This window comes from Phocoena sinus, chromosome 13 (genome assembly GCF_008692025.1).
Source record: "Phocoena sinus isolate mPhoSin1 chromosome 13, mPhoSin1.pri, whole genome shotgun sequence".
NCBI lineage: Eukaryota > Metazoa > Chordata > Mammalia > Artiodactyla > Phocoenidae > Phocoena > Phocoena sinus.
Window position 1 is genome coordinate 13,674,104 of NC_045775.1, and position 72,089 is coordinate 13,746,192.

The following is a 72,089-nucleotide window of genomic DNA, read 5'->3' on the forward strand; positions in this document are numbered from 1 at the left end:
TAACATTACCCTCGTCCTTGTGATTGCAATCTCTCTGGAATACAGGGTTAATCTTGCCATTCATCTGTTAAAAAAACTCCAAGGACATCTCACTGTCTAAAAGAGTCACATTAACTTGCCCTTCATACCTTTCCTGGTGTTGTCTCATCCATCCAGCCAGTGTATTCTTTATTCTCCACTCTCCTGCCCCACCAGGACCACGTCCCCGAGCCTCAGCCTGTGCCTCTCCCACTGCAGTGCCTATAGCACTCTTCTCTCTCTTCCTTCCTGGGGAACCCACCCTTCCCAGGCCATGCTTCCCAAACCACATGCCCTACCAAAGCCTTCCCACCCTCCACCATTAGTTGTCCTTTGAGCTCTTCATCATAGACTCAACCCTTCTGTATTATAGCTATTTGTATGCATATATTTAACTACACTTGCTAGACTGGGAGTAGCCTGATAGTCTTATTAATCAGTGCATCCCCAGCTCCCAGCACAGTAACTGGAATATAACAGACACTCGAAAACAGTTAGTAGAATTTCTCTGGATGCCTAATATGTCCCAGGCATAGAGACATGCGTGGATCTGACGTAGACACAGACACTACTTATAGTAATATGCAGTAATATGTTAAAGGCTTGAATGGAGGTGAGGGTGGGAAAGGCTTCCTGCAGAAGCAGCACTTGATCCTGGGCTGGTCACATGGGTAGTGACCTTATGAAGAAAGTGAAAAACAATCCCTTGCCCATGCAGGGTAAGAACAAGGGGAAGCATTCCCAGTAGAAGTAAGTTGCCCAATTCAAGAAAAATTAGAAGCAGCCAAAAAAAGCTTCAAGAATATCGAGTGGCTGAAATTAGTGGAGACGTAAGAATCATTTGCTGAAAGTCTTCACGTTGCAGTGATGGTCCTTGGCTTGCAGCACTGATCACCTCCTGCTTTCATGAACTTCCAGATAGCAAAAGAAAGGGCAAGAGCCCACATATGGGATGACTTAAATTGGTGCAAGGTAATATGTGTGTCACTCTGATCGGGGGTGGTACATGCTGCATTATTAGGCCCAGGCTGAGGCCATGGTACAGTCATAAATCAAGAAGCTGGGGTTTAAAAAACAGTGGAAATGCTGAGGAAACATGAAGTGGCTGACCTGTTGGGCTGGGCTCTTACTCCCGACAAGAATTTCGATGACTAATGATGTGGATACAGAAGTACTTAACTTTCTCATAACTGCATGTGTAATTTATTTAATTCCGGGGTATCATGCAGTTCCGGGAGCCCTTTAAGATGATCAGTTGAAAAAGGTTTCCCACTATTCAGAAGAGGCTGGAAATTTGTGCTTTCAAAGAAGATTTTTTTTCCCCTGGTAACTGGGGTTCATGGATAGAAAGGTGGGATTGAGGAGAAGCCACCCACATTTCTAGTTTAATTTATAGTTTTTGCAGTTCTACCAGTAGATAATCATTCAACTGGATCTTTGAGAGCCTTTAAAAAAATAAAAATAACTAGGAAGGAGATAGATCTCATTTCAGGATTTAGTGGATCATGTTCACAGAGATTCGTGGCAATCTGCCGAGAGAAGGGCCTAAATGTTTGTGGGGTGTTGAAGGATGACAAGTCACATAAGCCTGAGACTGCCTACCTGCCTGCCCACCTGCCGTTCTGTTAATTACCTGCTGCCTCATGTCTCTGAGCCTGAACTTCCTCATCTCTAGAAGGAGACTAAGAATACCCACCTCACAAATTGTGGAGAAGATCAAAAGGCAAAGTTAGACGCATGTGTTCATACATAATATGCTTCTTAGATGTGTGTGAAAGTCAGATATATTTAACTTGAACAAACATTATAAATTTATAGACGTATTATAAGAAAAGATTGGTCCCAGCTAATTATAAACTACATAATCCCTAACTGGACATTATTGGTTTGGTGCAATCTTAGAAGTAATATGTTTAGTATGTCTTTTTATTTTTTTACTAGTTTCTTTCTTTTTCTTCTTATTTTATTTTATTTTATTTTTTTTACTTTACAACTGAACACAGAGATAGTGAGCTTAAGCAAAGTGAATGATATTGTTTGTTTATTTGTGCCTTCTTTACAAGCGTAGGCCAGTTTTATAAATCTTTTCAAAGAATTAATATTGCTAACCCTCTCTATTATATGTTTGCTTTCTATTTCATTAGCATCTGCTCTTATAGTCCTTATTTGTTTATGTTTTTATTTACTCGAGTTAAGTTTTTCTGTACTTTTTTTAACTTCTGAAAATGAATGCATAGCTGATTGATTTCCAATTATTCTCTATTTCTAATATATTCATTCAAGGCTATTATTTCACTATCATTTTCTAAAAATATTCTAAAATTCCTATTTTGATTTCTTATTTGATCCATCACTAATCTAGAAGTGTATTTCTTGATTCTCAAACATACGAGAGTTTCCCAACTATGTTTAGTTACTGACGTTTATTTTAACTCTGTTGTGATTAGGGAACACTATGTACTCTCAAATTCATGAGATATGTTGAAACTTGCTTCATACCCCACTATAAAATCACTTTTTGACATTCTTCTGCCTGTCCTTGAGAGTTGATATATTCTTCTCTTGTTGGGTACGCTGCATATCTGTCCATGAAATCAACTCACTTAACCAAATTGCTGTTCAAATCTTCGACAGGCTCACTGACATCTGGCCGGCTTTGTCAATCAATTACTGAGATAGATGTGTTAAAAAAAAATCCCACTGTGACAGTAGATATGCCCATTCCCCTTGTAGACATGTGTTTTTGCTTTTGGCTTTGTATGTTTTGAGGCTCTGTAACTTTAAATTTCATAGCTAGGTTTATGAAATTTTTTTAAAAAACTGTTGTATCTTCCTGGTGAATTAAAAACATTTATCATCATGAAGTGACCTTCTTTATCTACATAGTGCTTTTCAGCTTAAGTGTTAGTTTTTTTTTTTTGCATGTGGGATCTTTCCAGACCGGGGCACAAACCCGTGTCCCCTGCATCGGCAGGCGGACTCTCAACCACTGCACCACCGGGGAAGTCCCCATCAGCTTAAGTGTTAGTTTGTTTTAACAGAGTTATGCCAGTTTTAACTTGGTGACTTTTCCTGATGCATATTTTTCCTTTCTTTTGCTTTTAATATCTTCATACTTACTTTCAAGATATATTTCTGTAACACTGGGTTTTTAAAATAGTATAAAAAGCTCCATCTTTTTAACAGAAGTATTTATTCACTTTTATTTATTATAACTACACATTTTGTTTTACATCTACCATGTTATTTTGTATCCTATATTTGTTCCACACTTTCTACATTTTTCCTTATTTTCTTTCAGAAACATTATTTTTATCATTCTGTTTTTTCTGCTATACTAGTTTAGAGATTACACCTTTTAAAAATTATTTCAATGGTTACTCTATGTCACGTCATTCATCCTTAACAATAAGTTTGAATACCAAACTTTACCTTTATCTCACCCCTGCACAATAGAAAATCTTCAGAACAGTTTAACTCAATTCACCCCTTCCTGATTTCTACCTAAATATTATCAGGTATAAATCTATTGTCTTACATTGTTATTTTATATACATTATTATTTATAAATAATAAATGTTTATACAATTATTATTTTCTAACATGATTATCAGCTTTATACTTACACAATATTTTCTTTGTTCTTGCTTCTTTCCTGTATCTCAGAACTTCTGTTTGGAATTACTTTCCATGTGTCTGAAGTGAATCATTTAAAATGCCCTTTGGGGAGGGTTGGATTGGGAATTTGGGATTAACAGATGCAAACTACTACATATAACATGGATAAACAACAAGGTCCTATTGTATAGCACAGGGAACGATATTCAATATCCTGCAATAAACCATAATGGAAAAGAATAAGAAAAAGAAGTGTATATATAATATATATAATATTATATTATATATATATATAACTGAATCACTTTGCTGTACACCAGAAGCTAACACATTGTAAATCAACTATTCTTCAATGATATATATGTGTATATATATATATATATATATATATATATAATATGAAATATTCTAAAAAAATCTATGAGCAGCCACAATTTATATAGCTATATTTTAACTTAGTGTTAGGTATTAACTCTATTATGGTATTAAGATCAATTGCAAAAATAAAATGCAGCAATAAATAGGAAAAAAATAAGACGCCCTTTGATGTGGTTCAATGGTGGCCAGTTCTCTCCGTTTTGGTATGTTTGTTAAGATTTTTATTTTACATCCATCCTGGATATATATTTTGATTGGGTATAGAATTCTGGGTTGGTAGTTATTTTCATTTAGCATATTACTGTCTTCTGGCTTACATATACTACTTCTGGTGAAAGTCGGCTGTCATCAATCTTGCTTTTAAAGGCAATTTCACTGTAGTTTTAATATCCTCTCTTTGACTTCTGTTTTCTGCAGTTTCTTTATGATGTATCTAGTTACAAATGCTTTTTTATTAAAATATAGGGTTCACTCAGTATTGTACATTCTATGGATATTGACAAATGTACAGTGACATATATCCACCATTATAGTATCATACAGAATAGTTTCACTGCCCTAAAAATCCTCTGTGCTCTCCTTATTCATCCCTCCCTTCTGTCTTAACCCTGTTAACCGCTAATCTCTACTGTCTTCATAGTTTTGCCTTTTCCAGAATGTCATATAGTTGGAATCATACAACATGTAGCCTTTTAAGACTGGCTTATTTAACTTAGCAATATGCATTTAAGATTCTTCCGTGTGTTCTCATGGCTTGATAGCTCATTTCTTTTTAGTGATGAATAATATTCCATTGTCTGGATATACCACAGACAATTACTTTTGTTTACCTAACTGAGGTACATATTGGTTGTTTCCAAGTTTTGCACTTAGGAATAAAGCTGCTATAAATATCTGTGCAGTTTTTTTTGCATGGACGTATGTTTTCAATGTTTACTTTTGTAATATTCCTGATTAAAATTAAGCTTGTTGGAGATGTGGATTCTTGTTTTTCATCAGTTCTGGAAAACTCCCTCTCATTTTCTCTTCAAATATTGCCTCTGTCCCTATTCTCTCTTTTCTTTCTATAACTCCAAAAATATATATTATATATTTTTATTCTATCTACCACGTTTATTAATTTCTCACCTAAAATTTCCATTTTTGCATCTCTCGTCTGGATGGTTTCTTCTTATTGTCCCTTTGGCTCATTACTTCCCTCTTCTGTCATGTTCAATATGCGGCCAAATGCACACTCTGAACTTTTGTTTTTTTGGTTTTTTTTTGCGGTACGTGGGCCTCTCGCTGCTGTGGCCTCTCCCATTGCGGAGCACAGGCTCCGGGCGCGCAGGCTAAGCGGCCATGGCTCACGGGCCCAGCCGCTCCGCGGCATGTGGAATCCTCCCAGACCGGGGCATGAACCCGTGTCCCCTGCATCGGCAGGCGGACTCTCAACCACTGCGCCAGCAGGGAAGCCCCACACTCTGAACTTTTAATTTCAGTTATAGTAATTTCCATCTCTGGAAGTCCAAGTCCCATATCATTCCAAAATTTGTTGCTTTTATATTTTTTTGCTCCCTGCTGAAATTTTCAAACTCATTTTTATTTCTTTATACACAGTAAGTATAGTGAGTCTATCATCCAAGTCTGATAATTTCCATATCTGATATTTTGGCATCAGTGCTGATGACTCTCACTCATGGTACCTGCACTTGTAACTTTAGTGCTAATCATTACCCTTGAAAAACTTATTTATGGAGGTTGTCCAAGCCCTTTTATGAAGGTACCTTCCTCTAAAGAGGATCTGAATTTTTTTTTTCTTTCCTGCTGGTCATCTAGGGTATTACCAGTCCCTAACAATTTTAGACCAAATTGATGGTTTGAGTTTTCTTGTATTGTCCTGGTGAAATCAATTTTCACTTATGCATGGGGGCCAGGGGTTAGTTTATGGCCTTCCAAGGATAGGTTTTCTCTTCTTTTATATGTTCCCTCTTCTTCTCAACCTTAAGACAACTCCCCTGTTACACGGGATAGTTGGGAATATAATATAACGTTAATTCTTGCTCACCCTTACCTTACCTTGAGTGTGTAGTCGTTCAGAATCCCAGCTTAATGTGAGTTTGTGTGGGTGCCTATCAATCCCAGATTTTGTTCAGGCTTTCATTTCTAGCCTCCTTCAGTTTCTAGGCTTCTAAGTAGTCAAAAAAATTTTATACTCGCTGTTTCTTGTAGGGAGACAAATGTTCTCTATGACAAAGTAATTTTGCCTTCTCCCTTAACTTTTAGGATTCTTACCTTCATGTTTGCATGATCTTGATCAAGAATTTCTCACCATCTTGTCAGCATTTTGGTGTTTTTAAGAAAATTTAATTTTTTCTATTTTCATCAGAATTGTTAGATGTCCTTAAATAAAAATTGGTCCAAATAACCTAGCCTGCCAATTCCAGAAACCAATGTTCCCTGAAATAATTATTTTGAAAAAGAAACACAAAAAAATTCTTTTCTCTGTCACCTCCCATTTTATTTAGAAAATTTTACATGAAATAATATTGATGTATCATGTGTGTTATCAGTTACATAGTGGGAAAACTATCCTAAGTATTAGGAATCTTTAATTAGTGGGTTTTCACTAATAGGATATGTGTAATCTCTCTGAATTCTCAACAGATGTTGGAGAGTTAAAACTGTTGTATTTCAAAAGAAATGGATGCATTTACTATAAAGTACAGTAATATGGGTCTTTTGATCATTGTACTATGATTTAAGTCAGACATCTTCATTGTTTGTGCAATTTCTCAAAACCCATGAAAGATGATATATTTCCCTCTGGCAGAAAACCAACACTCTGGACTGGGCACTGGGTTATTTAACAACCCTGATAAATAATTTACACTTGGGGATATTATGCAGAAACCTTTTCAATTAGCTGGTGTTGACAGAGAAACTAAATATAGTAGTCAATGAAAAAAATTTTTTCAACACATTCTTGACCTAACAGGCATAAAAAAAAATCTTATTTCAAACATTATCTCCTCTAGAAAATGAATATACTAAAGGGAAAATTGTGAATCATAGTCATTATAAATATGAGAATTAAATATCAACTTTTTTTTATTTTAGAGAAGATTTTAACTTTTTCTGTGTACATTATCTTAGTTCACTAAAAGAAGCGTACACTGGCACAATAGAAGGAGTCAGAGGCTCTAAAATCTGAAAAATTTTGGTTCAAATGATGAGCTCATCAGGCTTCAGGCAAGTCACTAGGCTTAGGAATAGAAATACCCTGCAGTGTTGTTACAAGGATCAGAGATAATACACGTAAAATATCTCACATAAATAGTAACTATTATTATTCTAGAAAGAACTTTCTCCTAATTTGTCCTATTAATTTATGACCCACGGTCTTAGGAATTTGCAATAATGTGGCATTCTTTAAAAAGAAAATAAGCCCTTTAATTTTTTTATACATATATACTTATTTGAAAATTGATTATGGGGCAGAGTAAATACATACTGGTTATGGCAGAATTAATTGTGTTGCCTCTGGAAGATCGTATCTAATCAACTGAAGGCAGATTGTTTACTAGAACACACAGGCCTGCAGAAAAAACTGGAAGGCAGTAGTCAATAATTTAAACTCTATAGAAGCTTCCAGGGGAAGTTGTGGAAAGATTAATTCTTTTTCATCTGTGAGCCTTCTTTGTTGATATTCTAGCTTGTCTCCTACTAATTCCAAATTACCACTGACTACAGTTGTCAAAAATGATGACACACTTACTCAGGGCTTTCATGCTTATCATTCCATGTTTTGCATAAGAGTATGTAGGAAAATGCAGCATTACTTTCACAAGCCAGAAGGGCCTTCTTTTCCCTGTCAAGGTTGAAGTCATTCTCTAAGGTGTAGGAAGAGACCATCCTCCAGGCCGGTTAAGTCAGCTCCATCTACCCTGGCTATCAATAGTGTGGTAGACTGCTTAGTTTTTAGGTCATTAATTAACTAATTAAATAACCAGCCTAATATCTTGTGAATAATAGATATAATACAGCCCCTGTGCCAGATGTTAGCAGGAAGTGGGAATGTTCAAACATGTCCCTGCCTTCAAGGCAGTATAGTCTGGTTCTTGAAAACTCACATCTAGCTTTTGAATCCCCTCTCACCTTTACTTCTCTGATTTGATTTGCAGCATATAAATAGAAATAAATATTCCTAGGGTAGCCAGGGTTTCAGTTACGAATGTCTTTTTAATCAGTTCACACTATCCCAAACACTTAAGCAGGGTTATCCATTACAAGTCATTCTACAATCTTAATCAAATTGCCTGCTAAAGGAAGCCCAGTATTTATTACTTTTTTCTTAAATGGAAAACAGCTGTGATAAATTAATCCGTTCACCTGAAATCTCATATTAGGAATGATTCTCAGATATTCTCTTAACTGACCGTCTTTCCAACTATGAATAATATATTCCTCTACCCCTATCTGTGTCTTTGAATGTGGCTAATTCACTTGGTCCCTTTTCTACCTCTCTGTGAGGTACACTGGAGGCAAAAATGTCTCCTGAGCCTGACTAGCAATATTTAGATGATAAACAGATATTTAAAAAAAGGGAAAAAAAAGTCACTCGGAAGGCAGCATGGTCAGCAACAACAGAACACATGCTTACAAGGCCCACATTAAGATCCACGTCCATCCAGAGCATATATCTCCTGCTTATGCAGGTACCACCGCTAATGTCACCAAATATTCAGCCTCAGAATTAACTTCCTCTCCTCTGATTCTATAATAACAAATCAAGATTCTGATTATAATTTGGTTCCCCAAATGGATTTCCTCACTTGGGTACAAAATGCTACCCAAAGGAAAGAGATTTCCAGTTCCTTTGGTGGTTTTTCATTATCAACTGACATTTTGACAAATTCAAATATCTGAGGCTGCTAAGCTAAGGCCCAAACAACGTACTATTGATTTCACCAAAGGCATGCCACGTTGGCTGCCTCTCTTTCAACAGCCCCGTCCCTTTCAAGCTGTAATATTCAATTTCTTCATGTCTTCTATATATGCCTTCACTTGCTCATTTTCAAGGTGATTTTTATTTACAAATTTACGTTTCTTCTCTCTGGTCAGTAATCCTGGTGGTCTGTTTCCTTTATAGGAAACAAAATCCATCCCAGATACAGTATTTTAAGGAGAACAAGATAGATTATAGTAAACTAGGTGTCTACAAAATAATGGGAAGGGCTGGAAAAGTGAAATAGATTATATTCACAGGAATGACTCCAGAAATACAACAGAACTGAACTGCAAGGGGAAGTGACTGCCTTTGCCACGATCAGGAAGGTGGGAATCTGGAGGGTGCGATGGAAATACTGAGTTACAACACACAGCACCACAGCTATGAGCCAGAGACCAGGAAACTGGGATTAGGAGGCCACCACCATTGTAACCTCCTCTCAATACCCATTAAGAAGTGGATGGACACAGAATTGTCAGGTCTACCCCAATTGCCTCTTGTTATCAAAAAACAAAAGAAAACCAAAAAAAAAAAAAACCCACCAAACTAAACAAAAAGAAACCACTCTGTACCCACAACCTTTCTTGCCAGCAGAAAATAGTCAGAAACACTAGGAAGAAGTCTTCCTTTTCGATTCCCTCTTCAAAATCTCACTCTAGGGGCATCTACATGTTGGAAACTGGTTTTCATCCAGAACACAGGCAATGTAGATTTTTGTTTATTGTTTTAAAACTCTCCAGCCTATGCAAGATAAAAAGGGTGCTCCAGATGTAGGTAGCAAAGAAAACGGAATGGCAATTGACCACATCCAAAATATTATTGGTTCTGTTTGTCTTATGCTCCTACCAACTTAATACGTTTTACTTGAAGGTATCTTATCTTGCACACAGCCCACTTACTCGTATTTAATCTCTTGATGCTTGTGTATGCACTTGTGGGTATGATCAAAATTGTGCCCTGGAGTTAGCTGTAAGCTATACTTGGCGTGATGTCCTGTGTGAGATCCTGTATAGTTTCATACCCACGGAGGCCACAACTAATGGTTAACTATGTAATGTGTGTGTATCATTGAATGTCCCCGTATCACATATAGTGTGGAAAACTAGAAAGGTAAATCCCCATTGAAAAGAACACTCTCATTTGACTTCTCGCATCCCACATTTACTTTAATGAGATACAGACCTCTCCCCCAAATCTGCTGTTCCTTTCCTTTCCACTTTGCCATAATTTTCTAATTTAAGTATAGTCACTTTTTTGCAACTTCAATTATTTTTTCAAAATATTCAAATATAGTTATCCTCTTTTCCAGTTCACAGAGAACTATAGAGTAAAAAATGTGGCTCAGAGAAAAATGAAAAGTATACAGTGACGTTTGTAACTCCCCCAGCTTCATTTATCTATAGGATGGCTCTTGATAGCTTTGTGTGAGCTTTTGAAAGTTCAGCCAAGCCAGCTGCATGATCACCACAGACAATAGCTCCCACACACGGGGCTGCACGGATTAAAGAACCTGATCCATCAGTAAATCTGCCAGATGGCAGTGGAAGAAAGCTTGTAACTCTCTCACTTTCATTTCAACAGCAGCAAACAATGTTCAATGTTTAAAATAAACTCTTCCAGATGAGCTAAAGATAAACTCTGAGGTGGGTGGACTTGAGCTTGCTAGGCTGCAGCTCTGAAGTGTTTGATTACATTAACACAAAATCCCTGGGTAGAACCCACTTCTGTCAACAGAATGCTTAGACTCGAACACCTACTACACGAAGCCATTTCCTGTGCTTTCATGGGTTGGTGGCAGAAACTTGCTTTGCTTTTTTCACAAACTAATAATGATTATACATTTCTTCCTGCTCAGTGTTTCCTCAGACCATGTGTACAACTTCCAGATATACCTAAAATGCCAACACTGTGTGTAGGTCTGCACAGATAAAAATCTGTTGAGTATATTTACAATCGAAACTTCTGTTTACTAACTCAACGTACAGCTCACATAGTAGCAAAAAAGATGCCATTAGGATTTAGAGCCATTCTGCTAATAACTGGATAACAATCCAGATCTATGGAGTATACAAAATAAATAAATAAATACATAAAGGTACAAGTATTTTAAGTTAGAATTTATAAAGGAAGTTTGAAAATAGACTTTAAGACCTGCAGCTTAGGACAGATCAAGCTGTAATACATCATATGTAACATGGCAACTTCTAATGATAAAATGACATACTCAAAAATAACTGCTAAGTGTTCAAGAATTTACCTGTTTAACACAATGAGTAGGAGATTTAAATGAGAGACTGAAGCAAACAGAGTTGATGAAAATAAGTCTTAGGCTGCAAAAGACATTCAGGACAAAATACATCAAATAATAAATATATTGGGACATTAAAAAAAAAAAAACATATTCCCAACTTTAGATGAGAAGGCTTTGGGTGAATGTGATTCACTACACAGATACATTTATTGCCAGTTCCTCCAAACTGAAACTTTTCTGACATGTCAGTGATAGCTCTACTTTACACAATAGAAGCCCTCTTATTTGAAATTGGTGGGTCACATGAAAAGTTGATTAAAGAAAGATTGTAAAGATGAATCATAGGCACCACATTATCATTTGAACTTGAAACATATAACATGTCCATTCATTTCCCAACTTCTGATATAAAGCTAAGGACTTGTCTTTTTTGTTTTTCTGAGTCTTTAAAATGGGGTCAAAATTTAAAGCCACTTGCAAAGCACTTAATACAGACAACTTTTAGATTTTTATAATATTTTAGTTTTTGACAGTTGTTTTGAAACGTTATTCAACAGTAAGTTTCTAGTGATTCACCTTCATTTAGCTTTTACAAAGCACTCAGCTTACTTTTCATAGAAATCCATATTTCATCGGTTTGCATTATGATTAATAACTTCTGGTACGATTAATAACGAGCACAGCTAACATACACATGCAGCTTTGGTTTGGTTTCCTTTGTTGCCTCCTAAGTCCTGCGAGCCTGGAATAATGCCTGGCACATACTGGGCATTCAATAAATATTTATTAAACGAGTAAATGAATGGTACGAAACTCACTCTTCCTAAGTATGTAACAGAATAGGTGGGGGCAGAAGTGCCAGAGGTATGCTAGCGGGGAGCCTGCCAGCCTAGTGCATTCGCATGCTGTGGGCATCAGTCACCATGTTTTACAAACAGAATGGAGAATCAGTTATTGCAGCCAGTCTGTTAGATGATGGCTAGTAAGAGGGCTTCTACTGTACTTTGATTAAACATCTAGTGTAGCAAAAACTCTTCCTCGTGTCTGTGCAAATCTGAGGGCTCCATTTAACTTTCCTCTAGGAGTAGATTCCCTTCCTCCATGGTAACCTGTAACTAATTTAACTCCCTATTGTCCAGAGAAGGTTTGGGAAACATCTGAAGCTGTTTATGTAGGGGCCAAGCTCCTGAAGAGTGATTAGTAACTTGTCTTCTCTGCAGTGTTCCTTAGCACATTTGGAATCAATTAAATATTCAAATATAGGTTCCCTTAGATCTCTGGCCAGGCGCGGCAGGTTTGTGAGAGAGGAAGCTGGAGGCAGATAACTGCTATTCCTCACACCAGAATCTATAGCTGGAGAGAGATTTGAAGAATACACTGTTTACACTTCCTGGGTCCGCAAGCAAATAGTCACAGGAGATTAGAAATGATTAGGAGAAACAATAGGAGACTTATTAATAGGAGTAACAGTGAACATGAGAACTGTGCCTTACAAGGTGTCTTAAAGACAAATGAGTGGGGACTTCCCTGGTGGTCCAGTGGTTAAGACTCTACCTTCCAATGCAGGGGGTGTGGGTTCGATCCCTGATTGGGGAACTAAGATCCCACAGGCCTCATGACCAAAAAATCAAAACATAAAACAAGCAATATTATAGCAAGTTCAATAAAGACTTTAAAAATGGTCTCCATGTCAAAAGACAAATTAGTGAATACATTGGGGTGTTGCATAAGTAAATAGTATGGCCTTTGTGATCCAAGAATTTTTCATATTTTTAAGATTGTTAAAAAAGAATATGTAACAGAAAAAGAATATGTGCATATGGCTTAATAACCTTAAGTATTTACAATGCAGCCTTTTTAAAAAAAGGTTGCTGACTCTTGGTTTAGAGGTTTTTTCCCCATTATGTGTACTCACCTAATTACTATTACTAATAATGGTATAATGATAAGGTACATAGGGAAGAGGAAATGAACATGTGGCAGGTATTTTGTTAGACTCTTTGTCGGCCTCTTCACTGAACAATCCATTAAAGTTAGCATTCATGTCTCAATGACAGAGCCAAGAAAACAGAAGCTCAGAGAGGTTAAGTAACTTGCCAAGGTCACAGATGGAATTAAACAGTAGAGTTGTTCATCAAACCCAATGTGGTGGTATATTTAAGCAGTGAGATCACTTTCCCAATTAAATGCTACTTAGAACCCCACTATATAAAATAGCTGCTCTGAGTGAAGTCGAGGCAGAGGACCCAGAAATCTCATTCATTTTCAGAAAAACCTGCTTGAAATAGAAGTCAGTATTTCCAAAGATGGTCAGTGACCAACATGAAAATGGGTTTCCAACTCAATTGTTCCATTATCTGGCACATTACATGCTTCTTTCTTAACAATATTTTGCTAAAGGCGAGAGTATCAAAGTAACAGAATTGCCTTTTTCTTACTTCCTTGCCCAGTGAAATAGAAGTCAGCAGAAAGGGGAAAGGAGAGAGAAGCAAAGGGTTTAAATAATCCTCAAAATCTAACCAGTTATACTACAGCGATTAGCCCTCGATTCCACCAAACACTGAGTGGGAAGGACATCTTCCAAATGGCAGCTCGTTTTACCTTAATAGGTAGTGTTTCCAGATGAGTTTCTAGTTTTCTAGTTTCTAGTTTTCCATCATGATAAATTAATATATCCTATTTTATTATGGTGCCACAAACAAGAAATCTGAAAGGCTCAATTCTCACAAAAGGCCCAAATCCCCTGAAAAGCATCAGGCATCAAAATGCAGCCAGAAAAGATGGTATTAAATGAAAAAAAAAAAAAAAGGCTCCTTTTCAATGAAGTCGAGGTGTAGGACAGATTTATTAGCTTCCATTTTTCCAGGTTGCATTCTGATGTATTTCCTGCCCGTATTTCTAAATTCAGCAGGTCTCTTTGTAGGATTATTTTTTAAAAATAAGTTTCAAAGAATATGATGCAGCTATAATGACTACACCTGCAAAGACACACCTGTGATGATACAAACCCTAAGTGTTTCTCATATTCACAACCCAATGCTCTAATAGAAAACAGACCTTCTATACCATTTGCCAAGATCCTGCCATTCTTAGAAAGAACTGATACTGGTAACCAGATATTACAGTCTTAAAAATAATAACCAATCAAGGACTACTCCTGACCAAAATGGCCATTAAATTCTGTGTAGTTGTCTATCCTTTACAGTCATAATTCCTTTTGTCAATATTATGAGATGGTTAAAACAAATAGTTAAAATTACTATTGATGCCTACAATATTCCTACTTACTCAATGATTTTTATGTATACCACCACTGACTTATTATTTACTCACACATAAGTACTTACTGTGTCAGGTACTGTATCTGACTCTTGAGGAAGAAAAACTAGTAAGAATATAATCTTTCCTTGGATAATTCCTATTGCAATTGTCTAGCTAGAGCTGTGAACAAATAATTAGTGCACTAAATTCCTAGTAAATCTGCCAAGATCAATGAAAAAAAAGTAGACTGAGAATTAGATCCTCCTACAGATATTAAGGAAAGGAACACACTTGAAGGGAATGTTAAAGGCTAAGTAATATTCCCGGTAAAAAAAGAAGGATATTCCAGATTGAAAGAACAATATAAGGAAAGGCCCAGAGGCAAGTGGGTGATTGGTCCATATTGAGGACTGGGTTATACAATGAAAGGAGTAGAGATATACTGTCTAAGACGTTAGTAACTAGGCCTATTTAAATTTAAATTGACCTTAAGTAATATTAGAAAATCAGTTCTCAGTCACATTTCAAGTACTCAATAAACACAGGTGTCTAGAGTCTACCATATTGGACAGTGCAGACAGAATTATTTCCATCATTGCAGAAAGTTCTACAGGACAGCACTGAGTGTAAGAGTACAAGGTAAGCATGTGGCCAGTTCATGGGGAGTCTCAAAAATATACTAAAATGTTTAAATAGAAATGGTTTATAAACTACTGAATCGCACAAAGTCCCTTCAGAAATAGCCTTGGAAGACTCCATCCTCACAGCATTGCTATGATCTATTATACCCATCCAGCTTCTACATTTGAATAAGACTTCTCTTGAAGAAAAACATTTGGCAGCTTAAAAAAGAAAGAAAAAAGGCTGGAAAACCCAGTTATGGGCAACTGGAAACCACCACAAGTTTTTAAGCAGGGACATGACACTGTGACACAGATTTGGATTTTAGAAATATTACTTCTTAAAGCAGTGCGCAAGATATGTGGGAAGAAAAGGCACTGGGCATACCAAGATCAGTAGAGGCTAATGAGATGATAAAGGACTAATTTCAGAGAAACTTCTAAAGGAATACACAAATAAGAATTTGCATCAGTAAATTTATTCCAAGTAAGAATTGTGCATTCACACCATGCATATTATTTCCCCACAAAAGCCAGTATTGTCATTAAAACACTTAACACTTTAAACATACCATAAAACTCAAAGATATTTGAAAAACTTCTCAACGTATCTATTTCAAGTCCTTGAATTCTTTAATGTTTGTAATCCATGCTTGTTCAATTATAATTTAAAAATATATTATAACCATATCACTCATTATAATCATTGATATGCTTATTATATATATTTAAAACATCTTTTCTGAAATTTTATGTTCTCCAAAAAATAACTTTTTAGTAACTTCAAAATACCTCTATGGACCTCTTAGCAGTACTATGGTAAAACCAAAATTGCATCGTCAAGTAGCAAGTGCCCAAGCCACACCATTCCTGATCAAAGATAGAGCTGACATCCAGGGAATTCCCTAGTGGTCCAGTGGTTAGGACTCCACGCTTCCACTGCTGGGAGCCCCGGTTAGATCCCTGGTTGGGGAATTAAGATCCCGCAAGCCACGTGGAGTAGTCAAAAAAAAAAAAAAAAAAAAAAAAACCCAAAACGACAGAGCTGACATCCAGTCTTACAAACAGCTCTCTTCCACTCCTTGCTCCTATTTTAATATGCCAACCATTACTTCACTGACATCCCAGAGTTTTCCTGCAACAGATTCATCCATAGCTTTGGGCAATAGTTCTTCCTCTTTACAGTCCCCAAAGTACTTTCCTGACACACCTTCTACCTCAGGGGAAGAGGCTAAATAAATCGAAGTCTGGGCACCTTCTAGCGGAGTTTTGAAAAAAGCCCATGTCACCAAATTGAAAAGTGGTTTGACTAACAGTGGGATGTGTATGTGCCTCCCCAGGTTGGTCCGCACCATGCCAGGGTGTAACACATTGACAGTGACATTTGTGCCTTCTAAGCGGCGGGCTAGTTCTCTGGTAAAAAGGATGTTAGCCAGTTTGCTCCGACTATAACAGAAGCTTTTATTATAGTTTTGTTCACTGTTCAAGTCTTCAAAGTTGATGTCTCCGTATTTATAAAGTTTGGAGGTAACTACCACAATCCTGCTGGGAGCTGAACTTTTAAGGAGTCCAAGGAGAAGATTGGTGAGTAGAAAGTGCCCCAGATGGTTCACTCCAAACTGCATCTCAAACCCATCTTCAGTCTTCATATATGGGCACTGGAAGATGCCTGCATTGTTGATCAAAACATCCAGTCTAGGCTCTTCCTTCAAATGGCAAAAAGAGAATGGCAGAGTTATGAACACAGGCCTTAAATGTGCCTAAAATAAAATTTTAACAATTCCTGCAAACTACTAAAATTCTAAAAAACGCCTCTATGAGTTTTCAACAATTGAGAGAAAAGAAGACGACGACAACAATGACTTGTGTGCCTGACCTGGTGCTTTTCATGTTATCTCATCTACTCTCAACAACTCTATAAGCAAACTGAAGCACCAGAGTTAGGTGATTTGTCCAGAATCACAGGGCTCCTAAGTGGCAAACAAAAACCTGAAGTTGAAATCTGACACCAATGGCTCTATTCTTAATTAGTAAGCTGGACTGCTTTTCTAATTGGGATTTTCAAACCATAGCTAGACATTCAATGTGAGCTAGAGAGTGGAACTACAGCAGAAGACAGGTCAGCATTGTTTATTCCCAGAGCTACTAGTATCAACACCAGGGGCAAGTTAGGATTGTTTTATTCTGTAATTTTCTAATAATAAATGTCACCATGGGAATGGCAACCCCAGGTTGTTTCCTTAAAAATGGGACAAGCAATAGAGAGGGTGAGGGATGCAAATTAATACTGGAGAGAACATCATGAATAAATCAACGGAACATTAAGAAAAATATTAAACAGGTAGTATAAACATATCAGAAACAAAACCATGAATCATACATACTAAGTCTCACAATAACAGCAAAGGAGACTTAACAGAGGAGGTCTGCCCAACAAATACCTTTAACCTCTATTACGACTCTAGAATTCACAGTTCTTTTTTCCCCGATATGAAATCTGCCTCTTTCAAGCTTTGAGGAGTCCCCAGCTTAAGAGATCTATACAGTCAGAATTTCGCACTTTGACCATATCCTCCTGCATCTTCCCAGATTAAAGTCCTAAAATTTAGACTGTCCTCAAAGGGAAGTCTTTTCATTCTTTACTTCATTTAGTTGGTTTTCCCTTGTCCCTTCCTGGCTCTGTCTCTTTTGATGGGCAGAGAAAAAGAAATGTACAACGTGTTCCAGGTGTAAAGACACAGTGATGACCCACAAATAAATTTGAGGTCAAATTTCAAATATCACTGGCCCTTTTGCCAAATGTAAGTGAAAAGAAGAATGTGTTAAATTTCACAACTGTTATCAAAGCCTACCTGTCAGTGGATTAACTATTTCTCATTCTGTGTGTCTCAGCACCTTTTGCTTTTCCAATAGTCAACTTCAAAAAGAAGGCAAAAGTTCACCCGTGGGGGAAAGAAAGGAGTGTTCTTTTCAGTAATCCTTTGGAAGAGTTTCCTGTATTAATCATTTCTGAGCCATCATTCTTTGTTGGGCTTGTGTTATTTTAAGACTGTTTCATTTACTGTTTTTTAAATTCTAGAAGATAAATGACATAAATACCAAGAATACCAACCTGTGGGAAATTTACACTTCCTTTTTTTTTTTTTTAATTCTGGTTATAGTCACTGAACTACTGAACTTCAGAGCCAGGAAGGAACTTAATACATACTTAGAAGCAAGGACAACTTAGTTATCTCTTTATCTCCTTAACTTTTAGTAGCTGTTTTAATTGGTTCTGTCAAGTGGCCAAAGTAGTGAGAAACCATAGGTATCAAGGAATAAGTATACCCAGTCCCATCTACATTTTTAATGAATAGGAAGATCCACTTTTGATTCTCCCAACATCTCTTGTACACTATTACTTCTTATTTCTAATCCTGATAATGAAATACTGGTCATAACGGTAAAACAAACCAAAACTCTCTGGATCTGCAACAGCTCCCCAACTGTGTATCGAGTCGCCCTAGAGAGTCACAAGGAAACTCTCAGGGCGATTTGGAGTATTTTACATTTTCGAGGGAAACAAAATGATACTCTGCTCAACATCTCAAAAACTACCAAGCTCCAAGTGGTTCACACCTTCAACATTTTATTGTGCTATATTCCTTTTCATGATGTCCTACCTTTGCAAAGCTGAGTGTTTAGTAGTTGCTGCAATGAAATGCAAGTACAATGTTAAAAGTCAACATAGAACAGAAATGAGGGTGGCAATGGTCAGTCTGATTCCAAAGTTTGACAAGCTGGTACAGTGAACAACAGATGCACATTTCCCATTAGTATACTTATGGTTATAATAATTATGGTTATTGAAAAATGAAATAAAAATCTTTTCTTTCATCTATGCTATGTGTATTTTTTTTTCAAACAGTTACTAAGTTGTTACATAAATACTTATTAAGTTGTTTGGATCTAATTGCTTAATGAATAAGCTGTTAGATATTTGTTTGGCCTAAGGGCATCATGAAAAAAATTAGAAAGTTTGGGAACTTCTGCTCTAGACTCAGAGGAGACTCCTTTTCATATAGGCTCCTTTTCTATGCCAGCTAATTTTAAACATCACTCTTCTGAATGCCCTCTTGCAAGTCACCTCTGCAGGGAACCCTTCTACCTCAATTTCAGCAGAGGACATCCATTTCAGTGTAATATCTACTATCTAAACAAAGAAATCCTCTATCGCACTGGCAGGCAGCAGAAGTACTGTATAGGGGTTAAAAGCAAGGGCTCTAGAGACAGTTCGTGGGCAAATTACTTAGCCTACCTATGCCTTAGTGGCCTTACGTTGTAAAATGGGGATAACAATGCCTACCTCACAGGGTTACTGTGAAGACTGGATGACAAGAGCAGTCAAAGTCACTTTAATTTCATTAAAAGTTAAAAAAAAAAATCTGAAATGCTTGGAACAGCTCCTGGCACACAGGAAACTTTCAATAAGTGCTAGGTATTATATTATTTTTATTTCTGTCCCCATTTAGAGCACATGACCACTGGCACTCCAAGCTCCAGTCTATCTGGAAGTTAGGCCAGAGTATGGTTAAGAATACTGCTCATGAGTTCACTGGTGGCAGAAAGCTGAACTTCCTACCCTAGCGGGGGGGGAATTGCTCCAAGGTCCTTGTCTAGCAACGTCCCCTATGTGCTCTCAGGCTCTTTGAGAGATGGCTTGGTGTACATTCACTTTGGACACAGGAAAAACAATCCAGGGACCTGGCGGATCTCCTCCTGAGCTGTCCTCACATGGCAAGAGGAAATGTTCAGAAACTCGTTTATTTTTCTCTTGGGCTCATTTTCTTTCTCAACATTCTTGGAAGACAGAAGACTGTCCTACCAATTTTTCCAGCCTTCAATTCCCAAGCCACCCGAATCATTCCCAAGGTCACACCCCCTCCCTCGACTGTGGGCGGTCCCCTCCCCGGCTCAGCCCCCGGCCCTCCAGGCCCCGCCTCGCCCGCCGAAGCCCCTAGCCAGTCCCCGATCTCCGGCAGGTTCCCAGAGCCCCACACCTGGAGCACCTCCTGACAGAAGGAGCGCACGGAGCGCAACGAGGCGAGGTCCAACTCCTTGACGACGAGCTCGCCGGCCCCGCTGGAGTCAGGCCCCAATTCGGGGCCCCCAGCCTGGCAGATCTCACGGCGGAGCTGAACCGCCGCCTCCTCGGCGCGTGTGCGGTCCCGGCAGCCCATGATCACTCGGGCCCCCAAGCGCAGCAGCTCGGCGGCTGTGGCGCGGCCCAGGCCGCTGTTCGCACCCGTGATCAGCACTGTCTTCCCGTGCATGAGGCCGGAATACCCGCCTCGGTGCAGCCGCTTGACGCTGGGCCCCACGAACCTCCGGGCCGCCAGCCACAGGGCCCCACCCAGTGCGGCCAGCAACGCCGCCACCGTAGCCACTGCCATGGCCGTCCGGGCCCAGGGCCCACCTGCGCCTGCGCGGGACTTCCGGGGTCGCCGCGCGCCCGGGTCTGAGCTCGCCCCCCGTACGCAAAGAACGCTGGGGCGCGGCCTGTCGTCCCCTGACGGCGGCGTGGTGCATGCTGGGACTTGTAGTCCCCCTTCCGAGGGCACCTGATTGGTTAGTAGAGGACAGCGCTCTGTGTGGCTCCTCGGTGGAGCCGGATCCCAGCCTGAGAGAAGGGTGAGCACGGCCCCGGGTTTTCAGGCTCCTGAGGTCCCTACCCATGGAAATCCCAGAGTGGTGGTGGCCTTCCCCATGGAAATGCCTAATGAGTACTTTGAATTTACAAGTCTCTTTATAGGCTGCTTTACAAATCCCACACTTCGGGGCTGGCTTAGTGTGATTTTCGTTAAGGGCACCTGGGACTTGTTAACGCTCAGTCCAGTTTACCTTCATCCGCTGGAGAATGGTCCCTGCCGAACGAAAGTCTGAAGAGAGGCTCTTTTTTCCCACAGCTGACGCTAAGAACTTAGCGACATGAATCAGTTAGAAATAGAATGGACCAGTGGTTCTCAGACTTTAGCGTTGCATTGGAATCAACTGCAGAACCTGTAAAAACAGAAATTTCAGGGCCCAGTTTCAAATTCATTAGAGTCCAAAATGGAACCTGAGAATGTACATTTCTAACAAGTTCCCAGGTGATTCTGATGCAGGTGATATGGGGACCACTGTTTGAGAATGTTAGACCATTGTGGCCTTGATCCATATATAAAAAGGCGTTCTCAAATGGTCTTATTTGACAGTGGTAGAGATACACTGGGAAAAGCGTGGACTTACTGTATGCATAGATTTCTGAGCAGGCTCATTCACAAGCGTCTTCCCCCTTCCCTCCCGGAGAATATTAAATGTAACAAGGAAGGGAAAGTGCTTTTTACACTGTAAAATGCTTCAGAAATGTCAGGGGTTATTGCCACAGGGATCCATCTTCAAGCTGCAAACTTCAAACTTTAGGCTGAGCTACTCTTTTTTTTTTTTTTTTTTTTTTTTTCTTTCGGTACGCGGGCCTCTCACTATTGTGGCCTCTCCCATTTCGGAGCACAGGCTCCGGACGCGCAGGCTCAGCGGCCATGGCTCACGGGCCCAGCCGCTCCGCGGCACGTGGGATCCTCCCGGACCGGAGCACGAACCCATGTCCCCTGCATCGGCAGGCGGACTCTCAACCACTGCGCCACCAGGGAAGGCCAGACCAAGCTACTCTTAAGTCGTCATACGTTCATCTACTCACCCATCCAATACATGCCAGGCCCTATGCCCTGCGAGAGTCACGAAGAAATAGGGCACCATTTCTGCCCTCAGGGTGCTTACTGTCTGGTCCAGAGACCCCTCCTGCCCCAGCCCCCATTCTAGAATCTTCAGGACAAGAGAAGAGACACACAACTTCTGTAGTTTGAAATAAACTCCCTAGATGATTTTGATAAACTCTCCTCCACTCCCTTGTATTTGGGAAGGATATAACATGCAACAAAAAGGCATAGTACAAACAGCCAAGAGGTCGAATGCCAGAAGAAGGATTCTTATGAGTGCTGAGAATGGAGCTCAGAGGTGGGAGGAGCACTCTCACTGAGGATTAGACAAGGCACCAGGAACAGAAATCATGGCGGGTCGGGGCGGGGGGGGGGGGGGGCTTTATTCTATCCTATCTGTAACTTGAAGCTGCCTCTCACACTCACTGAGCCGGGAGCACGTTTCCTCTCTTCCTTTCTCTCCGTCCACATCTTTCCTGTCCTGCAAAGCCCACCTCCGTTCTCTACATTTCCTGACCACTTCCAGCCCACACAGATTTCTGCTTCAGCCTTGTGTGTGACCCTCACTTGGCACTGAGGACAACCAGCCCTCTCGTGTTGGCTGTTTGAGCTTGCGCATTTGACTTCTTCTAAGGGATTGTTAAAGGATGGGATTATGGCTGAGTCTCTCTTGTGGCCTTTATCTTGGGGACTGCATAGAAAACAGTAGGTACTCAGTAAGTGTCATGACTGATATATTTTGGACCGCCTTACATCAAATTAGGAAGCAGATCAAAAGATGTGTGTCAGCAGTGGCATGCTTTAACTAGAACCCGGGTGGAATATGTATATGTGGGTGAGGTAGAGATGGAGATGGGATGAGGAGGAGCAAGACAGGGTGTGAGGAAGGGAAGACAGACAGCATATAGCTTTTTCTTTTTTTTTCAGCATATAGCTTTTGAAGTGAGATCTAAATTTGAATCTTAGTCCTACCATTTATTACCTGCACATCCTTGGACAAGCTACTTAATCGTTTTGAATTTTAGGTTCTTCATTGATTAAAACAAAGGAAGGTAATAATATTGATATTATGTCACGAAAGTTTGGTTTGATGAGAAAATGAGGTAACATCTGAAAATAACCAGCTTGTTGTTCCTAATGTAGTAGATTATGGTTAATAACCAATCAATGTTTTTTTTTTGAAAACAAAACAAAAATCACAACAGAATGACAACAATGAAGGCTAGGATACTACACTTACTTCATGTCACATTTTGAAGTGGTAGCCAAGGCTTTTTTTCCCCATATAAACATTGGACCTACCTGCTGGGCCCAAAGCCAGAGACTTCAAATATGAAGCCTTGTAGTCCAGAGGCAATGAACTCAGGAAATAAGCTTCAAAGAATCCTTCCAGGAGGTTCTGTCTGGAGCTCATCTTAGATGAAAGTAACCTGTATGAATAAGTGATTTATTTCTGAATAAGCAATGTCAAAATTGGAATACTCACGCAGGTAGCGTGGTATTTTCATTTTTGCATTGATTAAAAGGCTGTTCACAGAGGCAACAGACTAAAAAGCTCCAGTTTTCAAGTGTACTTAACCCTTCTCTTTCCACTTGTGAAGACCCAATATTCTATAATGATGATGGGTAATGATTCATTCTAGCTACCAACATCCATAAATGAGCAATGCTTTGTAAAACTAAGTAGGTTTCTGACATAGTCCTTTAAGCATTCAAGAATTCAAGTTCTAAAATTATTCTAAAGAGTCATCATTATGACTTACACACAGAGGTAGTTGCAATGTCATCAACAGCATTGACAGTTCCAAGAGAAGTAGCTTGAAGGAAACTTGAGAGTTCAAAACGTTTTAAAAAACTCAAGAGAAAACCTTTCCAAATGAACAAAGTTCTGAGGTCTAATCTACTGAAATACCTAATTGCCCTAGAGATCCACAAGATGTGGCTTCCGTAATACCAGACTCACTGCTTTATTTCCCCTTCCCATCCCTAATTGTTCTCTTTTTGATTAATTCCATAAGGTACATGAGCTGTGATGGTGCCAAATTTCTGTGCCCCTTCAATGTGGAACATGTGGTCATCAAAGAAGAGGTGGGGCCTTATCTTCACCAAGATGGGACCTTTGGGGGCTCCAGCAAGGAAAAGAGCTTCGTCTATCTCTAGACCCCAGCGGCGAAGGGTTTTCAGCACGCGGGCGCCTGAACTGGCTGCACTCCTAGCTGTAACCAGGTAGGTCCTGATTGGGCAACATAACCGTTCGTCTTTGGCATAAAACTTCTTTTGCAGTCTGCCTAAATCTTCCAGAAAGCCTTTCAAGGGACCCTGTAAGAGGAACATATGTCACAGCTGTCATCCAGTGAGCCAAAGGAAGTGAACGCTAAAAAAGCAGATGTTTATAAGAACTTATAATACTGCATGAAACATGCAGTATAGACCAGTGATACAATGCTAAAACTCCTTGCATTTATGTGATTATATTTCCTTGTATGGAACCATCCTTGCATTCCTAGAGTAAAACATAGGATGGCCATATAATTTATCATCTAAACACAGATATTTTAAGAGTGTAAGAAGCTTCTATAAAAAGTTGAACCAGGGCAACAGACGTAAACTATCCTTGGCAAAATGGGACACTCTGAAAGCTCAGTTAATCAGCAAAAGCACTCCGCTTTTGATTTACTTTTTGTGACTTGCACATTTTAACATTGTAAAGTGTACTTTTTTATCTTGTTCAATTCCTTCTTGGCTTGGATCCAGTCTTCTCTATATTTACAGTTACTTTATATATCATCACACTTTTATCTTCAACCTTTCTGAACACTTACTTTTAGCTGTACCTCTAGTACAGAACATAGAATTGGATTTTGCTAAGTGATACAATCTGAAAGTCTTAATTTTTAAAACAAAAGCTGAGTTTTAGGCCATTTCTATTTATTGATATCACAAATATATGTGATAATGGTTCTGTATTACAATTTGTATTTCATTTTTCACGTTTAAAGATTTCAAAAGATTGTTCACTGTCTTTTTTATTTGAACATGTGTGTATGTGTGTTTCTTCTAACATTTAGGAAGGTTTGTATTATTTCCTTCTATTGGTTACCTTTATAACTTTTTATAGTACCTTCAGACCTCTATTTTTTTTAAATCCAGGATCTATTATTTTTTATAATGAAAAATAATGAAATTAGGGTACTTCTTCACCTTTCTCCTATCCTCTATTTTTTCTTCAATCATTTGATTTTAACTGTTTCATCTTTCTCAGTGTTTGCATTTGAATTATTAAAGATTCTTATATTTCTGTCTCGCAGCTTTATCCTTTGATCAGCTATTGTAACTGAAGATATCAGTACACTTACTCTTCCTTATAACTTTTTCCTCCATATTTTTCCAGTTTTTAATAGTTAAATAATTTCTACATTGTTAGGGCATGTAATATGTGCTTTCTTCTCTGTCACTCTAATCCCTGCAGTTGTTTTAGTTTTAGATCTACGGTTAAATATATTCTATGCCCATTTGTGCCTTTGTGTGTTTGTAGTCACCTACATATTGGCCAAAATGTGTCCTCTTGTATTAGTTTTCTCAAGAATATCTTATGGAAATAATAATCCCTGAGAATATACTATGTTCTTAACTGTTGATCTGTTTCCTTTTTACTTGAATGAGCTTTTGACTGGATATAGAATCTGTGATTTCTATTTCCTCTCCACATGATCTTATAAGTAGGGCTCCACTGTGTTTTGCTACTGAGTGCTGCTGTGGAGAAGACTCAGGACAGCTTGATTTTCTTTTCCCCACTTGTGTGTGCAGGGTGCCCAAAGAATTATTTCTTTATCTTTGAAGCCAAATAATATTACTAGGGCATGTCTCAGTGATGATCATTCTCTTCTATTTCCCTGTAGTATAATGTGGCCTTTAGTTTCTAACCTTTAATAGTTTAACGTATCCATTAAAATATTCTGATAATTCAGGGTGTTTTCTTGACTTATATTTTGATATGTTTGCATCTTTTTATTTACCACACACAACCCTATCCTCCTACCCCCACAACATAATTTCAGTGTTTTCTTCAGGTATTCTAATTTTGCATATGTTGGATTTTCTTTACCTAGGACCTATTTCTATCATTTTTCTCTCTAAAATATTATTTTTCTATTTGCTTATTTCCAGAGTTCATTTAACATTTTATCATCTCTTCCCTGATTTGGGGGATTTCCACTTTATGATCCAACTTTCTTTTAAGTAAATGTTTAGTCACAGTTTTTACCTATACTTTGGCAACTGTTTCTAGTGAGAGTTCTTCATCTGTTATTAGATTTTGCTCTTCTGTGTCTGCCTTTTTCTCATAGTATCTTTGCATATGTTCTGTGCTAGTTCTCTTTTTATTACTTATCTCTGAAGTAGATTAGTTTTCCTTGGAAAAATTAGAGGGATTCTGGGAAAAGGTCATGGATAGTATTTTAATATTGACTTGTTTTCACAATTCAGAAGCTCCCTTCTTCTCTGCTGTCATGGAAACCATTTTCCACAAACATGGCTTATCTATGTGATCATTTGTTTAATGTTGCTTTGTCTAAGGCTGCACATATTAGAAAAAAAACAAATAAAAAGTCACATAGGTAAAAAAAACTATAACATATTATTGTTATTACTTTTTTGGCCACAGAAACAAAGTGGGGGGCAGTGACTGTTGGCAGAAGCCACCCTGCTCACAGTTTGATTTTGAAACACAGAGGAACACGGCTCTCCCTGATACTTTTGAGTAATTTTCAAAGAGAATAAATAGGGCCTGGTCAGTTTATATCGCCATGTTCAAACCAGGTACCCATATCATTCTTTCTTTCTTCTGTTTTGGGGTATGTTTAACAGTTTATATATTTGTACAGTAGTGTAAGTATGTAATTTATCAAGAAAAAATATAGAAACATGAAGGAAAGTTACTTGAAAATACCTTTTTGAGGAGTTCTATGATTTAGAACATTTGGATTGCCTTGGATGTAGAAAGCTGGAAAGACTGTTACTCCTATCCTAACAACAAGAAAAAGCCAGATAATCTGAAACATCATACATTTTCTTGAGCCCATGAAAGAGCTGAGGTAGCAGGGCAACCGACTAACATGAAACCTAATGGAAAAAATTATGGAAAAATCTTCAAGGACAGATGGAATTCAAGAACTGGCACATCTTTGGCAGAGCCCTAAAGGAAGATATACCAGACGCCATAGAAGCAGGTATGAAAAATTCAGGTAATTTTTAAAAACAAATTGGAAAAGGACAAGTATGGGCTAATGAGAGAACACAGAAGCCCTGGAAGCCACAGACACAAGAAATTCACACTGTTTTACAGGATTTTTTTTTTCCTATGGATTTCACTAGTTTCTTATGAGAAGGACTGCAGACAGGGTGGAAAATGAAAGAATAGAGTCCTTGGTGATGCAGACGTGGAGGAGAGGAGCAGCTGCCACTGTGAGAAAAGACTAAAGATCTACCTTGTCCCATACTTCCTAGGGGACAAAAGTATTAAACTGTTGGAAGAACGGCTTCAAACACTGTTACCCCCAGGGAACAGGTAAAGATCTACTGCTATGGGGGAAGGGGAAGGAAAAATCCTCCACCCTTGGGAGAGGGGCAGGAGACCCAGACCATTAGATATCACCTCTATCACTGGGAGAAAGGTGAGATGAATGATATAACTTCATCCCTAAGACCTAGGGGGGGTACACACTTAGATTTAGACTAACCTGGGACAACAGAGAATGTCGCTTCCTCTCACATCACCACCTGAGCTGGCAGAGACAAACAATAACAGTTGGGAGAAGGGTAACAATGTGGAGGCCACCCATGAGGCATGGACACAAAGAGAAGGCCTACAGCTGAAAATGGAAAAGGAATGTTATGAAAAATCCTTCAGTACCCTACCAGAGGAATTTGAAGCCTGTGATGAAATGAAGGTAACAATAGCAGCAACAAAATGCTTACCTAGTTGAATGCCTGATTTGGTGATTCAGTCAATCACACTAATTGCTAGCAGAAGAGGATCTATGCCTATTACCAGGCAAAAATACTGTTTACCAGAGCCTATACTGTCTACAAACTATGATTAGAAATTAATCAAAGATTTATGAGACTACAATAAAAATAAATTAAACGAGCAATTAACTTTCAAGAGAAAGTAATTAACAGAAGACGCAGTGATGACCTAAATGTCATAAATGTGAGAGGAAATTGAAAATAACTCTGATTAATATCTTAACAACTGTATTAAAAGGTGGATGACATACATGAGTAGACTAGTAATTTCAACAAAGAGATGGAAAAGTTAAGGGTTGAATGGAAATGTTAGAAATAAAAATTGTGGTACAGAAATGAAGAATGCTTCTAATGGGTTCATTAATAGAGCCAACATAGCTAAGAAAAGCATCAGTGAACTTGAAGATAGGTCAGTAGAAATTACTCAAGCTGAAAATAAAGGGAAAAAAATAGTGGGGAAAAAAAGAACAGGGCATTGAATACTGTGGAATACATATACACACACCATATTCAAACTGCTGAAACACAAAGAAATATAGAAAATCTTGAAGGCAGCCAGAGAAAAATAGACACATTATTTACAAAGGACCAAAGATAAGAATCTCAAACAATTTGTTTTCAGAATTTATGCAAGTCAGAAGACAATGAATGGGTATCTGTAAAGTGCTGAAATAAAAATAGGGTAAATGCAGAAAGCTATAGCCACTCAAAATAAAATATTTTTCAAAAAAGGAGAGTAAAGAGTTTTTCAGGAAAAAAAAAAAAAAAACTAAGAGCCTTTGGTAACAGCATATCAGTTCTATATGAAATGTAAAAAGATGGTCTTCTGGCACAAGGAATAAGATACCAGGGAGAAACCTAGATCTACACAAAGAAATGAAGATTCTTGGAAATGGTTAAAATGAAGATGAATGCAAAAGACATATTTTTGTCTTTTCCTTATTCACTTTAAAGATAACTGACTACCCAAATAAACAATAGTAGCAAGGTATTATGAGTTTATAGTATAGGTGAAAGTAAAACGTATGCCAATATCACAAAACATGGGAGGGAAGAATTGAGAGTATACTGTTGTAAGGTCCTTACACTGTACATGATGTAGCATAATATTGTTTGAAAGTAGACTGTGATTAATTGATGTTGTATATTGTAAATCCTATGGTAACCACTGTAAAATCTAAAATGAGTAATAAATCAATAGTGGAGATAAAATGGAATCCTAAAAGCATACAATCTACACAATAAATTCAAAAGCAAAAATAATAAAAGGAAAAAGAAACTAAAGTTAATTAAAGATGAAACAAATAGAAAAAGAAGATGGTAGATTTTGATCCAACCAAAGTAATAATCACATTAAATATAAATGATCTATACTATGTATAAAATAGACAACTGATGGGAACATACTGGATAGCACAGGGAACTCTACCTAATGCACTGTAGTGTCCTAAATGGAGGGGATATATGTATGTATGGCTGATCCATTTTGCTGTGCAGTAGAAGGTAACACAACATTGTAAAGCAACTATACTCCAATCAAAATTAATTAAAAGAGTAAACCAATTGTAAAGAAAGAATTTGATTGTAATAAAACTTAGTCAACTTGCAAATAAATAAATAAATAAATAAGATCTGAAAACAGCAATTAAAACACAGGGATTGTCAGATTGTACAGAAAAACAACAGAAACTATGTAATATCTACAAGAAAACCAATTTAAATATGGAGATATTTTATATGTAGAAACATAAATGGTTAAAAGTAAAAACATAGAAAAGTTGTACCATACAAACATCAGTCCAAAAAAGAAAAAAAAAGCTAGAATGGCTGTATGAATATCAGCGAGAGAGGCATTGCATAATGAAAAGTGATTAATTTGCCAAGAAGATATAATAATCTTAAATATTTGGGCACCAAACAATAGAAATTAGAAATACATGAAGCAAAAATTATATAATTGAAAGGAGTACACAACAGATTAATCCTCAGTTATACTTGAAGTCTTCAATGCTGCCTCCTCAATAGTGGATAGAAGAAATAGAAAGAAAATCACTGACAATATTAAACACCTGGGCAATACAACCTGAATAATACACTATTAACTTACCTAATCTAATTGATATTTATTGAATATTCAACCCCAAAACAGCAGGATAAACATTCTTTTCAAGTAGACTAGAAACATTTACCAAGATAGACCATTTATTCTGGGTATAAAATAATCCTCAACGAATTTCAAGAGTTGAAATCATAGAAAACATATTATCTGACTACAACAGAATTCTACTTGGAATTAATAACAGAAAGGTATCTGGAATAATTCCAAATTTAATTTCACAATTAAATACCCATTTATAAATAACTCATAACTCAAAGTTACAGGGAATTAAAAAGTACTTTTGAATTGAATAAAAATTACAAACCACCTATCTAAATTTGTAGGATGCAACTACAGTAGCATTTAGAGGAAATTTTACAGTATTAAATATTTATTATAGAAAAGAAGCCTCAAATCATCTTTAAAAACTTAGGAAGAGCTGGTTATTAAAAAGATCAATAAAATCGTTAAAGCCTAGCATGATTGACCACAAGAGGGGAAGAAAAGAGAGAAGGCAAATATTACTAATATCAGGAATGAAAAGGGCTACATCACTAAAGTTCCTAAAAATAATAAAGTCATAATAGTAAAATATGAGAGAATATTTATGCTCGTTAATTCAGTGACTTAACTGAAATGGACAGATTCCTTGAAAGACAAACTCATAAACTGCCAGAAGAGGAAAGAGAAGAAAGCGATAATCTGCACAGTAGTTCTGTATCTATCAAAAATAATTGAACTCTTGGTTAAAAGCATTCTAAATAGAAAAGTCCAAGCCCAGATGGCTTCTCTGGAGAATTCTACCATATATTTACAGAAGAAATAATACCAACTCTACACAAAGTCTTCCAGAAAATAGACAGGGAGAAAATACTACCCACCTCATTTTATAAGGTCAGCATTACTCTGTAAGATATTACAAGAAAAGAACACTCAAGAACATAATGGCAAAAAAAATTTTTTAACTAAATTTTAGCAGATTGGATCCAGCAATATATAAAAAGGATAATACAACATAACCAAGTTGAATTTATACCAGCAATGCAATTCATCAATATAATTTATATTTCAACAGACTAGAGAAGCCACATGTTTTTCTCAATAGATAGAGGAAAGACATATGACAAAATTCAACATGGATTTATTATAAAACTCTAAAACAAAACAGGAATAGAAAGTAACTCCCTTAACCTGACAAAGGGCATCTTGCAAAAAACCTGTAGATAACTTGCAGAAAACCTGTAGATAATGTATTTAAGAGTCAAAGACTGAATGATCTCCCTCTAAGATCAGGGAATAAGGCAAGGAAGTCCACTCTCATAATGCTTATTGAACATTGTACTGAATGTACTAGCAAGGGTAGTAAAGCAAGAAAGATAAAGGACATACAGAATGGAAACAAGTTTTTTTTTTCTTTTTTGTGGTACACGGGCTTCTCACTGTTGTGGCCTCTCTCATTGTGGCGCACAGGCTCTGGACGTGCAGGCTCAGTGGCCATGGCTCATGTGCCCAGCCGCTCCGCGGCATGTGGGATCTTCCCGGACCAGGGCACGAACCCACGTCCCCTGCACCGGCAGTCGGACTCTCAACCACTGCGCCACCAAGGAAACCCTGGAAACATGTTTTTATTCACAGTCCACACTGTCTATGTAGAAAATCTTAAATAATCTACACAAATTTTATTATGACTAACAAGTGATTTTAACAAAGTTGCAGGATACAAAGTCAAAATACAAAAATAAATTGTGGTTCTGTGTATTTGCAATAAACAAATTAGAAATGAAAAAATTTAAAGCATCATTTATAATAGCATCAAAAGTTATTAAATACTTAGGTATGAATCTAATAAACTTTGTGTGATAGCTATATGCTGAAACCTACAAAACACTGATGAAAGAAATTAAATATGACCTAAATAAATGGAGAGATATACTATGTCCATAGGCTGAAAAACTTGATATTGTTAAAATATCTATTCTCCCAAGATTAAGCTATAAATTCAACATAATCACAATAAAAATTTCAGCAGGATTTTTTTCTAGAAATGGACAAGCTAATTTTTAACTTTATATGCAAATGCAAAGGAATCAGAATGTCAAAAGAATTTTGAAAAATAACATATTTGGAGGACTCCTGCCACCAGATCTCAAGTCTGACTGTAAAAGTATGATAATCAAGACAGTGTGATAATGGCAAAAGGACAGATACCTATATTGAAGGAAAAGAAAGCCAGTCTTTTCCACAAATAGTGCTGAAACAAGATATATCCATAAGTAGTAAAAATGAACCTTAATACTTTGCACAAATGCATCAACTCAAACAGGTAATAATTCTGAAAAACAACCCCATAAAATTGTAAAAACTTCTGTTCAGAAACATAGGAGGAAATTTTTGCCTTGGGTTAGCAAAGATTTCTTAGATATGATATAACAAGCACAATTCATGAAAGAAGAAATAGAGAAATTGAATTTCATTAAAATTATAAGTTTCTGCTCATTGAAGGACACTGAAAAATATTAAAAGAGTGAAAAGACAAGGACAGACTGAGAGAAAATATTTGCAAAACAAATATATGATAAAGGACTTGCATCTAGAATTGTAATACAAAGAACTTTCAAATCTCAATAATGAAATAAAAAACAACCCAATTCACATGAGCAAGAGATTTGAACAGATATTTTTGCCAAAGAATAAATATGATGGCAAATAAGCACTTGATAAAATGTTCAATATCATCTATCATTAGGGTAATGCAAATTAAAGCCACAATGAGATACAATTATGTAACCACCAGAACAGCTTAAAACAAACAAACAAATGAAAAACAACTGACATTACCAAATACTGGCAAGGATGCAGGGCAAAAAATCTTTCACTGGAAATGCAAAGTGGTGTGACTACTTTGGGAAATAGTTTGGCACTATCTATAAAGTTAAATGCATACTTATCCTGTGACCTAGCAATCCTACTCTGAGGTATTTACCCATGAGAAATGAGATTTTTGTGTTTACACAGAACCCTGTATGCAAATGCTTAAAGTAGTTTTATTTATAAATGCCAAAAACTGGAAATGACCTAAATATCCTCCAATAGGTAAATGTATGAAAAAATGTGGTACATCCATAGAACAGACTACTACTCAGCAGTAAAAAGGAACGCACTACTGATGCAGGGGATGACACAGGTGAATCGCAAATGCATCATTCTAAGTAAAATAAGTCAGATTCAAAAGATTGCATCCTATGGGGTTCCATTTATATGACACCTGGATAAGGCAAAACTATAGGGACAGAAATCAGATTAGTGTTTGACAGATCCTGAGGATGGGGGGCTAGGATGACTACAGAGAAGCACAAGGGAATTTTGTGAGTATTTTGAGTTTGATCGTGGTTTCACGACTGTACACATATGTTTGTCAAAACTCTCAGAACCGTACACTAAAAATGATGAATTATACTACATATAAAGTATACCTCAACAATTCTGATTAAAACACACACACACACACACACACACACACGGAGATCACTATCCCAGAATGGTGAAATGAGATAGAGATCAAATCAGGAGACATCCATTACTTGTCATGGTACCACATTGGAGGCTTTATAAGCTACAATGAGAGTGGCTAAATTAATCCTGTCCAGCTGTCCCATTTGCTGGTGACTCTCAGATCTCCTCCATTGGAGACAATTGGGATATTGTCATGACGAAACCATAAGCCCCATGACCAACATAGTTGAAAGCCTTGGTTAGGAATCATATCTCATAACTTCCTTCTCATCAGTGGAAACATCTGGCAAAGCCTGGTCTTTATAGGAAAGCTACCCTTTCTATGTGAAAAATAGCATATTTTTCCACTGTCAGAAGGACCACATTATGAAAACAAGTATGCTTAGTAAGAATTCATTGGGTATTCCTGCAATATCTAGTGTTGAACTTCACAATTTCAGTTGTTTAATGGGGAAAATGCTTTAAAATATGGAGAAAAGAACTGATAAGTACAGAATCTAAAAGAAATTTGGATTCTTTCCCTGAGATGAAAAAAATGGTATTTTAAGATTATCTTGAAATAATTCTTGTTCTGAAGTTTTTTTTTTCTTTTTAAGTGCTCTTTTTTTAGAGATCTTGAACATTTTAATAATGCTTAAAGGCTAATGTACAATGGGCTCTAAATTTCAGCAAAGCAGACTTATGCAAAATATAACAAAGGGTTTTCATCTCAATAGTAAACTTTGTTAACACTGAACAACTTTTTGACATGAGCTCAAGACTTCTAAAGAAGCTATTTAGGAAGGGACTGTGAAGTTAAACATACACACACAAAAACACACAGAATTTAAATATCACTTGCTGTAATGTGAGGTGAGTTAGTAAAACTTCCATCTTTCAATTAGTCTCTTCCTACTTTTAGAAATGTAATACAACTAACAATATTTAAGATCTTAAGTTCAAGAAGAGCTGAGGAAGAAAAGGCCAATTTAAAAGAAAGGCCTAGGTAAGATTCATAGATTAAAACTGAATGCTCCATCGTTTCATATTCATTTTGGAGAATACTTTGATGTTCAAATCTCCTTTGGTTCAGAAATTGCAGGTTTTGTTCGTTTTAGACCATGACTTTAACACTTCGGTTCATGGATTGATTCCAAAAAACCTAAAATTTTAATTGTTCATACTTTGTACTTGCTTGGAGCTCATTATTTGATTTAATTTAAACTCTCAGTTTTGCAGATTTTTCTCAATTAAGTGCTACCTTTATGGAGTTTAAGGGTATGGACAGAGAGGTTCAACAAATGTTTACTGACCTATTGGAAATAACCTTACTATTTTGAGAACTATTATGTAGAAATGGCTAACTGGTAAGCCGTATTACCTCTGTTACTCATAATTTGGAGGAGATGAACTCTCATGAGAAGATCATAGAAACATTTCCAAAAGGATAGATAAAAGAACACTAAAATTTAAAAAAAGTTGGCAGCAGATGCTTTAAAATGAGGAGTTCATGAAACAAGGGGAGAAAACTACAAAGGATAAGAAGTGAGGAGTGGCCTGCCTAAAAAATTTTAAAAGTCATCACAATGAAGAAATATATATATTGGTATATTGGAAAATAAGTAGATCAAAATTAATTAGAGCTCATTGAACCTACCTGAGCAAGAGACTTATTCTCAAGTAGTGCTTCATGTTGAAAGAATTTGTCCAGCCCGTGCTCCTTGGTAATATGGTCAGACTCATCAGAAAAGAGGACGGCATCCCCATCAAAGGCCACACGGAGCTGTGTGTCACAGTAAGCCATGTCTTTGGCTCCATCAAACATTGTTGCAGAGGCGATCCCTGGAAGACCGTTGGAATTAATTAATACTCTTCTTAGGACCATATGTTTTAGTGTCTATTTAAAAAAAAAAAAATTCTTCCCAGACCTCGAATTTCCTCTCTCGCTATTACCTGACAACACAACTCTTCTTCACAACCACACATCTCGAAACAGTCATCTTTGTACTGCCTCCGTTTCTATAAGGCATGGGAAAGTGTAAAATGGGTGTAGGATAATCACTGAAGATGTCTACCTCCATGAAGGTGAAAGCTCTAAAAGACAAACTTAAGGGCTGCCACTTGTGGAAACACCTTAGCAGAAAACCCAACAACGACATAAACCACATAATCATACGTGAAGGCCAATGGAATGAAACACTAGTGCAGTCCTCTTTATTAACTAGAGAGAGGAAACCAAGTAATACCTTCTTGTATTGCTTCTTGTCCTTTTTCAGAATCCGCAGAAAGATACAAGTTGGTAAGATATGCCTTCAAATAGCCAATGGGGCTTTTTCCACCAGACAGAACCCGGTCAATTAGTAATCCTATTATCGGGCAAGAAAGACTTTGTTATGTCAGAGACTAAAGACAATATACTTACTGGAAATGCAAGTGATAGTTACCTTAGGAATAAATGAGTGCCTACTGCAGTTTTAGAACTACCTTTGTAATACCAATATTGAAAAATGTCTCAGCTATTTTATATAACGGTGCATGATGGTTTATGAAGTATATCCAGATAGGCCATGCTAGTTTACTCTCACACAGCTGTTATGGCAGGCATTATTATCCTCATTACAGAAAAGGAAACGGAGACATAAAGACTGTCTAAGCCCAGTGCTTCACGTTGACTCTTGTCTAGACTAGAACAGTGCACTTTTCCTTTAGCTACAGCATCCTCACTTGTTGAGAGGGCCAGTTGAGATGTGGCTCTGTTTTTAAGTACCATTTTAGTATTTCTTTAGTAACAAAACAATAGTAATAGCAAGTAGTGATAGAATTTAAACTATTTCCCCAAAGCAACAACAGAAGGTCTGAAGTTGTCTCTCTTGACTTGAAATTTTAAAGGCAGTCATTAGCAGGTTGACATTAATATACCATTAAATGCCTTTCAAATCAACAACAGTTAAAAAAACCCACTAGATGTTGGTGAGAGGTTTGTAAAATAGGCACTTACATACACTATGGATGAAAGTGTAAATTGGTACAAGCTGTCTAGAAAGTAATTTGATATTTATTGATAAAAGTATTGATAGCTTTTAAGCAGCTTATACCTTTTGACCTAGGATTCCTTTTTTTTTTTTTTTTTTTTTGCGGTACGCAGGCCTCTCACTGTTGTGGCCTCTCCCGCTGCGGAGCACAGGCTCCGGACGCGCAGGCTCAGCGGCCATGGCTCACGGGCCCAGCCGCTCCGCGGCATGTGGGATCTTCCCGGACCGGGGCACGAACCCGTGTCCCCTGCATCGGCAGGCGGACTCTCAACCACTGCGCCACCAGGGAAGCCCTAGGATTCCTTTTTTAAAGAGTTTATCCTAAGGGAATAATCTGAAACTCTGATAAAGATTTATGTAGAAAGATCTCAGCACAGGATTATTTATAAAAGCAAACCATGGTTCCAATGATGTGAGAATAACTAAGGTATAACATTAAGTATATAAGCGATGTACCCATTCAAAGTGTTTTTGGATATATGATAAAACTGGGCAGCTGCAGATGACATAAAGCAGAATTTTGAGCCAGTTGTTGCTGAGCCAGCTAGTCAGTTGTTTATCATCTGCATGGACCAAGAGAGTGGATAGGATCTATCCACAGCTGAAGTGGAAGTGTTTGCCGTGGTATGGACGAAATACTCTCACTTTTTCACTAAAACCAACATTGGGCATAAGTGGCATAAAAGTGTACTCTACAAATCCTTAAATAATATTAATTTAATGATCAGAAATTATTTGGTGGTACTGGGGACTTCAAAAATGGCGAAAATATCGTCCCTCTTCTCAAGGAGATCACAATTCACTAAGGAGCCAGGCATGTAAACAGATAATTATAATATAGAAAAGACCACAGCGAAGGGAGATACAAACTGCCTTCAGCCCCGAGAGAAGGTAACTAACTCCTCAGGTGAAAAGTTGTTATTCCATGAGCAAGGCTGTGCAAGATTGGGCTTTATCTGTTCAGTAACAGAATTAGTATGTAAATAAGTAGAATTTCTCATGCTACTAAGCTCAATGGGCTTAGTGTGGTGAGGGATAGGTAGACTTAAATCACCTACTAAATCAAATAAGGCTGTCTTGTAAAAATCATAGCTGTCCTTTATTGAGTGATTACACCGCTCATCTCTGCCAAAGCTTTTATATATATTCTCTCTTTTCATAGCATAATACTATGAAGACCGCGTTTTTGAAAGGTAAACATATTTTCAACTGTGTATCAGTAAGATGTTGGCCTTATAATTAGGATAATATAATATAAAACTTATAACTTGTAATAGATAGTGATTATTTATAAATATGCCTCATTTAAGCCTAGAAGTTAAATATGCCAAATTTAAATCTTATTTTGACTTGACATACCCTTAAGACTGGATATGTCACTTAGAAAATGGGCTAAAGGTCCCCACATAAGAAGTCAGGTAAATTCATGAGAGGAAAAATGGGGACCTCCCCTTAAAGCCACCAACACACTAATGGAAATGCTATGAAGAGACTAGTGTCAAACCAATTTTCCCTGTAAAGGAATAAAGACAGTTTTGCTGGCATGAGTATGAATTTGATGTGTGGGGAGATCAGCCAGGGCGAGTCAGATGTTAAGAGTGGAAAGGAAAGGTAAAAACCTTTAAACCTTTAACATGCGTCTGTGGTGAGCAGGAAGTCTGATCACACAGAGAAAGCCCTGGGTTGACGGCTCCTTGAAGTCAAGTTCAGAAGTGAAAAACATAAAACAGAGAAATATATTGCAGGACCTGGGATTAAGACTTTGAAATTCACACTTGACAAGTTAAGTCCAGAGCTTTGGGCCCAACTCTGTGCTGAAGTTAAAAATGAACATGGCCTCTCTTGTTCTGACATAGGCAAATAAACATTCCTCACGCAGAAGGGGGTGTCACTATCAGACACTGCATTAGTTAGGCCACAGTGAGCAAAATAACATGGCTTCTCTCTTCCAGAGCAGCGAGCTGTTCTTCCACACGGTATTTATTTTACTTACCATAGTGATTGACGCTGTTTATAAGCCGCACTCCCACTTGGGCATGGTTATTAGTCATCAGAACAGTATCAAGTAAGTCCTGTTCATCAGGATACAGCTCACGGAGTCTAGCATTGACGTGCTGCAGTGCCTGAAGGTTACAAACACAAATGTGTGTAAGGAGGGCCAGGCAAAGTGGGCACTGGGGGTCTGGATAGAAAGGATCCCATAGGTGTCCAGTTCAAGCCCTGAAGACTTCACTGAGAGACTGTGGCTCCTTTAAGTCACGGTTATGCCATTCATTTCAGTATTTTCAGCCTCGCATACATAGGACCTCAGTTAATGTTTACTGAAAGATGGGTAATGTTTGTTGAAAATTGTTACAACATTTGGTTTACTAGAATTGTTTCTGTGAGGTATATAGATAGGATCAGGCTAACCCTTTCATGGTTTGTCTATTTTTGTTTTTGATTCATAAAACCTGCCTTTCTTGATCTGATGATTATTTTTTATTGTGAAAAGTATAGGCTGCTTCAAGAATTTTCATGTTATCCTTGTGCAGAGGCCATGCTAATGGTCTCTGTGTTGTTCCAGTTTTAGCACATGTGCTGCCAAAGTGAGCATTCTGTATATTTTTTAAAACATGAGTCTTTAGAATAGGTTTGTGGTTTCCTCTCATGCTTCCCCTATGCCTCATAACCACATTCTACTTACAACACGTGAGGTGTCATTTGTTTCTGCCTGGTTATGATGTCATTGTGTAATATTTGTATAAGTTATATAGGGGATCAGAGCTATAAGTGCTATACATTTCAGTGTAAGTTCCAAGAACCTTACTTTCTCTATTAAAGTCAAGCCCCTAAGTGCCAAGAGCATCTTGAGTTTCTTAATATGCTGTGTTTGGGGCAAGAGCAGCGAAAGTGAATTTAATCTTATTTGAATGGGGTGTTTTATTTCTACTGCTTGGAATCATAAACTCATTATTGCTTCTGGTTACTGCTCCTTCTACGGAGAGGACAAAAGTTTCTGTTACAGGTCTCAGAATTTGGGCTCCACTTAGGGAAGCTCAGCATTCCAAATCTAGGGCTGCAGTCCCTCCCTCAACAGTGTGGAAGCTTCTGTGAAAATATAAACTGACCTGGGGTAGACTTAAAAAAGGCAAGAATGACAAGGGTGGATTAGGAATTATAAGGAAACCTGGATGAGATCCCAGGGATTAGCATGAGTCCTTCCCTGCCATCCAGAGTCCTGGAAGGCCGAAGACAGCTTTGCAGAATACCTTGACAAAGTGGAAGGCCGGCCCTGGGGCCAGCACGACATTCTCATTGGAAAGCTGATACTCCATGTACTTTTCCAGACCCTCTTCCTTGTAGATTTTCCTGCTGTCCACCATGTTGAAGAGCGCACGGGATGACACAGCGATGGTGATGGCATGCTTGGGTTTGGGCTGCAGAGAGGGGCACCGACAGGAGGACGAGTCACACAGACCTGAAGGGATCAGGAATGGGCCTCATCCCAGGGCAGGGTGGGAAGGAAACACTTGGGTCCCGGCTTGGAGGACTGGGATGCTGGAGACAGCCAAGGGCTGGGTCCTGGGGGCTACTGTGCCAAGGGGTAGGTTCAGGGAGGAGAAGCAGGGGCCTGGGTGAACTTCCCTATACCATGGACAGGAGGGAGGCTGAGAGAGGTCCGGCCGCGGGGCTGTGTGGAGCGGCAACCCGGGTACCAGGGGAGGCGGGCCCTGCTCACCAGCCTGGGGCGCGAGCAGCTCGGTGTCTTCTCGTACAGTGTTCTCACGGATGCCCAGTAGGCATTGTCCTCGTCCGCCTCTTCCTCTCGCTGCCTGACCAGGTCAGGCATACAGTCTTGATCCAGCTGTGACGGGTAGAGAGCCCTGCCCTGGGCATAGGATTTCCTTTCAGTGGGGGGGCGTGCGCGGATATTCCCGCTGGTGCGTATCCCTGGAATTTCGCGAGTCCCGCAACTCTCGTGTGTACTGGCCCGCTTGGATTTCCCGCCCCAGGCCGGGAGACCAGGCGTCGGAATTCTCAGCCATCTTGGTGCTGCACCGGGACCCGGTCTGGAGCTGGACCTCCGGGGTCTTGGAAGAACGTGAGTCGAGCGGCATGGTTGGTGTGGGTGGCGAGCGCTGCACTGACAGCGGCTTTGGTGACTCTTGATGGCTAGGGGAGGTGGATGAAGTCCGGGAGGTCTTGGAGCTACTGGGGGGCTGGAGCAAGAAAGTGGGCTTCTGAGTTAGATGCCCGCCTAGGGTCCCCGTCCTCACCTCTGCCCAGCTGGGTCAAGGAGCTGTCCCCTTCTCTGTGTTCCATTCCCAGCTCTTAGGTGAATCCTGGTTCATCTCAGCTCCTTTAAGTAGGGCTTAAAGGGGCTCAGACGTTTCAAGGCTCCATATATTAGACATTTCTGTTACATGGACCCAGAGACAGACTGCTTTCATTTCCCCGCAGTTGTTCCATCAGCACCTCACACTTTTTTTTTTCTTTTGGAGTAGATAGGGTAGGGGTCCTCTTCCTTGCCCCTAGGTAGCTGGCACATAGTTTGCAAAGTTCTGTCACTTTCTTCACATATACCTGCTCAGTCAGAGACCTTCTGGTAGGACAGAAGGCTTGAGGAAGGGACCTTGCTTGCCACTGCCTCCATCTGTGACCTCCAGTTAACGTGATGAGCAGCTAGACCAGAAGTTCCCACCAGAAGGCTCTGCAAAGCACCTCAGGGGCATCCGTCTCCACATTTGCTCTGTGATTAATGCAGTGAGTGCTGGGAAGGTCGGTAGGCTGGAGAATCAAGTGTCTCCCCATCACCTTCGGAACTTCTTGTGCCAGTGAAGCTCAGTTGGAGAGAATCATCTTCCTAAATAGGAGCTGGTTCTAGTCATTCTAGAGAAAGGACTCCTTCACTAAGGTACGAGATAGATTATTAAGCATCCATATATTATTCCAGTTTTTGTGATTATTTCACACGTTTCAAAGGGCATGTTCTTGGTGAGATTATTGAGCCAGTCCTAACAGAGACAGATGGATTGGTTCTCCCAGTGTCTGGGCCTGTGTCACACTCTGCATCCAAAAACTAATTCTCACAACAAACTTTTTCTTCTTATGCGACTAGGCCTAGTTAAGGGCTCAAAGCGTCACACAACCTAATACTCTTGAACAGTTTATCTCCTTTGTTGACATTTTCACCCCCTCTTCTGAGTCTTGGGTACTCAATGAATAGTTTTTGAACGTGTGAAGGAAGGAAGGAGAAACCATGGAGTTTAATCATTCAACGTGCAGTTTATAGACCTAGAGATCCTAGGTTTTAATCTAGCTCTATGAGCCTTACTAGTGTGAAATCTTAGGGAAGTTTCTCTGTGTTTCGGTTTTCTTACTCTGGGGATTGATGGGGGTGGGCGTCTGTGAGGGCTAAGTTAGCTGAAAGATATAAAGTACACGGAACAGGGCCTGGCGCATGGAAAGCATCAATCTATGTTATTCTTCTTCTTCTTATGGCATGTACTCTTCCCTTTCATTCCCATCTCTACCTTAAGGCTTGTGTTCTTGCTTCTGGACTCATCTCCTGATGGAGCTCTGGTGGATGGGCTCCATGAAGTTCGAGACCACTGATTTCTCACTAGGTACTCTCGAGAGTCTGTCTTCAGCAAGGTTAATTCTCGTGATCCCTTTCAAGGAGAGAAGAGACCCAGGAGTGTAATACCCCACCACCGAGTCCTCCCACACATATGCTTACGAAACAGCCATGGCAAGCCAAATATAGCAGTGATCAGTGAGAAGGCCCCTGCCCTCTATGACGTGTAATTCAGTCCTGGCCCTTGTGTATTATTCTAGCTCTGGCCCAATCCTAACTTCTGTGAGGAGCAATAAAGTGGGAATCTACCTGGAAGAGCATCCAAAACCAAGTCTGATATCTCATAGGTTTTCACCTGTGACTCCTCTTATGCAGAACTTAGTAGAGTTGAGCCTTTTTCCTCCCTTTTCCCCACTTCCGCCCTTAAGGATAAGCTTGTTAGCAGATGCTGAAAAGACATACCCAACATTTTTGACCAGATTACAAAGATGAAGGCCACTGGTACCTCAACAAGGCTGTAGCAGGTCTCCCAGGTAGCTGCAGAAGAGGGAATAGCGCCCTCTAGCACTGCCTTTGGGAGGAACAGGATGGAGGAGACCATGGAGAGGCAAGTGCAAGTTTCCATCCCCGTATCCTTCCCCTCACCCAGATTGCCTGTAGCTCCCCTCCAAAGTCAGTAGTTTGGTCTCGGCTCACCCTGATCACGGTGATCTGCTAGCCCTGCTCCCACAACAGGCACATGTGAATATAAATACGTGTCGTGCAGCAGGGGCCAAGGAGCGCTTTTCCCTCAGCTGCACAAAGGCAGCGTCTGCACGACGAGTGACCCCGCATGGGGCAGCATCTCAGCGAGTGATGCGCACGCCTCATCTGAAAGATGGTGCAGAAGATGGTCAATGCGATGGCCAGACTCCCCTTCCCTCCCTGATTTGAACAAAGGCCAGTCTCCTCCCACAGGCTGAGCAGAGGTTTCTACGCCATTTATTCTGCATGAACATTGGGAGGTGTGCTGGATGGGTAGGCAGGGGCCAGCTTCTTCTAGTATTTTCTTAACCTTGCCACGAGGACGTTAGGTATGCCTTAATACAAATCTTGATAGCTCAGTCTTTTCTCCCCAAACTCCCCTGCCCGCTAATATTTTTTTATTATGCTGTCTGCTCTTTAATTCTCTCACCAACTCTGAAGAGGTCAGCTCACCTGAGTGCTCAGACGAACTCCTGATTTCTCAGAATCCTTTCTAGATTTGTCTACTTCTAGGCTGTCTTTTGAGTACCTTGGTCCAGTCTCATTCTTAATATGGAAACGAAGAATGTTTATTAATTTTTCATCTCAGGGCATTAGAAACCTTGGGTTTGGGGAATCAAAAGATAAATGAGGGCTTCCCTGGTGGCGCAGTGGTTGAGAGTCCGCCTGCCGATGCAGGGGACACGGGTTCGTGCCCCGGTGTGGGAGGATCCCACATGCCGCGGAGCGGCTGGGTCCGTGGGCCATGGCCGCTGAGCCTGCGCGTCCGGAGCCTGTTGCTCCGCAACGGGAGAGGCCACAACAGTGAGAGGCCCGCGTACCGCAAAAAAAAAAAAAAAAAAAAAAAAAAAAAAGATAAATGAAAGTTAGAATTTGCCTCTTGGCCACTATCAAAAATATAAATTATAGGTATTATTTTTCCTCTGTTCTAACAAGCATGAGTAAAAAGAACATATATCAGACAACTATACAAACAGATTTTTAATATAGAAATTTGTTGGTTTATAGATTTGAGACATGAAGCATTTATCATTTACAAAATGGTAACATGGGAAATGCTGTGGGAGAATTTCCCAGGGGTCAGCAGGACTTGGAGTTAAATGTGAAGCTGCTCACACAGAACAACTTCTTTTCTCTGTTACTCTGAAGATTGCTACTTATGGAACTTTTTCATTTGCCATGTAGAACTGAAACTTCTCTTGTTTGTTTTATTCATAAACCAATTTCCTGTCGATCTGAGCCTCATCAATAATAGATTTTTTAAATCAAGCACTTTAATCCTGTACAGATCAGTCAACAGGCATGTCTTCTATTCATGTTCTCTAACTATTCATAGCATCAAGAGCGAAAAGCGGTCTCTTATTAACGAACTAATAGGGAAGACCATGTAGGGGAGCAGAAGAAAATGGCTTATTTCATGGACATCTATTCAAATATTTGTTTTCATTTTCAACTGCAGGAAATACTGTTGTATTAGAGCAGTGTTTCTATTGTTTCCTGCCAATTCAGTAGCTGTAATGCAATCAAGATTAGTGTTATTTATCCGTTTAAGGAGCTCAACTTCTAGCATAGACCAAAGTGCTCAGGGGCAGTCTGTTAATCTCTTTATGCTCTGTGCCTTGAACCTAGGAAAAATCTAGTTGATGTTAGTTGAGTGACTGAGTCTATGTCTGAAGAGAATGGCGTAGCTGTATAATCCTAGAACTAGTCCTAAAATCTTTCCATCAACCCCCTCAACACTATCACCATGAAGTCCTGTCGCTTACTCCAAAAGATATTTTAACTCTAGTCCCTCTTCTCCGTTCCTGTTCCAGGCCTCAGATCGTTATGGGTCTGCATTCTTAGAATGTGGCTTTTGACCAGATTTCATGGCCTTAAATCCTCTCAACTTCTAGACCCATCTACCCCATTTATTTAGGGTGATATTTATAAAATGTAAATCTGCTTATGCTTCATTTCTGGATACACTCTTCATTCGCTTGGTTAGAGAGACCCAGGAGTCTCATGATGTATCCTGTCTACCTCCAACTTGTGTGCCCTCCACTCTACGCTCTATCTCTATGTTCTGTTTTTGCCAAATGACTTGTATTTGTCTATATACCAGCCTTATATCTTATAACCTGCTTTTCCCTTCAGTGTTCTTCAGAACCAAGCTCGGCACGACCTGGGAGAAGTTCCCAGTATTAAACCTCCCTCTGTGTTGCCTGTGTCTTTTGTACATACTTTTACTGAGTACTGAATTGTACTTTGTTTATGTATTCTCTTTCCTACTAGGCTGTGCATTCTTCAAAGAAAGCAACTGTGTTTTCGCCTCTTACCACTAACATATGAGCATTTGCTCAATAAGTGCTGACTTATTGGATGGACTTATACCACATGATTTAATCTCCTTTTTCTCCACTCTTCATGTTCTTTACTTCTCCTTTTGCCTCTATGTGTGATCACCACCTGAAATGTGATTGCTGCAGAGCATTTCCAGAGGCAAATGATGGACTGATATCTACATTTCCTCAGTTCTTTGGCAAGATTCTAGGACATTCAATTCACTGACCTTCTTTTTCTGTTTCAGAGATGTTTGACTCATTTCTTTAACTATTGAAATTCTTTTGTTGTTATGCAGGTTTTCCTCTCCCCAGCTTCATTTCCTGTTGTTTCTGTTGCTCAGTCTAGGTCTGCATTTAGATTGTCAAATTTATGACATCACATGTGATTCCATAGTAACTAACTGACTCTCTGAATATGTGACTTAAAAAATAAAAAGAAATAGTATTATTTGTGTGCATCCACTCATAACCATTGTCTGGGTTTTTAGGAATCAATGTCTAAACAATGTTCGAATGTTTAATATGTAGCAATATCAGTATTACTGCTTCCTTCTTTTTAAATCTCTTTAACATTAGTAAGTTACTTATTGTATCAATTCCATTTGTGGCTGTACACTTTCTGGTATTGCCAAAATGAATGGCAAACTCATTTGTGGACCTGAGCATTTATTATTGTTTATCCTGACAGATTTTGGAGAACTTTCTGAAAATCTGGAGACTTTTTAACAGCTGAGATCTTGTTCTAGACACAGAGTTTAGACTTGAGTTTAGCTTTAGTGTTTGGTGTTTCTTTCACAATGGGAAGGCCATTTCCATTTATTAAGTCAAAGCACTTAATGTGGCTAAACATAGTGTGGCAGAATGATACTTGCACTGTTTTCCCTGGTGCTTGCCCAATCTTTAAACGTTCTTAAACACGATCTGTCCCTCTTGTATACACACAGAGAAGAAATGTGTAAAATCCAGTCCCTGACTCTGGTTTATAACGTCCAATAATGTTCTTCACTTATGGTTCTGATTTTAGGTAAGAGACATGTGTCATGCCAGCCTGATTTTGTCAAACCATCATGGACTGAGACAGATTTCTGGCCTCTCTTCATGGGAGTTGACGACTTAGTTTGAATATCAGAAGTTTTTGACAGCTTTAATCAAAGTTCTCCAAAGGATCTTCTAGATCGTTAAATACATATGCTCCAGGTTAGACTGCTTGGGTTTGAATCCTTCACCCACCCCCCATGTCTCACTGTGATCCCAGACAAGTTGTTTAATTGTCCTAAGTCTCAATTTCCTCATTTAGAAAATGGAAATAACGATGGTATCAACATCAGATGGTAGTTGTGATAGTTGAAATAAAAGTATTTAAGACAGTGATTGGCATTCACAAGTGATTAACAAATATTAGTTATTACTTTTACTGAGAATTTTGCTACAGCTATACTACAAAGTTAAAATTGAAAAAAAATCTTTAACTGATTTAATCTACACTGCAATCTAGTTGTAGGAACAGAAGTTTAGAAATATTTCTTATTCATGTCCACGTATAACCAATCAAATGTCAGTGTGGTGATTCTTCCCATTTCCTAAACTCTGTAGTCTTAGTGGCACAGACAGAACAGGGAGGGCAGGCTGAGAAAGGGGCAGGCATTAGAATAGCAGTTAGGAACAAAAGCTGTGAGTCTCAGCTTGTGTTCTGCAAAACACAGGAGGAGGCTTTTGCAGAGAGGAGGGACTGGAAAAGTCTCTGGTTTTTGACCAGTCCTCTAGCCTATACCTAAGATCTGCTTTTGCTTCTGCTCCCTTCCATGTCTCTTCTATGTAACTCTGCATCCATATATTCAATAAGTTCCTTGATTATTGTTCTTTTCCCATAGCATACCACCCAGAATAGAATATGAGCATAATAAGTGTTTCAGATTATTTTATGTATCAATATGTAAATATATTGTTTTGTTCTGAGCGCTAAGGGTGATTAAAAAAATTGCTTTTCTTCCAGATTTTCTAATTTGTTTTCCTTTATTATATTCTGATTCTTAGCTCTGTTACTGAGCATGGAAAACTACACATATATGTAGGCAGCTGTATTAGTCAGCATTGCTCCAGAGAAATAGAACCAGTAGGATATATATATAGATATATACGAGGAGATTTATTATGGAAACTGGCTTATGTGATCATGGAGACTGAGAAGTCCCACAGTATACTGTCTGCAAGCTGGAGAACCAGGAAAGCCAATGGTGTAATTTACTCTGAGTCTGAAGGCCTGAAAACTAGGGGAGCTGGTGGTGTAACTCCCAGTCCACTTGGTTTGAGTAATCATAAATTTAATGACTCCAAAATGTTCTAGAGTATGTACACTACAATTTATGTATTTCCCTACTATTGGATGCTTGGGGGATCTCGACGTTTTTGCTATTGTAAATAATATTTTCTCGAGTATCTCCTTTCGTTAGCTAAAGTACAAGTTCCTTAGTACAAAATTTTTCTGTCCATAATGATTAGTACATTAAAAAATATAGTTGGGTGATCAGTAGCCTCTCCAAATTGGCACATCCAAATCAGAACTCTTGATTTCAATCCTAAAACCTGCTTTCTGCTCAGTGTTTGTCGCCTCAATAAATGATACGTCATTCACTTAAATTCTACCTCTGCTAATCAATGTATTTGGACCACTTACTCCATTCAAATTTCAGTTTTGTTGCCCTCAAAATTGGAATAGTAACATCTACCTGTCAGGAAGGATGTAAGGATTATAGGTAGTATAATAACATGCATAGCAATAATAGATATGTTCATTATCATTTTGTCTTAGTGAATTATGAACAAAGAATTTTGCAAAAAGCATTGCTTTGATGTTATCATCGATGCCTTACCAAGTAGACATGCTATTATGGCATAACTAGACTGTCAGATTGAAAATGAGAATATGTGGTCTAATGATATTTCCAATCAAGACTATTTTGGAAAATTTAATACAGCTAGCAATGGACACCGTCCATGTCATAGAATGGATAGTTTGGGGCATGTTGGGCCTAATATTAGTCAACACAGCTTCACCTTTCCTGAGACAACAGAATGGGTTGTGGAAAAGGAGGAAGAGTCAGGATTTCCTTTTGTCCCCATCTGTCACTTGAATTGGCTTGCTGTGTTCGTTTTCTACCTCTTTGTAACAGGTCACCATTCATTTAGTTTAAAACAAGTGTATTTATTATACCATAGTTCCTCAGGCTAGAAGTCTAGGTGGGCTTAACTGAGTTCTCTGCTCAGGATCTCCTAAGGCTGAAACCAAGGTGTAAATCAGGATGGGCTCTTACTTGGAAGCTCTGGGGAGGAATCTGCTTCCAAGTCCATTCGTGCTGTTGGCACAATCCGGTTTCTTGTGACTATAGGACTGAGGTCCAACTTCCTGGATGTTGGCCAAGGTTTACTCTCAGCTCCTAGAGGCCATTCTCAGATTCTTGCCCCAGGACCTCCCTCTCATTAATGGAGAACCTCCCTTGTGTTGAATTCCTCTCCTGCTTTGAATCTCTGCCTTTCTCTTTTGTTACAAACAGAGGCAATGCTTTGTTCTGGAAGAAATCACATGATTAGGTTATGTCCACTTGGAAAAATCTTTTAAATTAACCTGGAGTCAGCTGATGAGTAAGCTAAATTATAGCTACAGAATCCCTTTTGCCATGTACAAAACCTACTCATGGGGGTGGTGTCCCACAATATTCACAAGGGAGGGAATCATTTAAGGTTAAGAGTCTTTTGTGGGGACATGATCTTAGAATTTTGCCTACCACACTCATTTAACTGACTTTACCTTAGTGAGCTTTCAAAACACAGAGCTAAGTGAGTAAAACCCAGGCTTGGAAATGATTGACCACCACCATCTACCTCAAGGAATACAGGCTAACTGGGGTTTCTTTGGGCACTTGATTTAAATACATTTCCTACTTTTTGAGAGTATCGGCTGGGAAAGTTAATAGATGGAGAGGTGTCTGAGCTTATTCTTAAGTCTCTTAGATTCATGTGTTTGGATGTTTTTGGAGGAGTGGTGAACATATGCCTGTAGCCCTTTGAGAGTCTGTGACTGTTGAGGCAGGTGTGGAACAGACCTGGGAGCACCTTGACCCCTGCATAGAGTGTTTATGTACTCACAGTGTTTCTTTTGGAATAGTACTGAAAATAAATGTGGGGATAAAGTGATTTATCCTTCTTAGCTCCTTTCTGTAGAAATGGCATCTCTCATGATTGGCCTTCAAAATATATCAGGTATCGGTGTTGGCTTTTGAGTCAAATAAACCTGCATTTAAAAGCCAGCCCTGCTACTAACACGTAGTTAATCTTGGTAAGTCCCTTAACATCTCTGCACCTTGTTTTTCATCTCTATAAGGTGGGTGTTATGATACCTAGTTTGAGTCTTTTAGGGAGGAATATATATGTAATGCTTGTAATGTGCTTGGCCCAGAATTCCTGGTTCTGTGGCTGACTGGGTCATACACAGTATTTTGCAGCCACTCTCATAAGGAAGTAGAAATTTCCCACCCCTTGAATCCAGGCCTGCCTGTGACTTGCTTTATTTAATGTGGTGCTGGGAAGTAACATTGTGTGAGTTCTAGAGCCTAGGCCCTCAAAGGCTTGCAGTGACTGCTTTTTCCCTTTTGAAATGCATAGGGATGGTTTGAAATCTTTATGAATGAAAAAGTATGGGCCATGAGAGCTCATGCTTTTAATCATAGGACACTTTTCATATTTCAGACTATTTACTACTTTTTAACTACCAAACTGAGTGAGGCAACTTGTCCAAAGTCACAAAATTGGCAGTTGGTAGAATCAAGTTTCTAACTCAGTCCTACCTGCCTCTAAAGCTTACAAGGATTGTTTGTTTGTTTAATCACACTTCCTCTTCAGGGAGCTTCTCCAGTGGCCCATTCTTCTATCCCCAGCTTAACAGTATGTCAGTCTGAAACCCTATGCAGTTAATTGAATAGTCTAAGTAATTAGATCAGACAGGTCTTCATAGTTTCTAAATATGAGCCCTATCCAACAAGACTGTGTCTCTATAAGTCTCAGAGCCCGATTAAGGAGTAGCTTCTCATATCAATCCTGTTTATGGTGTGTATGCACAGTTCTCTTGCCAAAAGCTGGTAAGTGGAAATTCCTTGTCCAAAATATTGACTGGAGGCCAATGTGCATATACCAGGCCCTGCCCAGATGGCAGTTATGTCAGTGTTCTGCTTACATAGGTCGAGGCTGCAAAGTACCAGTTCTGGGAAGGTTTTCCAGAGAGGAGAGTATGCCATTCAGAATTCACCAATGAAGAATAAGTTGTTTTTGAAGTTCACGTTTCTCGAGTCTGTCCATCTTGATTATCCACAGGACTCAGGAGATACCAGGGATTAGGGAGCCAGAGAACTCTGTCTGTGGTACAATGTGATGGGATGCGATTGATGGATTGGGAAAGAGTAAAAAAATGTAAAACACTTGTACTTTAGAAAATATTTTTAAAAAGTTATCCTGAGGGGAGTCATAAACTATAAAGTCCTTCAAAACTAAAAGTGTTACTTAATTGCTGTGTAGGTTAGCGTTCTAAGCTTCAATCTTCTCATCTGTAAAATAGGAATTAAATGTTTATATACGTCTCACAATTTTGTTGTAAAACTTGAATGAAATCATGCAAGTAAAAGCACGTAGCACAGTTCACAGTAAGTTCTTAATAACACATACCTCCAAGACAACTTCCATTTAAAAAAAAGTCTGGGGCTTCCCTGGTGGCGCAGTGGTTGAGAGTCCGCCTGCCAATGCAGGGGACACGGGTTCATGCCCCGGTCCGGGAAGATCCCACGTGCCGCGGAGCGGCTGGGCCCGTGAGCCATGGCCGCTGAGGCTGCGCGTCTGGAGCCTGTGCTCCGCCATGGGAGAGGCCACAGCAGTGAGAGGCCCGCGTACTGCAAAAAAAAAAAAAAAAAAAAAAAAGTCTGCATGTTTGAACAGGGAGAAAAGGTCAATTGGAAGATCGCCAAAGGGCTTCAAAATCAGGCAGGCCAAGTAGAAATTGGTGACCACTTGCTCATAAAGGCAAGGGAACTTGGTGCCAGTGTGAAATCGGAATCTTGATCTTTTTAAGAAAATCATGAGGAGTTTTTTCCACTTCTCATTTGGCTTAGCCAAAATGGTCCATGTTCAGCTTTTTTTCTCCATCCTGCCTTCCACACTTACTTTCGTAAGTAAAGTTAACAAATGATCCCATTTCTCCCATTAGTAACAGCCATTAGCAGGAATGTTCGACACTCACCAGCATTAACCAAACCCTAATTAGCCAAACACGGCCTGCCACCCCTTACAATGCACACCTTTCTTTCCCCACGCCTGCTATGGCTCACCTAAAAGAAACATTTGTAGAACTCCCCTCCTTAGCCCACTCTCCCTCACATCATTAATCAGTTTGCTATGCCTCATCCAGAGAAAAAGAAATTGTTCAGTTTCCTGTTGCAGGCCGGCCAGATGAGCCAGTGCTAGGTAGGAGTTCAGTACGTACCCTCATGTTCATGGCATATAAGCGGCTGCACCTGGAGCTACGGTGTGTTAAGGAGAACATGTCTTGGACTTCACAGAGGCTGCCTTTAAGCTGTCTAGTTCTGTATGATGCTGTGATGCTTCCGCTTTCCAGAGCCAAGCCTGAATAGAACAAAGCAGGGAAATACCTCCTAGCCTGGGACCTGGTGGCAGTTATCAGCTTGCTCGGAGGATCCGGGATCTGAGAGGGGCTGTGAGGACTCGGGGGCTTTCTCTATTAGGTTGTTTTAAAAAAAGAAAAAAAAAAAACAAAATACAAAAAAGAAAGAGAGGGTTGAGGCATCTACCTGTATTGGTGCTCGTTGTGCTGCCCCTGCATTGTCACTAAGTTATTTCCTGTGTGGAGGTGGCAGTGGTAGGAGCTTCACTTCCAGGCATCAGGAGCTCTCAGGCAGCTCTCTTTGGACAGACAGTATATTGTGGAGAAAAGCAGCATGGTCTGCAGGCTTGGCTTTGAGCATCAGTGCTGCCACTTCCTATGGGTCTCCGCAAGTTGCTTAACCTCACAGCCTGTTTCCTCATTTGTAAGATAGGAATGATAATACTACTGACCTCATAGAGAGAATGGAAACAAGAAATGTGAAGGATGAAGCACAATGCCTGGCACAGAACAGGCACTCAGTAACCATCCTTATCCCAGGTCCCCTGCCTTCTGATTCACCTGCAAAAACAAATTTCAGGGACTCTGGGGAGGATTTTATCTGGACCCTGTGACCCCCTAAGGAGGGCCTTGCCCTGAACTTCAGTGCCCCATGAACAAGAGACCAGGAGTCTTTTCTCTTTGTTTTCCTTTGGCCTGTTTTTTATTTGGGGTCTGTGTGATTTCCTGGCAACAGCCCCGTTGGTGGTGAGAAAATATGTGTGTTTGCTATTTGAGGAACAAGCAGCTTGTTTCTAGAGGTTCCTTCCCCCACAATATCGTTGTAAAATGTAGTTCAGCAATGAATGTCCCTCAGTGCGGCACAGCTCAGACTCCCAAGTCTAGTCCAGCTTGGATTCTGTATTTCTGGGGATGCATATGGGCCAAATTGGCTCTCATGACATTTTTCAGTCTTTTGAAGTTTGACTTCAAGATTGATAGCCTTTTCTGGTTAGACTCCCTGGCAGCCCACTTTCTCCTCCCCAGTAAAATAACAAAGCTTGCTTCCACTCCTGTGTTCCCATTTCTGTGGATGGCACTACTATCCTCCCGGTAGCTCAGGTAAAATCCTGGATTTATCCTAGACCCTGCATCTTCCTCCTTGTCACATCCTGTTACTCATTAGCATCTTTTGGCTTGACCTCCTTAGTATCCTTCAAAACCGGCCATGTCCTCCCGTCCCATGTCCATTGTTGTACGGCGGTCCCTTCCACAGCACCCTCTGCAGCCTCTACCCTAAGCACTAAGCACACTGACTTACACTTTCTTGTTCTCGTATTTTTCCTTTCCATTAGTCTGTGGAAACCTTGGGGGACAGGGCCTATGAAGTAATCATCTCTGCATCTCCAGTGCCTCATACAGTAGTTGAAATAAATGTTTCCTGGATTAATTAAAAAAGGATATAAGACATTGTGTCCCCAATTGGAAAGACTTTCTATATCAGAGGATAGACTAGCGTTTGAAGAGGTGATTTCTGTGACCTGAAAATGACTCCCAATCCTTTCTCCATTAATCCTGGGCCTGAATGAGATTGTACCCATTTGCGTTTTTCCAACTTTCAGCCAAAATGTTCTCAGTAATTAATTAGTCTCCTCAATAGCTCAACAGAGACTATTCTAAGAAAACATAGGTATCGGTGCTGCCTGATGACCCACAGACATCTAAAACTTGACATGTCCAAAATTGGACTTATCCACTCCTTCCAAAATCTTTTCCCTGTCCTATGTTTCTTACTCCTGTGAGCCTTGTTACCTAAGCAGGAACACGAGAGTTATGCAAAACCTCTCCTAGCTCTGCCATCCTGCCATTCATTTGGGCACTGAGTTCTTCAGCATCAACATCATAACATCTCTTGAATCTGTACTATCCTCACCATCATTGTCTAGTTCCCACCCTCATCATTTCTGATAGGAACCTTCTGAACTAGGGGTTAATGGAGTGGATGATATTTCAGATACCATCAAGAAAAATGGACTCATTTTACAGATGAGGAAACCAAGGTCTAGAAAGAAGAAAGGACTTAACCTAAGATCATAAAGCCAGTTGATGATGCAACCAAGAATAGAAACCAGGTCTTCGCAGGCTGTCTCTTCTTACCATATCTAGCTGCTTTATTTTATTTTATTTTCTCTTAGTCTATCTTTCTCATTTGCTTCAGTTCAACAACAAAACACTTATTGAGAATCAGCTTTGTAACAAGCATTATACCAGGCATTGGAGGTCCAAAGGCAGGAGAACAGAATCTGGGGTCAGTAAAACTCTTGTCTCTCTCTCTCTCTCTGTCTCTCTGTTTTTCTCAACAATGGATGGCCTCCTCCTTGAGTGCAGACAGAGGTCAAAATGTACATGAACATGGCCCTTCGGGTTTTGTTCTCTCTTTACTGTGCATATGTTCCGAGGCTCGGTGTCACATTATGCAGTGCCCACTGATAAATAGTAGGCAGAGAATGGACGAGAATGATTTTGAAGCGGGAGAAAATGTCCAGATGTTAGTAGCTCATAATGTTTTAATTTTCCCCAACGCCATCACCAAAGGTTTGTCTTTGGTTTATTTGTGTTATCACAACAGTGATGATGGAGTTAAATTCAGCCTTTGAAAAGAGGATTTTTGCTTGTTTCATTTATATTCTACTGTTCTTTCATTAAACATTTCTAAATATCCACGGGGCCCAATTCTTACAAAAATAAATCAGATAAACCTAGGGTTCTTGCCAAGTCAAATATCTACAGTTTCTGGCAATTATGTAATTTCCAATTCTGCTGTAGTAACTATTGCTGATAAGTCAATCGTCATAAAGAGAAATGTTCCAGACCAATCTTTATTAGTGTGTCCTTCACTGATATATGCAAAGTCTTATTTTAAAAGCAGAGTTCTAACTTTTTTTTCTGTCCCTAGTGAATAGCTTCTCATCATAACAATTTATATCTGGATAATGTCATTGTAAAATATAAAAATGGTAAATTAAAACCCATGAAATTAGGTTCTGCTGTTATTAATAAAAACTGCTCTGGTTTTCACCATTTTGTTATGATGGCACTGTCTTATAATGCAACTTTGCAGTAATGTGTTTCTGGCGTTGCAAGATGATTTGGCCCAGACAAAAGCAATATTTAGAAAGTTACTCTGTGGGACTGCTCTGGGAAGAAAGAACTTGAGAATCGTGCTAATTTAAATACCTCCTTAAAGTTGAGGTTAAACACATTATTGATTAGGAAAGCCTTTTAGAGAGAGAGAAAAACTGTGCTATTCTGTAAGTGGTCTAAAGTAAACAAACTGAAAATACCAGCATGCTATTTTTTTTTTCCAGGGTTACATATCTGTTTGGTGCAGATATACATTGTTTAAAACACATATATTGGGGCTTCCCTGGTGACGCAGTGGTTGGGAGTCCGCCTGCCGAGGCAGGGGACGCGGGTTCGCGCCCCGGTCCGGGAGGATCCTGCGTGCCGTGGAGCGGCTGGGCCTGTGAGCCATGGCCGCTGGGCCTGCGCATCCGGAGCATGTGCTCCGCGACAGGGTGGGGGCCGCAGCAGTGAGAGGCCCGTGTACCGCAAAAACAAGCAAACAAACAAAACAACACATATATTAAAATAAAAGCATTATTTTCAAATCATGATTTCTGCCTGTGCTTTGAGAGGAATCCTCTAGAGACAGTCTCCTCTGTAGCTACAACTCACATGCTATGAACTTGCTTTTGTCAGGGTCATTACAATTTGTAGAATTTTTAAAAATTTTTATTGGAATATAGTTGATTTACCGTGTTGTGTTAGTTTCAGGTGTACAACAAAGTGAATCAATTATACGTATACATATATCCACTCTTTAAAGATTCTTTTCCCATATAGGCCATTACAGAGTATTGAATAGAGTTCCCTGTGCTATATGGTAGGTCCTTATTAGTTATCTATTTTATATATAGTAGTGTGTATATGTCAATCCCAATCTTCCAATTTATCCCTCCCCCCCACTTAACCCCAGTAACCAGAAGTTTATTTTTTACATCTGTACCTCTATTTCTGTTTTGTAGGTAAGTTCATTTGTCCCGTTTTTTAGATTCCACGTGTAAGCGATATCAAATGATATTTGTCTTTCTCTGTCTGTCTGACTTACTTCACTCAGTGTGACAATCTCTAGGTCCATCCGTGTTGTAGAATATTTTTGCTCAAATTATCTCATTCATTTCCTACAATAGGCCTAGGAGGCAGGGTTTCATTCCTATGTTATAGATGAGGAAGCTGGCGCTGACACCAGGCCTTATGCACTGTTCCTTACAGTACTTCTAGCAAACAGAAGCCTTGGCACTCAACCAGACTTTCTGCCTCTTAACAACTCCCCATCCCAACATTGTATCAAAGTGGGGAGGTGGTCCTTTTTGATGCACAGCAATTGAGTTTTACTCTCCTGATGAAGATACCCAGGAGATAAACCCAGTTTTTATTTCTGTGAGGGGCAAGTAGCCTGACAGAGTCATCTTAGTTTAGATGCTGTCCTCTCATAAGACAGAGTGGTAGCCAAGATGAATTAAAAATCCTTTCCCACTTCGCACTCCCATGGACTCAGCGAGGAAGGAGCACACTGTCGGATGCCCGTGTCAATGGAGGGCCCAGACTTTTAGGTTCTCTAACAGCAGACTTGCTTTGCAAACAGTTATCAGAAGTATTTTGTTGATGAAGACAATGCATTTCAACTTTTGGAATATTTTCGGATGCCTTTCATTACCAGTATCGGTTAAAAAAAAGATTGGAAAAATGGGAATAGAACTTATTCCTAATGACTAGGCGTCATTTCTTTCAGGTCTCTGCTGCTTTGTGTATACTACAGGACTGGCTGAATGGAAACTTCCAGCCACAGGACATGTGGAGACAATCAGCCTAGATAGGTAAGAAAAATTCAATTGAGAAGCTAGACTGGATGAAGAGGACTAGAAGCAGGGTTCCGCAGGCTCTTAAGGCAAGTGATATATAACTAAAGTATTTAGTGTTGCAAAGAGTGGGGCTAAAAGAAAATATGCTAACCACACACCAGGAAAGCATTGGCTTTTCAGCAAAATGCAAACAAAAAATAAATACTGGAATAGTTTTGAAAGCAAATGATATTTAAGTTGCAAAAATTAGAATACAAAAGTCATCATTTCTGTTTCTCGGTTTGTATCCAGTCAGCGTTGAGCTAATGGTATAGATTTCAAACTGTTGGACAGTGGTGCTTATCCTCACTTTCTGTGTGTAGGACCATGGCAGGTGAATGGGACAGTTGCAGGGTGAGTAAATGTATGATTGCAGGGTGATAAATGTATAAATCATCAGCTTGAGTCTTAGGGCCATTTTTGTGATTGAACAACAGGCGTTAACCCTGATGCTATCTGCTTTTCACTTTCTCTACTAGGTTATAAAACCTCTTTGCTGGGATGGGCGTGTCTTGATGAATTGCAGGGGGAGGGGAGGTTATTCAGGGAGGAACCTGGACCTGCCCTTGCGAGTCCCCTTTGGCATGGTGGGTCATCTGGTTAAAAGGTCAGACAGTGAACATGTCCTCTTTTGAGGACCTCTGCTGGATTCCTTCTTATTCCCACTGATCTGGTTTTCAGACATCAGTATTGTTGCTGATCTTCCTTTTAAACAACTGCACCAAAGAGTGAGTACGTATCTTTTGAGGCTTGAGCTCAGTACTTAATGAAGGATCCAGAGAGCCATCTGGCTACTAAAATCTTCTGAAGGATGAGGTCTCACCTAAATGTGAGCCAGGGTATTTTTTTTTTTTTTCAAAAATTTTATTTATTTATTTATTTTTGGCTGCGTTGGGTCTTCGTTGCCACACGCCGGCTTTCTCTAGTTGCGGCGAGCGGGGGCTACTCTTCGTTGTGATGCGCGGGCTTCTCATTGCGGTGGCTTCTCTTGTTGCAGAGCACGGGCTCTAGGCTCACAGGCTTCAGTAGTTGTGGCATGCAGGCTCAGTAGTTGTGGCTCGTGGGCTCTACAGTGCAGGCTCAGTAGTTGTGACGCACGGGCTTAGCTTCTCCGTGGCATGTGGGATCCTCCCGGACCAGGGCTCGAGCCCGAGTCCCCTGCATTGGCAGGCAGATTCTTAACCACTGTGCCACTAGGGAAACCCCGAACCAGGGAGTTTGAATCCTGCATCTTTTGGTCTATATCTTTATTGTTCATACAACAATGGAATAATAGCCATTGGATAATAGCCACAGGATAATAAGACACCAGTTGTCCAAGTGTGCTTCTTGTCCTTGCCCAACCTTCATCTTTCTGTGGTCACAATGTGAGATAAGCATCTTTGGGATAAGAAGAAAGAAACCAGACAACTTCTTCCTTGTTTCTTCCCGTGGTAACAGGTATTCCAGTGGCGATCCCTGGTTTCCTGCTTTCGGGGCGACAGAGAGGACCCACCGCTGGTGCAGCCCCACCGTCCCTCCCGCAGCTGTCCTGCCCTTCAGCCATGTGGCTGGGTGGCTCTGAGAGTCAGGGAAGGATTGCTGGGCTCCCACATATTTCACTTAGAATTCGTTTGGAAACCAGGGCACTTGGATTCCCTGCTGCTCTTGTTTTTTCTGGGACGGTTCAACAGGGATGGGGAGAGAGAGAGGTGTGCAAAGGCAATTATCGAGTGGCATACACAGCAAGATTCACAAGCTTGGAATCTCTTCAAGTGTCCTCCTTGGGAATGTTTCCCTCTGAATTAGAAAGCTCTAGTTTTAGCTTGATGAATTGTTTTCCAGTTAATTCAGTTGTTTAGCCACTACTGGAGCTAGAGTAATGAACATTCAGAGCAGAGGATGTGGCTTTCTGAAATGATATCATAAATAGGGTTGCCAGATTGAGCAAATAAAAATTCAGGGTGGCCAATTAAATTGGTATTTCAGATAAACAGTTAATGATTTCTTAGTATAAGTATGTTCCAAATATTGCATGGACCCTTTCAAATATTGCAAAGGACATACTTAGTATAAAAAGTTGTTTATCATAAATTCAAATTTGATTGAATATACGTTATTTTATCTGGCAACCCTAGTCATGACTAATTAAAAGATGATATTGTTCTTATTCACAGAAGCTAATTTATTTGATCATGGATTAGTTTCACTAAAATCAATAAGTATATTAGATATTTGTCCCCATATTTTAGGTAAATTACAACAACAGGATAAAATACGTATTTCTTGTTTTATATTGTGGAAATAATGGGGATATCCACACAAATAGGAATTTTCATTTGTTCCCTATATGGTAATATGCTATGCAGGTTTAAGTTTGTTTTTGTTTAGCTCATGAGAAGAGTGATACCTAAATATAAAATTCTTTTTTTATGAAATTAGTATACATAGTAAATCATGGATTGGATATGCTGGGAAGATTGAAACAAATAATCTTATCCTGATTTTATTAATAATATATGCTCCTTGTAGAACATTTAGAAAATACATAATAAGAAAAAAATATACCTGTAATGTTTCTTATCTATTTTAGGTTTTTGTGGAAATACTTAGAAAAAACATTTTGGGATTTTGTTGTAATAAAATTTTGCTGCCTTTTTAAAATTCCCAGTTATAACACGAATACCTTTTGATTTCATTAAAAGCATTTAGAAAACATTTAGTAGAGACATACTATTCTTTTTCCTTATTGCCTTGATTTCTTTTCCTGCTCTACTGCTAAAATGAGGATATTGATTGATACATAACTGCTTATTTGTATCACTGAGTATTTTCTTTGGACATATTTCTGGAAATGCCTTTACTGTATCTTTAGATCAAAACATTTTAAAGACTTGAGCTATTTGTTGCCAGTGCTGTTAGATGGAAACCGTTACACTCCCTGAGCTTTGTGTTTCAGTGTTCTGGCCAGAGGGACACCTCCTGGAGTTTTTTGCCCTCCTACCTCTACGTACTCCTTTCCACAGGGATAGGTATGACTTATCTAATGGGTGAGTTTCGAAGTGAGCGGTTTGGTTCAGCTTCTCCTAGATTCACTTTCTTTCAGATGTGGCTGCTGCATAGAGGGTACCTCTGGGTCTTCTCTTCACCATGAGGTCAGATTACCAGGGAACTCTGGCCAGCCGGGCATGTCTCCAGTCGTCCGCTCTGCTTTTGGGTAAACTGAAGTTTGGAGGAACTATTAGAAAGTTCCCTGTGAGTTTTCATTTAATTCATATCCTCTTATGTAGTTATTTTAAGTAATACATCTGATGTTTGGTCTCTCTGATAGCCATGTCTAATTCTCAACTAGTCCCAAACTCAAACTGGGGACAAAAGTATTACTATCACAAATTAAAACTCTAAATATGAGCTCATTGGCCAGAAACAATTGAGCCATAGTTAGAGGGACTGGAATTTAGAGCTGAAAATAACACGAGGAGAATGAGGTTTTGAGTTCCACTAGCACTGGCGTGAGGCGTTACACCTTTCTTTGTATAGGTCTTGCAGTTTTGGGCCTTTAAGCTTGGCAGCTGGCATGGGACACGTTGTAGCTGTGTGGCTGGGATTATTAGTTGGTATGGGACATACAGACTCTGGTAAACATGAATTGTGTGGTCCTCAGTGTGTCACCTTGATCTGATTACAGGGACATGGTTTTGGGTGAGATGGGAATTAGGTTGCTGGGAAAAGGAACCTCTTAGTTCTGTTAAAGATGATTTTAGAATTAGTATACAGACTTTCTAACTATTTGCCAATGAAAGCCTTTTTCTCTCTCTCTACTGTGGAATTTTTTAGCATGGGTAGCAGTCCAGGACTGAATCCTTCAAAGATAGCTAAGTTTCATAAAGAGTAGACAGTAGCAGTGTGTGGCTTCTGTCAGCTCTGTCTCAGTCTTGTGGAATTCCAGAGAAAATTTCAATGTCTGAGCTGTGTGAAAGAATTTCATGTTTCAAATCTTCCACGGGGCATCTCTAGTTTTTGGGGGAGTCTGAAGCTTAAGAGAAAAAAACACAAAAATTTTAATATAAAATTAGGTGTGAAAGTAAACATTTATTAAGAACGTGGAACAAAATCACAACAAATTACTGGTGGCTTGGAGATCCAGATGTCTTTTTTTGAAATCTCTTTGCCTATTTATCTGGAATGCTTATCTAGAAATCCTTCCTGGTTGTGGCCTTGCTTTTCCTTTCCTGCCAGAACACTGTGGCTCCCAGAACTTACAATAGCAGGCCCTGATGTGTGAGCTTTATTAAAATTCATCAGTCTGTCTCTGCCTTCTTCGGAGCTGGTGCTTCCAGGCCCCATTAGTTATCTGAGAGAACATTCACCTCTTACGAAGGGATGATTACATACTTCAGGGAGATGATTCTCCCCACTTAGAATTCTGAGATTCCTCATGAACAGAAAAATGGGGTCTAACAGGACAAAAGTGCTCTTTTCACGGGGTGCTAGGTTGAATTGTGTCCTGTGCTCCATTCATATGTTAAATTCCTAACCTCCAGTACCTCAGCATGTGAAATAGGGCCTGTATTTGGAGATAGGGCCTTTAAAGAGGTAATTAATGTAAAATGAGGTCATATTGATGGGCCCTAACTGAGTATGACTGGTGTCCTTATAAGAAGCAGAGATTGGAACATAGACACAGAGGGAAGACGATGTGAAGACACAGGGAGAAGATGACCATGCAAAAGCCAAGGAGAGAGGCCTCAGAGGGAATCAACACTGCCAACACCTTGATCTTGGGCAATCAGCTTCCAGAACTGTGAGAAAATTAATTTCCAAAGAGGAAGTACCTAACCCATCCGGGTATCAGATGTGGGAAAGCAGTGGATTTTCAGGTATAGTAATCACAGATCTTGGGCCAGAAGCCCGGGCCTCCCCACTCCCTTTTAGAGGTGACTGCTAACACACAGGCCTAAACTGTTGATCTTAGTTCTCCCAGCAATGTTTATTTGAACAATTCAACATTTCACTGAGTAGCAGGTGATTAAGCATGAATTTGCAGAGAAGAGATCAGTAGGTGACATAGTTAGAAAACAGGCACCTCCTGTAGTCAGTGGTTACCCTTACTAGGAATGAGATCTGAAAAGGCAGCAGGAGGGATGGTCGCAATGCATTTGCAACAGATTGGAATGCAAGTCAAAAAAGTGCAAGACAGAGGACAAGGAGGTGTCCCTGGGAGCTGCTCACGGGGAACCAACCAACTTCTTCAGAGAGGACTCCTCAGGACACAGCATTCTGCAGGTTCCTGACACTCAGGATAACCCATTCTTCCCTCATGCTTGTGGTCCTGACAGCTGTCCGGTGTAGCATGCCATCCAGCTGGAAAACAATGGCCCCTCCTTCTGCCTCTGTCCCACCACTGTATTAGTTTGCTGGGGCTGCTGTGCTTTCTCATCTCTTTACGTAGTGCAGCTGAATATGTAAATACTAAGAAAATATTCCCTGAATGCATTCAGACATTTCTGAATGAAATGTGAGGTTTCTTAGACACCGGAAGGAAGCTTAGTCTAGTGGAAAGGGCACATTGGACATACTGTAGTTGGACAGTCTTGGATTATGCTCCACCATTTATACCAGTAAATGGGAAGGGCCACTTCTTTTAAACTTTAGTTTCCTCCTTTGTTGAATGAGGTTAGTAGCAGCCTCTGGTAGAAATTACTTAATCGATCATGATGACAGAAGGATAAAGCACAAGGTTACCATGAAGTACCTTGCCAGGCTGTTCTAGACCAGTACTCTAGTCATGCGTCAGATTTGTCTGAGGATGATTTACATTTCGAAGGATCCAGGCCCGGCTCCAAGATCTAACTCAGTAAGCCTAGGGTGAGCCCTGATAATCTGCATTTTTATAAATACCCCTCAGTGATGCTACTATGCAAAGAAGTTTGGGAGCCACTGCTCTAGACTGTCCTTATTGATTTCAGAGTCATTCATAAGCAGTGGGCATTACAGATCTCTGGCAGAGACTTCAAGTTTATACCCTTTTTGATTACCACAGAACTCTGTAATCACAGATTGCCTCGTGAGGTTTGCAAAGAAGTTTGGGAGCCACTGCTCTAGACTGTCCTTATTGATTTCAGAGTCATTCATAAGCAGTGGGCATTACAGATCTCTGGCAGAGACTTCAAGTTTATACCCTTTTTGATTACCACAGAACTCTGTAATCACAGATTGCCTCGTGAGGTTTATGTCTTATAAACATGCTTTAGAACTGCTATATGAAATACTTCAAGTTTCAGTAAGATTATAGTTGATCACTTTTCCACACTCAACTGTGTCAAACAAAATAAATGGGTTGATTATTAAGAAACAAAAATATAATTATATTTTAAAAAATAGAAAAAAAATCCATAATTTTTCACTAATTTCAACCTCAGTTGTAACAATTCTATAACCATTTACATTTCAATAATTCTTTTTGCTAAAATGTGAACCTGTTATTTACTTTTTTAGCCTGTATTTCTTGTTTTCTAGTAGATACAACTGTTTATATGACTTGCTGATTCCTTAATTTCAACAAAATTCCTTGCCTTATTTCCATCCCTCTTTTCCTGATACTTCCCTCCAAAACAAAAGGACAGTGGTCCTCTGAGGAATGACAGTTTCTTTTCTGTGGTTGCATCCCTTTTGGTGGATCTCCCCAAAACTGCAAACTGTGCTTCAGTTTGTACTGCTCCGTCATCTTCAACATCCAAGTAAGCATCAGGCCCTTGCAATTATTCCTTCATAGATTTTCCAGCCTGCATCCTTTTTCCTCTTTTTCCACTTTCACCCATTTATGCCTCTGCCATCTGCTTTACCTATTTGTTATGGATTGAACTGTGTTCCCCCAAAATTCATCTGTTGAAGCCCTAACTCCCTCCCCCATTACTGTATTTGGAGAAGGAGCCTTTAAAAGGGTAATTAAGATTAGACAAAGTCATAAAGATGGGACCCTAATCTGATAAGACTGGTTTCCTTCTAAGAAGAGGAAGAAACACCAGAGCATGTGCAATCTCTATTTCTCTCTCTCCCCTCATGTGTGTGGAGGAAAGACCATGCGAGGACATAAGAGAGTAGGTAACAGTTCGCAAGCTGAGCGAGGCCTCACCAGAAACCAACCCTGCTGGAACCTTGATCTTGGACTTCCAGCCTCCAGGAAAGTGAGAAAATATACTTCTATTGTTTAAGTCACCCGGCTTGTGGTATTTTGTTATGGCAGCCCAGGCTGACTGATACACTCGCTGTTTGTCACTTTGTGCTTGGAGGAACCAGCTTCCCTCTTTCCAGACCCTCTTGTACAAGTAGCACAGTCAGCACAGATAATTACATTAGTTTTCTATTGCTGCATACCAAAGTACCACGAACTCAGTGGCTTAAAACAACACCCATTTTTTATCTTGGTTTTTATGACTCAATAGTGTGGGCATAGTTTAGCCGGGTCCCCTGCTCAGAGCCCCACAAGCTGCAGTTAGGGTGCTGGTTGAAACAGCAGTCTCATCTGAGGTTGAGTTCTCTTCCAAGCTCCTGATTTTTGGCAGAATTCATTTCCTTGCAGTTGTAGAATTCGTGGTGGCCCCTTCAAACTCAGCATGAGAATCTCTGAAATTTCTAGTCTTTTTTAAAGAGCTAATCTGATTAGGTCAGGGCTGTCCAGTACAATCTTCCTTTTGATTGATTCAAAGTCAACTGATTAAGGTTCTTAATTATCTGTAAAAATTCTCTTCTGCCATCACATGCAAAGGTTCTGTCCACCATGGTGTGTATACGAGAGGGTGAGAAACTTAGAGGGCTATTTTAGATTTCTGCCTGCCATACATATGATTCCTAGATTCCTGTTTAGTACTAAAGGTTATGCACAATGCTTTGATTTGTAGTTTCTGTTGTACTCAAGCTTGAAAGAATGTACAAATGAAAAGATGGAAATGCACATAATAAGCATGAGTGCAGTAGGAGTGGAGCAGATAGTCCAGTGTGCCAGGAGTTCCGAGGAGCTCCCTGTGGCCTGACAAAGGCTTCTTAGAGAACATAAAATATCAGTTGAGCCTTAAAGATGAGCTGAATTGAAATTGCCAGAAGGAATACTTGCGTTGTCAGTGTATAACAACATTGTTTTACCTCATACTGTCTGTTTTTACGTACAGTATTTTCAATGAGTTGAATTAAACGTTGCTAAAGATTCGTTTACCGTAACAATTTTAATTGCTTACCTACTGGGCACCTGTCTGTATAATGCAGTCTTTTTAACCTGTTACTTGTTTTGGAAAGTTCCATTTGGAGAGTAGGTGGGAAGATAGAGAGATAAGTGTATATAGTTAGCCACTACCCATTCATGGGGCAAACAGGTCATTTCCTCTTTCCAGCTCAAAATGCTTTTACTTGTAAGTTGAGGGTTTAGATGGAATAATTTATAAGGACCTTTTCCTGACTTCCTCCCAGAATTCTTTGACATCTCAGAATAAGCTAGGCCTCCTTATTTTTATACATTTAAAACGTATAAAAATATATTTTATAAAATAAAATAAAGTAGCACCTCTACTTTATTACCTTCATCTCCCTTAAAATTACTTGTCACAAGTTTATCCCCACTGGATTTTAAAGTATCCATGGTCATGGAATATATCTCGTTTACCATCGGATTCCAGTGCCTGGCACAGTGCTTGATATATAACAGGTGCTTGATAATTATTTATTGATCAAGTGAACAGTCATTTCTGATTCTTCCAAATGAATAAGCTCTTATTTCTGTATGCTCAGTCACCTATTAGAATATTATAGAAATGTTGGTCTTGTTTTCCTCTGATGGGCTGGGCAGAGCTAATGGTGGCCCTGTCTGTGGCTTACACTGGAGCAGGAGGTCTTGGGGCCAAGTGGACTTCTTATGGATGCTTGTTCAAGGTGGCCAGAGGAATCATATAAAGAGAGCAGTGTTGTTGAAAGAAACCAAGGTTGAAGCTAGGAAAGTGGTGGTAAGTGACAGATTCAGCAGGTAAGGTAAGGATGATGAAAGTGGGCAGCAAGTTTAGTAGACAGGTGTCGGAAGGCAGTATGAAATCAGCTGCAAGAAGAGGACTGAGAGAGTGATTTAGAACTAAAACAGTGAACAAAACGGAAGTGCAGGCTCTCCTGTTTTATGTTGTACCTGGTGTGCCGGTAGGTGAAGGGGGAAGTGTGAGCCTGGTAATCTAAGGAATTACACAGGATAAGGGAGTTTTTTATGCCCTAGGTGAATCCTTTCTGTGGACTTATAGGATACCACTCTTCTCTGATATTTAGAGCGTTCAACTTAAAAATGGGCCATAAGGGCTTCCCTGGTGGCGCAGTGGTTGAGAGTCCGCCTGCCGATGCAGGGGACACGGGTTCGTGCCCCTGTCTGGGAGGATCCCACATGCCGCGGAGCGGCTGGGCCCGTGAGCCATGGCCGCTGAGCCTGCGCGTCCGGAGCCTGTCCTCCGCAACGGGAGAGGCCACAACAGTGAGAGGCCCGCGTAACGCATAAAAAAAAAAAAAAAAAAAAAAAAAAAAAAAAAAAAAAAATGGGCCATAAGCAGATAATTTGCTTTAAGTTCTGTTTTATTTAGAAACTAAAATGTTCTCCCATGAATTCAGTGTTACATGAAGGTTGATTAGATTTTCAAGACAATCCAAGAACACTATTTAATGTGCATTTTACTAAGAATGTTATAGAAATGCTTAAATGGTTCAGTTTTTGGGAAATCAAACATATTTTCAGATTGCTTTATAAGAAAATATAAAATTCTAATTCTAATATATGTAATATGAAATTCTAATATATGTATTATGCTTACCAGTTTCTTAGTCATAAATAACAAAAATACTTCTATAATTTACTTACTACTGTTTTGCTTGAAATTATGATTTTTTTAATTTCTTCATCTTGTGGGAGTAAGTACATTAATTTCCATTTTAAGCCTCCATTTGATATTAAAATTAGAACAACTTGTTCATATCCTGTAGCTTTTTCTTGAATAAATATTGCTAAATTTTCATTGAACAACTTGGCTTAGGTTTAGTTTTGGAAAGTCACCAAAATCTTTTCCTTCCTCATTTATTTCTTCAGCTCCAAATTCATTTTCATTTTCTTCCCTGGTAAAGTTACTTCATTAGGCATCTCTTTGCCTAGCTTATAAAAATTAAATCTTTTTTGTAGTGGTTCATTTTAAACAGCACACATTCTGTGCTTTTATATTCAGGAACATAGTATTTGTTCATTGTATAAATTTGGTCCCATATTAAATTATTACCAGACTTTTTTCACTGCTAGGGCTGTGAATAACTTTTTGAGGTTATCCTATACTAACCCTTTCAACCTACCAATGGGGCAAAAGAGGCCCAGAAAAGGTGAATAGTGTGTCCAACATCGCATGACAAGTTAAAGGTGAGACATCACCAGAACTCTGGTGTCTTAACTCCTTGTTTAGTGACTCTTTTGCAACATCTTGCCTGTAGTATTTGTTTTCATTTTAGACTCTGGGCTGGATTACTTTCTAAAAAAGTGTCTTAGGTATAGTTTTATGCAAATTTCACAGGTAAAAAATAGTCAACCAAATAATGCAAAGGGCTTAGCAGAATCTTTAGACTGAAAGGGGCATAAGATCATGTATTCCCTGTCAAACTTTAATCAGGTTGCTTTGTAGTGATGATAAGGATTAAATATTGAGCCCAAGGGCACTGAGACCATTAGCAGCACAGAACTTGGTTCTACAGCCTCCCACCCTGCACAAGTGGAAAAGATTCATGACCACATTGTTTAGTTATTTACACTCCTAGGAAAAAAAAAAAAAGACAATAAGGCTTAGCCATGTTTACTTGTAGAACATGATAATTATGAAGTTTAAGGAGGAAGAAAATATAGAGTTGTAGATATATAGGTACTTCTACACTTCAGGGATTACTGGGATTTCAGTCATTCATGGAACAAGAGTTTACTGAGTTTCTGTGGTTAGACAGGTGTTCCCCACCCTCCAGACACTTATAATTTGAGGTGTAAAAGGAAAGGTGACAGGAAGAAGGTTGGAAGGGACAATGTGGAAATAACCAGGCCCTTTCTGGAATGAGAGGAAAAGTCAGTACCACTGGACTGATTCCTCTTCCTCGTTCTGCCTCCACACCTCTGCGTTTGTTGCTCCCATGCAATTCTCCCTTTGCCACACATCGTCCTTGTTGTTCTCTGATTGTTCCCCTTCTCGCCAAACTTGTGGGAGCATTACAAATATTTATTATAATTGTTCCTTGGAAGAACTTGAGGTACTGTGCTGAGAACCTTCCTGTTTTCCAAGGAAAGTACTGTAAAACTTGCACATAAACAAGAATTATTGTTTTAGACAAGCTCTTCCAAGACAAATCATCCATGCTACTAGTTTCTGGCACAACCCTATCGCTAACCATCCATCTTGATCATATTTGAGGCTGAAGCACTTTTCTTACCTCATGGTCTTCCTTCCCTCCTGATTTTCTGACATTTCCAGTTCTTGCCAAATATTTATTTTTGATTAGAGGTTGCATAGGTTACTACCTGGTCTGTGATGATGTCATTACTCAGGCCGAGATTTATATTGAATACTGAAGCTCTACAATAGAGGCTTTGTACTAGTATATTTGCTGGTCTTTTCTTAAAGATTTTGCTGTTAAGGCAAATGATACTCAGACCAAGAATGGCTGGTTTTGAACCAGGCACACAATTTGTCTTTAGTGAAATGCAAGTTCTTTACAATGGCAGTGGGGGTGGGGAAGAAAGGCTGGGAGCTTTGAAGATCAGAGTTAAGTAGGCTGCAGTTCTATGTTCTTCCCTATAGTTCATTGAGAAATAAGAATAATAGCCCACTCTAATATATGTGTCTGGTACTGTGCTAAGCAGTTGATTATCCCATTTCATCTTTATGGTACCATGATGAAGTAGATACTGTATTCCTAATTCATGGATGTGGAGACTGAGGCTTATTGAGTTTCAAGTACCTTGCCTTGTCATATATCCATTAAGTGTCAGAGTCGGGATTGAACCCAGGCCAGTCAGTTTTCAAGGCTTCAGCTCCCAATCACTGTGTTAAACTGTGAAACTTGGGTTTTCCTTCACTGTGGTGGATCTTACCTGTTTTCTTTTCTTTTCTTTCTTTTTTTATCTTCTAGTGTGCTTTATGCCCTTCTCTCTTTTCATCCAAACCATGGGAGACTTAGTGTTCCTTTCAAACCTATGTCGAGTAAAAAAGATCCTAAATTACTTCACAGGAATCAACGGCCCAATGTTAACTTAATTTGAGACAGAACATCAGGCTGTGTGACCTCCAAAACCCCTTTAACTCCTGTCAGTCTCTGATTCCAGAGAGGGATCTGGGTCTGAGTCACTGTTGCTAACTACATAACCTGAGACAAGAAGCATTACCTCTCAGGCCCTCAGTTTTCTTTTTCTGTAAAATAAGAATAAAGTGACATATCTCAGAATTGATATGGCATTTGTGAAAGCATGGAGCCCAACGTCTAGAGTTTCACGTCTTTATAGCTAGACTGTTCAGATGGTTAATTTTCTCAGCAGTAACAATTTTTTAGGATGAAGGTCACTTCTTAAGATCCCATTAATTAGAAAAAGCATGGTCATTGCAGTTGAGATAAAGTGCATCTTTTCACAAAGACAAGGCTTTAACAACCAATGGACAGCTATAGAAACTCAAAATAGTGACCCTAAAGATGATATAATCCAATTCCATTATTTTGTAGATCTCAACACTGAAACCCAGAGGTTAAATGGGTTTCCCCAGATCACACACTAAGTTGGCGATAATTTCAAAGCCAGAACTTATTACGTCTGATTCCAGGCGCAGTGTTTTTGCTGCAGAATTCTAATAAACTCAAGATGAAGGATGGGGTTAGAGGGAAAACTATTTTAAATATATTATAAAATGAAACTGTTATATCCAATTTATTTCTAGGGGGAAAATTAGACTGTAGAATTCAATAGATGTGGATTTAAGATGCAGCTCTGTTACTTATTAGGTATTTGACCTTGAAGCTTAAAACTCTGTTTCCTTATCAGTAAAATGGGGATAATGATTATAATTTTCTAGTGGTTGGAAGGATTAAGTGAGATAGTATATGTGAGGTGCTTAGTGGAGTCATCATTTCATAATGGTAGCACTTAATGATAACAATATGCCCACAGAGTCAGTGGGCACAACTTCAGTTACAACTACACCATCCGCAGGTGAATTGCCAGTGGAACCAAATATGCCTGATTTCTAGTGAAAATCAGTAAACGTCAGGACCAAATAGTTAGCCAAGATGTCCCTTGACTACAGGCTGCTCACACCACTGACTGATTTAGGGAATTCTCCTGAAGCACCGACATGGTGCTTAGTAGTGAACCAGTCCATAAAGTTCTAATGCATGAGCTTTTACTGAGAAGAGCTGCTTACTGTCACGAAAAAGCCATTTATATTTCCCTTGCCTTTGGGTGAGTAAATATGAGTAAATACATTATACAGTTAGTTATGGACACTGGAGACTTCCAGGAAGAGATAGATGTCAGTAAGAGCAATACTCTAAATGTTTAAATAAACCTAAAACTAGGTGCAATTCCTGTTTGTTAATTCTTCTATTTAGAGGAGTCTACTGTGAAACTCTGACTGATGGAGATAGGAGAATATATATGCGAGAGTGTCCATTGTTTTTAAGAAAGAGTATGTCTGAATGAGCTGGTTTTGTGGAACGATAAACACCATTAAGAGAAATGCTCTCTTCTTTTTCTATCTTTTGCTTGAATAATAAAATGCAGTAGTACATTTTTTCTCTTATTAATAATTTCTTAAATCATAGAACTGTGGGAGAAATATTAAATAATCCATTTTTATTGAATTCAAGGCAATTGATACCTGGCATCCTAGAAATGTAGGCTATGCTATTTCAATTTGGAAGCGTTTTTAAAATAATAAATTCCACAGTTCATCTTACACCAAAGAAAATCCAGTATCTTCTGGGCTAGATTTTATACAAATAACAGTCTCCTGACATCTGCTTGCAAATGTTCTCTTTCTGTTTACTTATATTAACTGTGTTGGTCAGAAATTAGGATTATTATTACAAAATAGTAGTTAAGTCCAGTGATAATGGAATCTAGAAGGAAGAGGAAGTTGAGTCAGTGCAAATTTTGTGAATTAATTCGATGTGGAACCTGGAGCCAGTTCCTAGAGTCTAAATTGATTAGATACTGCAACAATGCATTGTTCAAATGTAACAATGGTTATGTACACATCGGCGTGGATTTGACTACTCATTACTGCTATGCTTGACAGTATTTTAAAGGAATCCCTGAATATATACTAATAATGTGATGTTTCATCCTTGAATCATGAAAGCTACAAGTTCATGAAAAACCTAAAGAGGCAGACAGATGGACAGAAAGTAGAAGAGAGATAGAGGTAGAGATACTGAAAGAGAGAGAGGAAGAAGAAGGTAGAGGAGAAGAGGAGGAGGGGGGAAGAGGAGGATGCAGGAAAGGAGGGAGGGAGAGGGAAAGAGAAATGCATTAAGTGAAACTTGGCCAATGTCCAGAGCAGCTATTTCTCACTTTAGCTTTTATCCTATAATCCAAAACTGAGAGGAAATATCATTTGACAGCTGCATCGCAGAAATAGGAAAGAGCTCTAAATCAGTCACTCCTGTAGAAGACTTGATGTCTTAGGCTTTTATGAAGGACCCATATATCTGTTCATCTTTGAGCACACATTTCTCACGTCTGTTTTTCTGTCCAGAGCAATGCTGTCCCTACTTGCCTGTTGTATCTTAACTGTTTTCATTGCTGTGCAAATATTGCATGATTTGGAATATTGCCACTTGCAATCATGTCATCTTTAAGAAATGTGAACATGCTAAGAGTACACGTTATCTTCAGTTATGATGAGTTGATTCATTACTGGATACTAGTTAGCCAAAGATAGAAGTAATTTTTATGCTATTAATCATATGTTTCCTGCAAGCTCTATGGTAGGTGTCAAAAAAGGAAAATTGTACAAACATTTTATCCATTAATATCATCTTAATTTTTGAAGAATGTCTCATGATTCTTCAGGGAAGGTGTGGCATAATTTAAGAACAATGTAGATCTATTAGTGGGTAGTTTTTAGAAAGGAAGTAGAAGTTGCATGTGAAACTCAAAGGGAAATCGTTTGACATTAGTAGGGAGATCTATATAAGGTTTGAGTATTTTGGGACCAGAAAATAACCTACTTAGATATGTGCCTTGTCTTACATAAATAATAAGCGTGGAATTAAGGGTAAGAGTCTGTGTAGGTTGGAATCTGAACTAGAATACAGCCAGGTTTTGA

General features: G+C 39.3%; 2 protein-coding genes and 1 non-coding gene across 4 annotated transcripts; all 3 read right to left on the minus strand.

Moving 5' to 3' along the window:
- Window positions 1-15,595: 15,595 nt before the first annotated feature.
- LOC116764666 (retinol dehydrogenase 14) lies at window positions 15,596-20,676 on the minus strand. Of its 2 annotated transcripts, none has more exons than XM_032653469.1 (2): window positions 20,176-20,676; window positions 15,596-16,842 (listed from the first exon to the last, which is right to left on the minus strand). In XM_032653469.1, the coding sequence occupies exons 1-2, from the start codon at window positions 20,566-20,568 to the stop codon at window positions 16,225-16,227; spliced, it is 1,011 nt and encodes a 336-aa protein (XP_032509360.1). In that variant the 5' UTR covers window positions 20,569-20,676; the 3' UTR covers window positions 15,596-16,224. The 2 variants fall into 2 exon arrangements, with proteins under 2 accessions (XP_032509360.1, XP_032509361.1); XM_032653470.1 differs by having other exon boundaries at window positions 20,185-20,639.
- A 3,180-nt stretch (window positions 20,677-23,856) lies between these two features.
- On the minus strand, window positions 23,857-45,443 carry NT5C1B (5'-nucleotidase, cytosolic IB). Its single transcript, XM_032653468.1, is given in 10 exon segments — window positions 23,857-24,189; window positions 35,145-35,329; window positions 35,734-35,853; window positions 38,513-38,642; window positions 39,771-39,938; window positions 40,241-40,420; window positions 40,422-40,721; window positions 42,036-42,173; window positions 43,277-43,369; window positions 45,375-45,443. Coding segments are annotated over 10 exon segments (1,680 nt in total). The 5' UTR covers window positions 45,408-45,443.
- LOC116764852 lies at window positions 39,009-39,115 on the minus strand. The gene has a single exon (XR_004353060.1). It is a non-coding gene; the product is annotated as a U6 spliceosomal RNA (small nuclear RNA).
- Window positions 45,444-72,089: the final 26,646 nt, after the last annotated feature.

What these genes read in the sequence shown, in the direction of transcription:
- LOC116764666 (XM_032653469.1), bottom strand. Translation starts at nt 20,568, where the DNA reads ATGGCAGTGGCTACGGTGGCGGCGTTGCTGGCCGCACTGGGTGGGGCC. An exon ending in TCTGTCAGGAGGTGCTCCAG is followed by an intron (nt 16,843 to 20,175) that starts GTGTGGGGCTCT and finishes TGCCATTTGAAG; the next exon opens with GAAGAGCCTAGACTGGATGT.